This window comes from Pinus tabuliformis, chromosome 4_2, assembly GCF_031772625.1.
Source record: "Pinus tabuliformis cultivar Carrire ecotype Pingquan chromosome 4_2, CPIR1, whole genome shotgun sequence".
Taxonomy (NCBI): Eukaryota; Viridiplantae; Streptophyta; class Pinopsida; order Pinales; family Pinaceae; genus Pinus; species Pinus tabuliformis.
The window spans coordinates 310,694,526-310,766,614 of record NC_142304.1 but is presented as its reverse complement, the minus strand read 5'-3'; the positions used below and the strand labels follow the sequence as shown (position 1 = coordinate 310,766,614).

Sequence of the window (72,089 nt, the reverse complement as noted above, 5' to 3'; positions counted from 1 at the left end):
CTATTCTTGTACAAACTTTGGGCACATAGCAAAATATTGTAGGACATATCACAAAGACAAATATAATGGTCCTCGTCAATCTCCTAGAAGCAATTTTGCAAGAAGAAGTCATGATTACTCATTCATAAACAAGATGGAGTGCTTCAATTTCCATAACATTGGACATATGGCATGTGATTGTAACTTGACTTGGGTCCCTACACAAGCTAGTACCATGAAAACCAAGCCAGAAAAGAAAGTTACACAAGTATGGAGAAGGAAGCAAATTGGATTCGGAAGTCTCTTGGACACTCCAGCCAACAACACATGTTGTTGATATGATGAAGACATCATTAGCAGATGTGATACCCCAAGTGTTTGATGATAAAAGGAGACCATGCATATAGTTAGGGGGAGTTTATTATTCTTAATCATTCTTGCAGAAGCTATCCATGAATGGGCCCTGTGAAATTCTTGGTGAGTCACACATGGACGATCATTTTTTGATATATCGTCTCTTGGGAAAAATTCCATTGAAGAACATGATTCCTTACTCATTCAATGGACTATTGTTGAAGATTTCTTCCACTTGATCAGAAGGTAGAAATATTTCTTGTCTAAAGAAGCTAGAGGAGTTTGTGCAGGCAAGGGGAGTTGGTTCATCACATGAAGAAATGTAAACACATCTATTATGGACCGCATTGCCAGAAGAAAGAAGCAGCTTGACAGGGGGAGTACTTGGGCACCCTGTTTTCCATTGATGTCAAAGGGGGAGAGTATTTTGGAAGGGAAATAATATTTCCATCAATGGCAAAGGGGGAGATTGTTAATCAAAGTTTTCATTGATGTCAATATGGCATTGGACGAGATGGAAAGTATTCTTGAGATGTCTGATTGCAGATGATGATGAGGTACATGTTGAAGAAACTCTTGTTTGATAAACATGTCATTAATGAAGATGCCAAACTATTAATATGTCAAGCCACTAATGAAGAAGTCCTTGAACTAACCATGATGTTTCCAAGTGCCAATCATGTGCCTTGATTGATGATCTAGACCTTAAGTTCCAATGATGTATCTAATATACTGATGTCATACATGATGGCTCTTGATGACATGGTTGGAGACTACATGATGACATGAATGTTGCACTATTACATGTTGACACTATAATGAATCACTTGATGACAAATGATGACATGGAGGACTTCATGATGACGTGAAAATAATATAAAGACATAGTTGGAGTCATAACAATGAAGAAGCCATTAATGACCTCATGTTGTCCCAAGCATTTTATGAAATTCAAGGGAAGTCTCAAAGAAAAATAATGTTTGACACCTTGGAGGCATCTTTCCACAATGATTCCTCTACCATCTTAAACAGGATTTTTTCCTCTTTCCAATGAGCCCTTACTTGCCGCGAAACTCCCAGTGGTTGGTGAGATACTGAATTTTTAAGTTAAGAAGATACTGAATTTTTAAGTTAAGATAAAAATACCTATCTGCTACACAATGATTCCTATACCATCTTAAAGAGGATTTTTTCCTCTTTCCAATGAACCCTTACTTGCCGCGAAACTCCCAGTGGTTGGTGAGATACTGAATTTTTAAGTTAAGATAAAAATACCTATCTGCTAGCCGACCTATACCTGGACACTTTAGTCGACCTCCATACTTAGACGTGTCTTCTCGTTTTGCCTTGAAAAAACACTATTTATCGGGATTCTGACTTCATTATCTTGCAGTCAATTCGGTCATCCAAGATAGAAGAACGAGCTCATGTTCACAACTCATGAACTCAAGAGAGGAAGGCTTAATATTTGAGAAAAAGGAGATACGTGTATGACTGGACTCTAACTATATTGACTATGTATCATCTCATACTTTGAACAGTGATCCTTGTAGCTCAAATTGTGGTAAATAAGAACAGAATACAGAGCAAGGGTATACAGAGATATTTTGAAAAATCTTTTAGATCTATTATAACAGTCCTGGAGACACATTTAAAGCAGTATTATGTAGAAATTTCGGACCTGTAAAATTGCAGAGCTAAGGCTCAGACCTGTGTTACCTCAGAAATTTCAGACCTATCCGCAACCTAACATGTGGCCTATTACAGGACTGTAAATTCGGCATGTTCAGAATTCTTCGTATTGCAGACATCAAGCTACAGTGCTACAGACATAAGGCTTGGTTGAGAGAGACCTTGGTTTGTTGGAGAAAGATCTTTTTTTATTGGAGACAATTCTCAGACCAGTATAGAAGACCTCATATTAGTTTTGTGAAAAAATTGAAGAATACTTGAAGGAGGACATCCACTAGACCATGATGCACTGAAGCCATCATGAGGTGACCTTGGAGAATTTTTTTCGGGTACCATGAAGGAAAGCATAGACACCTTCATGTGAAGAGATCAAGGTTTTCATTGATGACATAACGTGCAAACTACAGTGAAGACGAAGATTGACAGGGCTCATTGAAGAAGACATTGGGAGCTGTGAAGTATAACCAAATACATCTTGACAAAGTGAAGATAAGGGTTAGAGCCCAAGAGGTTGGAGCCTCGAAAAGCAAGGTTGGTACCTTGAAAGATAGGGTTGGAGCCCTACAAGATTGGAGTCCTCAAGAACCCAGGCCGGAGCCTGAACTAGATATAGGATTGGAGTCCTCAAGAACCCAGGCCGGACCCTGAACTAGATATAGGATTGGAGCCCTTGAGATTGGTGCCTCAAAGTTTGACAAGGTTGGTGCCTTGGAATGTCCAAGTCAGTGCTTGGCACATTACAGGTTGGAGCCTGGTGAATTGAAGATCAATGTCTCTTCATCTAGGGTTGGAGCCCTACATATATTGTACTTGATTTATTGTAAAGAAATTAATAAAAGCATTTATTCTTATTGTTCATTTTGTGTTCTAAATATAAGTGATCTAACTAGCAAAAGTAATAATTGAAAATAAATATTGATTCACCCCCCCTCTTAATATTTCCAACATGCCATAGCACTACCGATGGACGCATCATGTATTGTCGTACTCCCTATGTCTAGAATGCATGGTGTTCAACAACTTGATCTAGGATCATTTGAGGTTCTACCTCTAGAATGACTTTCGTCAGTGGAGAGTGTTAAAGGTCTTGTGACTCACTCTCGATCAATTCTTCTTCATTATTATTTCATGGTTCAACAGAGAAAAGCAATGACGGCACAGATGGTACATGACGACAAGATGGCATGATGACGACATATGGATTTCCAGGTGGAATTCTCCCTAGTTGAGAGGGATTGTTAAAATTGGAAACTAGGGTCAAATTCCACCTTGGGACAGCTCATTTGATGTAGATGATGATTGCATTGGATTCCTATTTTCGAGAGGTCCAATATTGATATAAAGATCATCTCATTCTGACAAGCAGAAGTGTGATTTGAATTTATGACCACACGTGCAAATTTTTCAGGTCAGCCTCAGTGAAATGTAGGCTCAAGAAGCCTAATGGATGTGTCTCGTCACCCACAACAAAGTGTATAAATAAAAGAGACCTCTCACCTCATTTGGACATCCATCACTCACACATTCTTCTCTCTCTCTTCATCAGATTGGTTTGTATAGCTTGGGTAACCTCTCTCTCTCACACACGTGCGGCTAGGAAGACAGAATTTTTGGGCTAAATCACATAACCAAAATTGCAGAATTTCAGATAGTTTGACCTACGTTGACCGGCATTGACCAAGGTTGTTTTGACTGTAGTTTTGAGGGAAAAATTTTGGTTTCCTCAAGTCGCATTGACTGGCACAGAAATCGAATTTTTCTGGGTAGTTTGACCTGCGTTGACTGTAGCCCTGTTTGACCGTAGAGTTGATTGTAGGTTGACCAAGTTTGACCATAGTTTTTCTGTCTGTTTTGGGTTGACTTTGACCATTGTTGGAGTTTGAGTTTGAATGCATTTAACCGAGCTTGAAAGGAGGTTTTTGACTATTGTTTTGACCAACTTTGACTTTCTAGTTAGGGATGAAGTTTGACTACAGTTGACTGCAAAATTTGACAGGGTTGATTTGAATTTGTATTGGGCTAATCAATTTTACTTTTGTACTCTCTCTCTCTACTGAACTATTGAATAATAATAAGAAGATTTGATCAAAGGTTTTTCCCCACATTGGGGTTTTTCCCTATCATCTGCCAAATCACGTGTTCACTTGTCTTGGCTTGTCTTCTGAAATTTTGTTTTATGTTCTATCTGCATTTATTGTCAATACGATTAATGCTTAATGTGATTGCTACTGGAAATAATTGGAAATTGTTATTGGGTTGCTAAAGGAACATTGAAGTAAATTGTGCTAAGCATAGAACATATCATTGTTATCTAAAATTAACATATTAAAATTGGAAACTAGGGCCAAATTCCACCTTGGGACAGCTCATTTTATGGAGATGATGATTGCATTGGATCCAAATTTTTGGGAGGTCCAAGACTGATATAAAATTCATCTCATTCGGACAAGAAGTGCGATTTTGAATTTATGACCACTCGTGTGCAAATTGTCTAGGTTGGCCTCAGCGAAATGTAGGCTCAAGAAGCCCAATGGGTGTGTCTCTTCACCCACAACAAAGTGTATTAATAGAAGAGACCTCACACCTCATTTGGACATCCATCACTCACACATTATTCTCTCTCTTCATCAAATTGGTTTGTACAGCTTGCGCAGCCTCTCTCTCTCTCACGTGCGGCTAGGACAAAATTTCTGGGCTAAATCATGGAACCAAAATTGTAGAATTTCAGACAGTTTGACCAGCGTTGACAGAGGTTGTTTTGACCAGTTTTTACTACGGTTTGAGGGCAGGGTTTTGATTTCCCTAAGCTGCATTGACTTGCTCCAAAATCGAAGTTTTCTGGGTAGTTTGAACTGCGTTGACCGCAGCCCTGTTTGACAGCAGAGTTGATCACAGGTTGACTGAGTTTGACGAAAGTTTTTATGACTATTTTGGGTTGACTTTGACCATTGTTGGAGGCCAAGTTTCACTGCCTTTGACCGAGCTTCAAAGTAGGTATTTGACTGATGTTTTACCAACATTAACTTTTTGGTTATGGCTGAAGTTTGACTGCAATTGACTATAGAATTTGACAAGGTTGATTTGACTTTGTATTGGGCTAATCAATTTTAATTTTGTACTCTCTTTGTTGAACTATTGAATAATAATAAAAATATTTTATCAAAGGGTTTTCCCCACATTGGGGTTTTTCCCTGGCATCCGCCAAATCTTGTGTTCACTTGTCTTGGCTTGTCTTCCACAATTTTGTTTTATGTTCTATCTGCATTTATTGTCAATGTAATTGATGGTTAATGTGATTGCTAAAGGAAATAATTGGGAATTGTTATTAGGTTGTTAAAGCAACATTGAAGTAAATTGTGCTAAGCATATAACAAACCATTGTTATATAATTAACATGGTATCAAAGCCCAGGTGAATACAAAGCCCAAGCAAGTGTGAGAAAAGCAATCACTAAGGAAAGTTGTTGGAGAAGAATTTTGACTTAGCTTCAATGACTACTACGTCATACTTCAAATCTGAGGACAATCTTAAGGACAAATCTAACTATCATGCATGGAAAATGTCTCTGGATTTGACTTTGGAAGAGAATGATGTTATGGACTATGTAAAGGGAAGAGTGGTGGAGCCTCCTTCAAATGCACTCGCTGTTGCAAAAACAAAGTACAAGAAAGGTAAGATCAAAGCTAAGAAAATTATTCTAGATTCCATTCACAAGCCTTTTGTTGCCTATATTTCTCATTTGGAAACATCTAAGGAGATGTATGACAAGCTAGTTGGGATGTTCAAAGTTAACAATGCAAATCAAGTCCTCTTTCTCAAGAACAAGTTGAAAGACATCAAGATGGATAGAGAGTCCATCCAATCCTGCTCCATGAGAATTACCGAAATCAAGAATGAGATTTTATCTATTGGAGAAGGTGTTGGTGATAGGAAGCTCACTCTTATTGCACTTGAAGGTCTTACAAGAAAATGGGATGTGTTTAACACCACCATCCTCAATAATGACAGGATTTCGGGTTTTGATGAATTATTGGCTAGATGCACTCAAGATGAAATAAAGATGATGAAAAGAGATAAGCCCTCAAATGGAAATAATCCTACCACTTCCTATTCTCATGCTAAAAGGAAGTACAATGTTGGTCCAAGAAGACAAGGTCGAGGATTTAAGTTGGGATTCAAAGGAAGAAAAGGAAGATTATTCAATTGTAACTTTGGCCACTATGCTAGAGAGTGTCCTCACAAAAAGGATACTCAAGGGATGATGACAACAACAACAAAAAAGGCAATGGAAATCAAAGGAACAACAAGTTCAACAAAGGAAAAAGGAAGGTTCCCGCTGCTCGATATGGAAATCATCGTCCTCCCAAAAGGTTGAGAAACTCCAGGTACAAGGAAACTAATGTTGTAGATAAGCAAAAAGAATTTTATCTTATTTATGCCCTCACCACTGCCTCTCCTCCAGACATTTTGGATAATTGGTTGATTGATAGTGGTGCCTCAAGGCACTTCACTGGGTACAAGGAGGCCCTCTCAAATTTGGTTGAAAAGAAGACAAATTTGGAGATCATACTTAGAGGCAATGCCACCTACCCCGTGAAAGGGATTGGCACTGTCACTCTTCACTTTAATAAAGGTCAAATCCTTCATCTTCAAGAAGTATTGTATGCACCTGATTTGAAAAAGAACTTGGAATCTATTTCTACAATGGAAGATAAAGGCTTCAAGGAAACATTCATTGATGGGAAGGTATGTGTTTGGCAAAGGAACCCAAAACTGCATTTACACTTGGATTTAGGGTTGAAGATCTCTATCAAGTTGAAGGAAGTCCTTTCGGAGCTATGACTTGTGATACTTCTCTTCAATTTGAATTATGGCACCGAAGATTTGCTCACCTTCATTACAAAGTCTTACCTGATGTAAGAAAGATGGTCACAAGTATGCCCAAATTCAACATAGATCGTGAAAGAGTTTGTTAGGGTTGTGTAGCTGCAGCTGGAAAACATACAAGGGGACCATTCCCTTCAAGTGAAATTCAAACTAACGATATTCTTCAATTGGTTCATTCTGATCTATCAGGGATGTGGCCCGTAATTTCTTTGGGAGGATACTTGTACAATGCATTTTTTGTGGATGACTTCTCTTGCAAAACATGGATCTATTTCTTAAAGAAGAAGGACGAAGTGTCCAAATGATTCCGCTCTTTCAGATCCTTGATCGAAAATCAAACATGGAATAAGACCAAAATATTGAGAATCGATAATGCTAAACCGAATATGAGTCAAATGAATTCAATAGCTATTGTAGAGAAGCTGGCATTAAGAGGGAGACCACTACTATATATACTCTTGAGAAAAATAGAGTTGCCGAGAGGAAGAATTGAACAGTCATAGAAGTTACCCTTGTTATGCTTCATGACCAAAGTTCTTATGGGAAGAAGCTGCCAACACTATTGTATATGTTCAAACTAGGTGCCCGCATCAATCATTGGACTTCAAGACACCCAAAGAAATTTTCACTAGTAAGAACCCTGATGTTTCTCATTTTAGAATTTTTGGTTGTCCTGTATATTTTCTTGTGTCAAAAAGGAAAAGAAACAAGCTAGATGCATTTGGGAAGAAAGGAACTTTTGTGGGCTACAGTGAAACTTCGAAGGCATATAGAATCTGTGTCTGGTCAAAGAGAAGTGGAAATAAGTCATGATGTCACCTTCGATGAGGATTCTTCCCTTGGGAAAGTCATAGATCTTCATATCCCTAGGAAGGACAATGATGATGATGCAGGAAAGAAGAATGAATCTCCAACATATGATCTGATGCCCAATGTTGAAGACCTGATGGATCCCATTTATCCACCTCCTCGTGAGCCCTGTACCTCAAGGAAAAGGCCTTTGTGGCTCAAAGATACTCTCGAAGATGTTGAAATACATGTTGCACCGAGGGGGGCATTTCGTGAAAGCAAGAAGCCAAACAGATACCAAGGGTACTTAGCTTCTATGAGTACCATTGTTCAATCAGAGCCATGTACGTTCAAAGAAGTCGTGAAGCACCAAGTATGGAAGGATGCAATGAATGAGGAATATGAATCGATCATGAAGAATAATGTCTAGGATGTGGTTCCTGGACCCAAGGACAAGTTAGTGGTCACTTCAAAATGACTTTACAAAATTAAACATGGAACTTATGGGAGTGTTGAAAAGTTCAAGGCCAAGTTTGTTGCTCGAAACTTCTCTCAAAAGGAAGGTGTGAATTGTGACGAAATATTTGCATCGGTTTCCTAGTACACAACTATTTGATCCAACATTGCTCTTGTTGTCTCTCAATGATGGAGCCTACACCAAATGGATGTCAAAACTGCCTTCTCGCATGGCTCGTTTAAGGAGGAATTCTATGTAGAACAACATTAGCGGTTCGAAGTTCAAGATCAAAAGACACATGTATTCAGGTTGAAGAAATCCCTCTATGTGTTGAAGCAAGCCCCTTGGGCTTGGTATGAGAGGATTCATAGCTATCTTATGAAGTTGGGATTTACAAGGAGTGAAGTTGACCCAAACCTATACTTCCAAGGTTGAAAAGCGCAGACCTCTCATTCTGGTCCTTTATGTGGACAATCTTTTTCTGACAGGTGCAAACCCTCTCATTTATCAATGCAAGAGGATTAGTTGCCTTCCCATTAGAGATGAAAGACCTAGGTTTGATGCAATGCTTCCTAGGCTTGAAGGTCTGGCAAACGCTAGGTGAGATTTTCATTTCTCAAGGAAAATACATTATGAAGCAACTCGAGAGATGTGGGATGGTGGAATGCAAGTCTGTGTCTACTCTAATGGAACTCACCTTCAAGAAACTATGTGGAAGTGTCGCTGGGCCCAAATTGACAAATCCTTCTGAGTATTGACAACTTGTGGGGGGCCTGATGTTTTTGGTAAACTCCCGCCCAGACATATGCTTTGTTGTGAAAACATTTGAGTCAATTTATGGTCAAGCCTCATCACATACATTGTATTGTTGCGAAGAATCTCTTGAGATATCTCTGTGACACAATCAACTATGGTTTGAAATACTTGTCAGGAATTTGAGGTTGCATGGATATACAAATGTTGATTGGGCTGGCAATGTGGTGGATCATAAGAGCACGTCTGGATGTTGCTTCCCATTGGGATCTTTTTCAATTTCTTGGATGAGCAAGAAGCAGAAATCGGTTGCACTAAGCACCGTCGAGACCGAATACATTGCTGCAAGTATGGCTTGTTGTGAAGCTGTTTGATTGAGGAAGTTCTTCAGTGAGCTATTTGAGCATGTGTTGGATACCACCATGATCTACTACGACAACCAAAGTGAGATTCGTCTTTCAGAGAAACTCGTGTTCCATGACCACTCCAAGCACATTGATATCAAGTACCACTTTATTCAAGATATGGCAAGCGGGTAGCAATAAGGCTCCAACTCATCAGGACGGATGAGCAAGTCGTAGACATTCTCACAAACCCCTTAGGGAAGGTCAAATTCTTAGTCTTCCGTGAGAAACTTGGAGTCGTGCAAAGACCCTCCTATGAGAGTCCTGCATGAGTTGGACACTAAGCTCTAGGAGCTCCTGGAAGCTTGGGGTACTTCTTGGAGCTATGAGTGACCATAGGGTGAGTGGTTCACCTTCCCCTAGTGGTGCGTTATGTGTAGGGTGAGTGGTTCACCTTCCCCTGTGATACCCTATGATGGTTGACATGTGTGTAAGGTGAGTGGTTCACCTTCCCCAAAGATTGACATATGCATTCTCATGTTGATGCCCCAGCATACATCCTACTCATGTAGTCTAGGTCTCATGGGAAGTACCTCTCATCTGGCCAATGAGTTGGGAAACGTGGATAGGGACCATAGCACTACTGATGGACACATCGTGTATTGCCATACTCCCTATGTCTAGGATGCATGTTGTTCAACAACTTGATCTGGGATCAACTGGGAAGTGACCTTTGGGTCTTGTTACTCACTCTTGATATCACAAGTGTATTGATTCATGTGCAAAGGTCGAGATTTTTTTTGAAGTGTGTATTTTTGCTCGGACCTCTAACAAGGAGTTTCCAAGAGCTAAGGGCAGCAAAAAAAAGCTTGTGCAAGAGGTATTGGTAATTGCATGACAGACAACAAAAAAAAAAAAAAAATAGTGCAACAAAGAAGACTTGAGCTTGTATAGATCAAAATGAGCCAAGGAGTCAAGCTAATGAGCTAAGGCAAGTTGAAGAGTAGAAAGTTAAAGTTTACAAGTCATGTGGTTGTAATGAAGGATGAAGGAGCAAATCTGAAGATATCTTGGTAGGGTGACAACCCCTACTGAAGAAGGGAAATTTGTATAAACTAGGAGTTGCTATTGACAGGTCCAAGAACCTACAAATTGTTGAGTTGGCACTCCACTAAGAGATTGGTGTCTCCTATGGGTTGGTGCCCATGAATTCTATTGAGTTGGTGCTCCGCTGGAGGATTGGTGTCTCCCGTAAGTTGGTGCTTACAGAGGATTGATGTCCTCACCAATGGTTGTAATAAATTGAAGATTGTTTACAAGTGTTTTTTCTTGAAGTTTTAACTTGCACTTTGATCTTTGTGTTTATGCATTATGAATAATTGTGTATGTGATGTGAATTTGGTTTCAATATTAAGTGAAAAATTGAAAAGGAATGAAATATTGATTTACCCCTCTTAGTGTTTCCAACATATTTTTGCACAATCACTCTTATTTTACTTGAAGAAAAATATATTCTGACTTGTTAAGTTACCGTAAGAGTGCGTGCTTTGGTGTCAAATATAAAAATTGTGGCAGTATCCAAGTCTATCAAGTAGGTTGGTGAGCTACAACTTGACCAGTTTGTTCCATGGAACTCCTTGACAAACCTTGACAATTGGGTGCAGACTTCAGTAGTAGAGTTGGATATTTATGACTCTCATTTTACAAGGTAAAATGTTAAAACCAGTCCCATATCAAATTATTGTGCAAAATTTCTGCCCCTTCCTCTTTAGATGAAGTGTGCAATTGCTCAAAGGATAAAGAGGCTACTTGGTGATTCCTCACTTCTAATAAATTAGATGCAAAAGGCTACCTTACTACATGATGTACATCTTAGACACAAGGCTGAACTTTTGTTAGAATTCGTCGGAACATTTGAATCTCTTTCACTCGTGTCTTTCAATAATGAAATCAAGATGCAAACAGGTTGTTAAAGAGAGGCCAACAATTAGGTGTGGAGTTATGTCTTTTGAAGAAATAAAAGGAAACTATTCTTAATGAATCATCTTTTTAAAAAATACCAACAATTTATTTACAAAGATGTAGGCGCAGAATCCATTTTTTTGTGTACTATGCAGAGATAGTAGATGCGCTGGGAAAATCCATGGGCACTGTATTTATGTCAGTTTTGTATTTCGAATTGGCATCTAATGGATCCATGATCTCTTGAGACCATAACTGATAGGTTAATGTGCTAGGTCCATTGGATTTTTACTCTTTGGTAAAAAAGTATCTTAACATCATGCCTGCAAGACCTTTGAATTATTCAATTTTTTTTCACTATGAAAAATTACATTTTATTTTGGTTGGGAAAGAATATTCGCTAAATTGGCATGGGAAATAACATGCCTTCCACTTTTAAAAACAATATTGTAAGCAATATTGCTCAACTTGCATAGAAAATAACATGCCTTGTGCAGTTTTTTGTTGAAACAATATTGTAAGCACATATTTCTCGACTTATATATAAAACAAAATTCAAACATTTAATATTCCTTTGAGTCCTGCAAGGAGGTGCAGGGATAAATGTTTGAAAAATAACGTAAGATCTTAATTCCAACTCCACAGGGAATAATGCCAACAATGAATCACTACACCACATAGGAAAAACAACTTCAAGCAAAAACATCACATTAAGCTGTGAAAAAAAATTACATTATATTTGTTTTTCCTACTTAAGTGATCCAAATTATCAATATATAGTACAGAGACATACATAATCCAGACCTCAATCAGTAGAGAGACCATTGTATCCCACTTGAGGCTTTGGGATAGGCATTGCTAACGTACCATAAGAAGAAAATTGTTGGTCGGAATTCCCTCCTATATTCCCTAATTTTCCATAACAAGAAAATTGTTGGTCAGAATTCCCTCCTACATTCCCTAATTTTTCATTACAAGAAAACTGTTGGTCAGAATTCCCTTCTACATTCCCTAATTTTCCATGACAAGGAAATTGTTGGTCAGAATTCCCTTCTACATTCCCTAATTTTCCATGACAAGAAAATTGTTGGTCAGAATTCCCTTCAGTTTTAGAATGATAATTAAAACCCATCCATCTTCTTATGATGGATATTCTTTGCAGAATTTCATAAACAAAGGAAAAGCAGCTTTGCAGCTCAAACAGAATAAAATATGCACCGGTATTACAGCATTAATAGACAAAGACCACAAAACCACCCTGCTCACAGAATATGATATGTATATTCAATTAAGTATAAAAATTTGTAAGCTGGTTTTTGGAGGACATTTAACATCCCAAAATTTGGGACTGGGTCCACCATCTTCATGCATAGGGATGATGATGTCGATGTCTTTCCTTTTCTCTAGAACTGGTATAGGAGGAACTTTGATAATCGCGATCTGCCAGGAAATATTTTTGTAAGAATTTTAGATAGACATACTAAAGTTACACTATACTTTGTACTCAATAGGATATGAGGAAGACCAAAAAAGGAAACCGAAGACATACCTCGAGAAGATGAATGATGCCTTGACTTTTCCAAATGAACTGAAACAAGTAAAGATATTCACATGGTTAGAATGCAGACACAGATCCCAACTATAGAAGTAAGCAAGGAAGAGCACACTACAAAGTGCTCACAAACAAATCATGCAACTGAGTACTAGTAAACAACTAATTTACATGAATGGAAAATGACCAAATGAAAAACTCAATGCCACTACAAGCAATGAATATTCAGAAGCAAACCAAGCTGAAATGGAAAAGGCCATAGAACTATAATGGTACAATTTTCATCCAATAGTTAGGCTTTTCAAATTGTCTCACCTATATCTTTACTCCTCTCCTTGCTCCGATAATTTTTGTCCTTTCCCTTCTCTCTTTCCCTCTCTAATTCTTTGTCCCTTTCTCTATCCCTGTCCCTTTCCCACTCTCTACCTCTATCCCTGTCGCGTTCTTTATCCTTTTCCCTGTCCCTTTCACGATCACGTGGTCTTGATCTTTCTTTATCCCTATCTTTACTTCTGTCTCCAGTTTCATCTGTCCTGTGGTTCTGTTGTTTTGGTTTTCCCGCGGTAAAGTCTTCTCTCGACTCCCCATTCACAGATACATTACGAGTGTCATTCTCACTTTTCTTTGATTCCTTCAACTTGTCTAGAGCTGCTTTTACAATTGCATCCCTTCCACCAGAAGACTCTGGATTAGATGGTCCAGATTGGTTTGATGGCTTAATTCCATTTGACAAGTTCTTCATGCTTTCCTGGAGTAGCCATCAGAACATAAACAGACATGGAATTCAGACTCCAAACAGACTTTATCCACATAATTACCGTTGGAAACAGGAATCCAAATCAAGATCAGGCTTACCTTAGCATCTGGTGGTGGGTCCCAAGTCTTGTTTGTCAACACAAATGATTCTGAATCTTTGCATATATCAATATACTGTGCCTTGGGCTGCCTATATAAGTTGGCAAGAACTTTACATACTTCATCAATCTCATGCTTCTCAGCATCAAAGACTTTCCACCATGGTGGATTCTCAGGAAGGGGAACCTGAAATCGACGAGCTGCTGCATAGACAACTCCACAGGCCACAACCTCACTCTTGAATCGAACACATAATGTCGTCCGCAAGCTGGTCAAACAACAGCATGAGATCATTCAGGAATCAGAATCGGTGTACCAAGCAAGCTTCCTTGGGAGCGGGAGCAACATTTTCAGAAGCTCCTGGTTTGGAAGCGTTACCGGGAACGTTTTTTATATATATATATAAATTTTTTTTTATACTTTGATGCATGTTGTCAACAAAAACATGTAGAATGATGAATTAGATATTAAAAACAAACAAACAAAAAAACATAGATTGAACCAAATAACAACAATCATCTAGAAGTTATAATCTTCATCAACCACGTCCACAAGTTAGTAACATACAACATATTGAGTCTCATGATTCATCAATGTTAAAGTTTCAAGCTTTCAAAATTCAATATATAACATTTATCATAATTGATCACCAAAGTTGTACTTGTAAGCTAAGTGTAACCATTACAACAAAGAATATCTAACATGAAATGAAACGAAATGAAACAACTTTCAACTTTCACGAAGCATCATATTCATAATTCATTACCAATGAGTTATAATTGCCAACTTCAAACTTAAACTGTCATATATTGTTTACAAAAAATATCATAATAAATATAAAAGAGTAAACACTTATTAAAAGTTAAAACTACTAGAAACTAGAAAAGACAAATAAATCTATCATCTATAGCTTCCTCTTACTGCCACGAATAATGTCTAATTTCTTCGCAGGTCGTGGTGGTCTTCTAGGAGTCTCCTCCCGCACAATCCCACGACCAGAACCAGAAGGCAAATGCCCTCCATGTGTGGATGTACATGGAGGCAGCGACAGCAACAGAACAAGACTTGGAACTTGAGCACTGCTACTAGATTGTGGGGGTGGCATGGTTGTTGCTTCATCTTCATCTCCCACAAGTTTTGCTTCCAGTTCTTCAAGATCTACAGTGCCATCCTCCAAATTATCATCCTCTAGGTGGTTGTCCCAAATTTTATATGTTGGATCCCCATAAGCCCGATCACAATAATGACTCAACAACCCCAAGTTGTAGTGCACATAAACCAAGCTTTCTACCCGGTTTTCATTGAGTTTGTTTCTTCTCACATTATGTATGAAGTTGTAGGTGCTCCAACACCTCTCTGTAGAAGAAGTATTTACAACCAGTGAGAGAAATTTTTTGCCAATTTTGGCAAAAGTCCCATGCCACCACCATGTGCTTCCCACCATGTGAGAGCATCAAATATGTCTCTATCTTCCATTGCATGCAAAGAACCAAAAAAACCAGTGCAACTGAAGAATTTGCCTAATTCAAGACGCAGATTAGCACACTCCTCCCTTTCAGGCACCAACTTGTCTAATGCTTGCATATATCTTGTAGATACCTCTGGATCTGTATGGGGTTTGACCCTAACCCCACCCCAGGTGCAGGTTGGCCCAACCAAGATGGAGAGTAGTATTTTGGCATAAGGATATATGCCAAGGCATGTAGTGGAACATTAAGTGTATTCCATCGTGTACATACACAATTGTGAATCAGTGTATACAAGTTGGGATCATCTTTCTGAACAATATCTTTTATTTGCCCCAACATGGTATCCATCTGCTCATACACCTCCCCAATCACTGATTTATCTATATTTGCAAAACAAATCATGGGATAAATGGGGTTGGTGATTTCCAATACTTGCCTCATACGTGCCCAAAACTGACCATCAAGAGCAGTGTCCTCTGCCTGTTCAAAACCTTGCTTGTCAGTTGCATTTGTAGCCCCTTCCTTTAATACCTGTCAGTGTGGACTTGATACCATGCTAGCCAATGACTCTCTTACCTTCAAAAGGCTCCTAAAGGTGAAGTAATAGCTAGCAAAACTAGTCTTCGCAATCTTCAACAGCTCCAATTTGAGTGACTGTGGAAAAGCCCATGGGTAATGCTACGATTTGTAATAAGTTTTATCATTTGTTTGCCTCTCTTGTACAAATCACCAATCCATTTGTATTGTTGGTTTTTGTTCTTAATAATATCATGCATCAAAAGGTTCATTATGTGAACCAAACACCCAAACCAAAATATGTTGGGGTATTTATCCTCAATAATTGCTCTCGTTGCCTTACAATTAGTAGCATTATCAGTGATGACTTGGATGACATTGTATGGCCCAATACGTTCAATTGTTTCAAGTAATGGTTCTGCAATGTTGATGTTGGTCTTGAACTTCTCTGAGTAATCATATGCTAAAAGAAAGATGGCACCACTAACAGACACAGCAAGAACACTTATCAATGGCTTTCCATTTACATTTGTCCATCCAACAGATACAATGGACACCCCATGCTTAGTCCAAGAATTTGTCATTCTACTCAAAGAATGTGATATTTTTTCTTTTTCATGATCAAGTCCAACGGTTTTAGCCTTGTCATACCCAGGGCTCTTGTATCCTTTAGGGGCATCATTTATGGCAAAAACCATTTCATGCCAATAAGGTGAGCGAAGAACATTGAATGGTATCCCACATGCATTGAGAAACCGGTAAACTTTGGAATCCACATCATTCCTACACCCTTCATTGAGGAAATCCGATATGGTTCTACGCCTTAAAGAGATGTTTGGTGACCCTGTGCCTCCATATCCACTACCATGGGAGGATGTTGAAAGAGTTCTTTGTGCATGTTGATGTGATTGTGAGCATGGTTCAAACAAACCCTTTGGTTTTTTAAATTTTTATTGGGCTTCCTCCTCTTCCCTTATGTATTTGGCTCTATCTGTTGCTGACACACTTGCACAAGTTTTGATTCCTATTGATTTATCTTCATCCCATGGCCTTTTCCCACAGAGGTGCCTTCTAGCACAAATGTATGAACCTGTGTAAGTTTTGTTGCAATGGGAGCAGTCAAATTTAGTAGTTCCACCCCCTTTCCCTGCTTCAGGACTAGAAATATATTTCCACAATGGGGTTTGGTCTTGTTTAGTTTTTTGGGCTAAATCATGTTCACTCTTTTCCTTCTCACCAAGGTACTCCTCTCCAAGGTTTTCATCAAATCCACTATAACCCACTTCATCCTCTTCTTCATGATCAACCCTCCTTCTTCTCCTCTCCAACACCATAATAACAAAAAAAGGAACCAAGAAGAAGAAAATGCCAAGCCATATAACCATGATGTTTGAAATTTGAAGTTTTGAATCTGCAAAAAAAATGGAGTAATGGGAATGGGAATGGGAAATAGAAAAAAAAATATTTATTTATTTATTTAGCAATGAAAATAAAAGAAAAAAATGCTAGATTAGAGTGTAGATCCTACCTCTTTGGCCTTCAATCCCAAGCTCCAATCTCCCCTTGCAAGCTCCTCTCTCACCAAGCTCCTCTCTCCAAGCTTCAAACTCTCTCTTGCTCCTCTTGCTCTCAATGGATTGGGAGAGGAGAGGGTCTATTTATTAGTAGCATTATCAGTGATGACTTGGATGACATTGTATGGCCCAATACGTTTAATTCTTTCAAGTAATGGTTCTGCAATGTTGATGTTGGTCTTGAACTTCTCTGAGTAATCATATGCTAAAAGAAAGATGGCACCACTAACAGACACAGCAAGAACACTTATCAATGGCTTTCCATTTACATTTGTCCATCCAACGGATACAATGGACACCCCATGCTTAGTCCAAGAATTTGTCATTCTACTCAAAGAATGTGATATTTTTTCTTTTTCATGATCAAGTCCAACGGTTCTAGCCTTGTCATACCCAAGGCTCTTGTATCCTTTAGGGGCATCATTTATGGCAAAAACCATTTCATGCCAATAAGGTGAGCGAAGAACATTGAATGGTATCCCACATGCATTGAGAAACCGGTAAACTTTGGAATCCACATCATTCCTACACTCTTCATTAAGGAAATCCGATATGGTTCTACGCCTTAAAGAGATGTTTGGTGACCCTGTGCCTCCATATCCACTGCCATGGGAGGATGTTGAAAGAGTTCTTTGTGCATGTTAATGTGATTGTGAACATGGTTCAAACAAACCCTTTGGTTTTTTAAATTTTTATTGGGCTTCCTCCTCTTCCCTTATGTATTTGGCTCTATCTGTTGCTGACACACTTGCATAAGTTTTGATTCCTATTGCTTTATCTTCATCCCATGGCCTTTTCCCACAGAGGTGCCTTCTAGCACAAATGTATGAACCTGTGTAAGTTTTGTTGCAATGGGAGCAGTCAAATTAGTAGTTCCACCCCCTTTCCCTGCTTCAGGACTAGAAACATATTTCCACAATGGAGTTTGGTCTTGTTTAGTTTTTTGGGCTAAATCATGTTCACTCTCTTCCTCCTCACCAAGGTACTCCTCTCCAAGGTTTTCATCAAATCCACTATAACCCACTCCATCCTCTTCTTCATGATCAACCCTCCTTCTTCTCCTCTCCAACACCATAATAACAAAAAAAGGAACCAAGAAGAAGAAAATGCCAAGCCATATAACCATGATGTTTGAAATTTGAAGTTTTGAATCTGCAAAAAAAATGGAGGAATGGGAATGGGAATGGGAAATAGAGAAAAATGTTATTTATTTATTTAGCAATGAACATAAAAGAAAAAAATGCTAGATTAGAGTGTAGATCCTACCTCTTTGGCCTTCAATCCCAAGCTCCAATCTCCCCTTGCAAGCTCCTCTCTCACCAAGCTCCTCTCTCCAAGCTTCAAACTCTCTCTTGCTCCTCTTGCTCTCAATGGATTGGGAGAGGAGAGGGTCTATTTATTAGTAGCATTATCAGTGATGACTTGGATGACATTGTATGGCCCAATACGTTTAATTCTTTCAAGTAATGGTTCTGCAATGTTGATGTTGGTCTTGAACTTCTCTGAGTAATCATATGCTAAAAGAAAGATGGCACCACTAACAGACACAGCAAGAACACTTATCAATGGCTTTCCATTTACATTTGTCCATCCAACGGATACAATGGACACCCCATGCTTAGTCCAAGAATTTGTCATTCTACTCAAAGAATGTGATATTTTTTCTTTTTCATGATCAAGTCCAACGGTTCTAGCCTTGTCATACCCAAGGCTCTTGTATCCTTTAGGGGCATCATTTATGGCAAAAACCATTTCATGCCAATAAGGTGAGCGAAGAACATTGAATGGTATCCCACATGCATTGAGAAACCGGTAAACTTTGGAATCCACATCATTCCTACACTCTTCATTAAGGAAATCCGATATGGTTCTACGCCTTAAAGAGATGTTTGGTGACCCTGTGCCTCCATATCCACTGCCATGGGAGGATGTTGAAAGAGTTCTTTGTGCATGTTAATGTGATTGTGAACATGGTTCAAACAAACCCTTTGGTTTTTTAAATTTTTATTGGGCTTCCTCCTCTTCCCTTATGTATTTGGCTCTATCTGTTGCTGACACACTTGCATAAGTTTTGATTCCTATTGCTTTATCTTCATCCCATGGCCTTTTCCCACAGAGGTGCCTTCTAGCACAAATGTATGAACCTGTGTAAGTTTTGTTGCAATGGGAGCAGTCAAATTAGTAGTTCCACCCCCTTTCCCTGCTTCAGGACTAGAAACATATTTCCACAATGGAGTTTGGTCTTGTTTAGTTTTTTGGGCTAAATCATGTTCACTCTCTTCCTCCTCACCAAGGTACTCCTCTCCAAGGTTTTCATCAAATCCACTATAACCCACTCCATCCTCTTCTTCATGATCAACCCTCCTTCTTCTCCTCTCCAACACCATAATAACAAAAAAAGGAACCAAGAAGAAGAAAATGCCAAGCCATATAACCATGATGTTTGAAATTTGAAGTTTTGAATCTGCAAAAAAAATGGAGGAATGGGAATGGGAATGGGAAATAGAGAAAAATGTTATTTATTTATTTAGCAATGAACATAAAAGAAAAAAATGCTAGATTAGAGTGTAGATCCTACCTCTTTGGCCTTCAATCCCAAGCTCCAATCTCCCCTTGCAAGCTCCTCTCTCACCAAGCTCCTCTCTCCAAGCTTCAAACTCTCTCTTGCTCCTCTTGCTATCAATGGATTGGGAGAGGAGAGGGTCTATTTATTAGTAGCATTATCAGTGATGACTTGGATGACATTGTATGGCCCAATACGTTTAATTCTTTCAAGTAATGGTTCTGCAATGTTGATGTTGGTCTTGAACTTCTCTGAGTAATCATATGCTAAAAGAAAGATGGCACCACTAACAGACACAGCAAGAACACTTATCAATGGCTTTCCATTTACATTTGTCCATCCAACGGATACAATGGACACCCCATGCTTAGTCCAAGAATTTGTCATTCTACTCAAAGAATGTGATATTTTTTCTTTTTCATGATCAAGTCCAACGGTTCTAGCCTTGTCATACCCAAGGCTCTTGTATCCTTTAGGGGCATCATTTATGGCAAAAACCATTTCATGCCAATAAGGTGAGCGAAGAACATTGAATGGTATCCCACATGCATTGAGAAACCGGTAAACTTTGGAATCCACATCATTCCTACACTCTTCATTAAGGAAATCCGATATGGTTCTACGCCTTAAAGAGATGTTTGGTGACCCTGTGCCTCCATATCCACTGCCATGGGAGGATGTTGAAAGAGTTCTTTGTGCATGTTAATGTGATTGTGAACATGGTTCAAACAAACCCTTTGGTTTTTTAAATTTTTATTGGGCTTCCTCCTCTTCCCTTATGTATTTGGCTCTATCTGTTGCTGACACACTTGCATAAGTTTTGATTCCTATTGCTTTATCTTCATCCCATGGCCTTTTCCCACAGAGGTGCCTTCTAGCACAAATGTATGAACCTGTGTAAGTTTTGTTGCAATGGGAGCAGTCAAATTAGTAGTTCCACCCCCTTTCCCTGCTTCAGGACTAGAAACATATTTCCACAATGGAGTTTGGTCTTGTTTAGTTTTTTGGGCTAAATCATGTTCACTCTCTTCCTCCTCACCAAGGTACTCCTCTCCAAGGTTTTCATCAAATCCACTATAACCCACTCCATCCTCTTCTTCATGATCAACCCTCCTTCTTCTCCTCTCCAACACCATAATAACAAAAAAAGGAACCAAGAAGAAGAAAATGCCAAGCCATATAACCATGATGTTTGAAATTTGAAGTTTTGAATCTGCAAAAAAAATGGAGGAATGGGAATGGGAATGGGAAATAGAGAAAAATGTTATTTATTTATTTAGCAATGAACATAAAAGAAAAAAATGCTAGATTAGAGTGTAGATCCTACCTCTTTGGCCTTCAATCCCAAGCTCCAATCTCCCCTTGCAAGCTCCTCTCTCACCAAGCTCCTCTCTCCAAGCTTCAAACTCTCTCTTGCTCCTCTTGCTCTCAATGGATTGGGAGAGGAGAGGGTCTATTTATTAGTAGCATTATCAGTGATGACTTGGATGACATTGTATGGCCCAATACGTTTAATTCTTTCAAGTAATGGTTCTGCAATGTTGATGTTGGTCTTGAACTTCTCTGAGTAATCATATGCTAAAAGAAAGATGGCACCACTAACAGACACAGCAAGAACACTTATCAATGGCTTTCCATTTACATTTGTCCATCCAACGGATACAATGGACACCCCATGCTTAGTCCAAGAATTTGTCATTCTACTCAAAGAATGTGATATTTTTTCTTTTTCATGATCAAGTCCAACGGTTCTAGCCTTGTCATACCCAAGGCTCTTGTATCCTTTAGGGGCATCATTTATGGCAAAAACCATTTCATGCCAATAAGGTGAGCGAAGAACATTGAATGGTATCCCACATGCATTGAGAAACCGGTAAACTTTGGAATCCACATCATTCCTACACTCTTCATTAAGGAAATCCGATATGGTTCTACGCCTTAAAGAGATGTTTGGTGACCCTGTGCCTCCATATCCACTGCCATGGGAGGATGTTGAAAGAGTTCTTTGTGCATGTTAATGTGATTGTGAACATGGTTCAAACAAACCCTTTGGTTTTTTAAATTTTTATTGGGCTTCCTCCTCTTCCCTTATGTATTTGGCTCTATCTGTTGCTGACACACTTGCATAAGTTTTGATTCCTATTGCTTTATCTTCATCCCATGGCCTTTTCCCACAGAGGTGCCTTCTAGCACAAATGTATGAACCTGTGTAAGTTTTGTTGCAATGGGAGCAGTCAAATTAGTAGTTCCACCCCCTTTCCCTGCTTCAGGACTAGAAACATATTTCCACAATGGAGTTTGGTCTTGTTTAGTTTTTTGGGCTAAATCATGTTCACTCTCTTCCTCCTCACCAAGGTACTCCTCTCCAAGGTTTTCATCAAATCCACTATAACCCACTCCATCCTCTTCTTCATGATCAACCCTCCTTCTTCTCCTCTCCAACACCATAATAACAAAAAAAGGAACCAAGAAGAAGAAAATGCCAAGCCATATAACCATGATGTTTGAAATTTGAAGTTTTGAATCTGCAAAAAAAATGGAGGAATGGGAATGGGAATGGGAAATAGAGAAAAATGTTATTTATTTATTTAGCAATGAACATAAAAGAAAAAAATGCTAGATTAGAGTGTAGATCCTACCTCTTTGGCCTTCAATCCCAAGCTCCAATCTCCCCTTGCAAGCTCCTCTCTCACCAAGCTCCTCTCTCCAAGCTTCAAACTCTCTTGCTCCTCTTGCTCTCAATGGATTGGGAGAGGAGAGGGTCTATTTATTCCCCCCCCCCCCCCCCCGCTCTCCCTCCCTTTCTGTTAATTTTAGGCAAAAATGGTATGTTCTATGCTTTAGAGCAATTTTACTTCAATTTCTTTATTAGCCGAGTATCAATACTTAGATTAGCAATCACATCAACATGATAGTAAAATGTAGATAGAACATAAACATAAACAGTAGAAGACAAGCCAAGACAAGAGGACACAAGATGTGGCACCAACCAGGGACAAACCCCAATGTGGGGAAACCCTTGATCAAATCTACCTTTAGTCTTCAACAGTTCAGCAGAGAGAAATAGTACAATTTACAAATCTGATAATTTATAACAGTAGTAAAAGAGCCCGAACCAGAAAAGTCAACATTGGTCAACAAGGTAGATTTGACCCTCAGCGAATCAATCATCATTAGTCAACTTCGGCCTCCAAACAATAAGATAAAACAGCCCTCAAAACAGTCAAATTCAGCCCAATCAAAGTTTGGTCAAACAACCCACTTGCAGTTAGCACTAGCTGCAGTGAACTCTAGTCAAACTATCAGAAAATTCAGTCCCTTGAAATTTCGATTTCCTAAAATTTCGTTCTCCTAAAGTTTCGGCCTCCTGAAATTTCGCTCTCCTGAAATTTCACTTTCCTAAAATTTCGGATGTGTAGAGAGAGAGAGGCCCAGACCTCCGTACCCAATCAATGATGAGAGAGAGAGAAGTGGGAAGATGAGTGTGTCCAAATGAGGCTAAGTCACCTTCTATTTATATGCAACGTTGAGGATGAATAGACGTGACTGTTGGGCTTCTAAGCCTACATAAGTTTGTTGGCCGACCTTGACAATTTGACCATAATCAAAATAAATTCATAGTTTCATTTGTACATGTCCGAATCGGATGATCTTTAGATCAATCATACACCTCTCGGAGAGAGGAAAACAAGAAAAATATCAGTTGTCATAAATAAGATGACCCATGTGGAGTTTGGCGCTAGTTGCCAATTTTAACACTCCCTCTCAACTAGGGAGAACTCCATCTACTAATCCATCTGCCAATTTGTACTATATCTGCCATCAATGCACTACTCTGTTGAACTAAGAAGAAGAAGTGATCGAGAATGTATCATACCATTCTCTACTGAGCCGAAGTCAGTCCCGGTCAAAGGAGAGTGTGTCATACCACTCTTACAGACCAGAAGTCAGTTCCAATCAAAAGAGAGTGTCTCATACCACTGTTATTGACCTGAAGTCAGTTCCAATTGATCCCAGATCAATATCGATCATCCTAGCATAGGGAGTAAGGTAGTACATGATGCGTCCATCAGTAGTACTATGGTCCCTATCCCCATTTCCCTACACATTGGCCAGATGAGAGGTATTTCCCATGAGTCCCAGACTACATGGGTAGGATGTCTCAGCAGGAAAAAGATGAACCACTCATCCTGCCTACATGTCGCCAAGAGGTATCGCAGGGGAAGGTTGAACCACTCACCCTATGGTTGTTCATCACTCCAAGAAGTACCCCAAGCCCCCCGGAGCTCCCAAAGCTCAATGTCCATCTCATACAAGACCCTCATAAGAGGGTCTCTCCACGACTCCAAGTCATCGTCGAAAGGCCAAGAACTTGACCTTCCCCAGGGGCTTTGTCAGAATATCGACAACCTGCTCATCAGTCCCAATGTGTTGGAGCCTTATTGCTCCTTGTTATACCATATCCCAGATAAAGTGGTACCTGATATCTATACACTTGGAGCGATCATGAAACACGAGGTCCTCTGATAATCTGATCCCACTCTTGTTGTCGCAGAGGATCACGGTGGTATCCAGCACATGTCCAAATAGCTCACTGAAGAGCTTCCTCAACCAGACAGCTTCATAGGAGGCCATACTAGCAGCTATGTATTCGGCCTCAGCGGTGCTCAAGGCAACCGATTTTTGCTTCATGCTCATCCAGGATAATGAAGCAGAACCCAAAGAAAAACAACATCCAGAAGTGCTCTTGCGATCCACCACACTGCCAGCCCATTCAGCGTCAGAATAACCATGCAGCCTCACATCTCCGGTAGTGTATCTCAGTCCATAAGTGATTGTGCCCTGAAGATATCTCAAAAGATTATTGGCACCAATCCAATGTATATGATGGGGCTCAACCATATATTGGCTCAATGTGTTAACTGCAAAACATATGTCCGAACGGGAGTTCACCAAGAACATCAGTGCTCTTATGAGTTGACAATACTCATAAGCATTTCCCAATTCAGGTCCAGCACCACTACCACAACTTCTTAAAGTTAAGTTCCATTGGAGTAGTCACAGGCTTGCAATCCACCATCCCAAATCTTTCCAATATCTTCACAACATATTTTCCTTGAGAGAAGAAAATTTCACCTAACTTTTGCAAGACCTCCAACCCTAGGAAATAGTGCATCGGTCATCGATCCTAGGTCCTTCATCTCAAATTCAGAAGCCAACTCCCTCTTACATTTGTGAATGAGAGGGTCTACACCTATCAGAAAGAGGTCGTCCACATAAAGTACTAGAATGAGAGGTTTATCATTTTCAACCTTAAAGTAAAGGTTCGGATCGGCTTCACTTCTAGTGAATCCCAGCTTCATCAAATAGTTATCGATCCTCTCATACCAAGCCTGAGGTGCTTGCTTCAAACCATAGAGAGCTTTCTTCAACCTGCATACATGAGATTCCTGACCACAAACCTCAAACCCCTTGGGTTGTTCCACATAGTCTTCCACTTTGATTGAACCATGCAAGAAAGCGATCTTGACATCCATCTAATGTAGGTTCCATCCTTGCGAGGCAACAAGGGCTACGATTGAGCGGATGGTGGTGTATCGGGCAACAGGTGCAAATATCTCATCTTAATCTACACCTTCCTTTTGAGAAAAGCCTCGAGCAACAAAGTGAGCCTTGAACTATTTTGCACTTCTATCAGCTCCATGCTTGATTTTGTAGAGCCACTTAGAGGTGACAACCGATTTGTCCTGGGGTCTAGGGACCACATCCCAGACATCATTCTTCATAATTGACTTGTATTCTTCATTCATAGCATCCTTCCATACTTGATGCTTCACGGCTTCTTCGAATGATGAAGGCTCATTTTGAATGATAGTGCTCATGGCAGTGAAATATCCTTGATACCTGTTCGGCTTCTTGCTTTCACGGAAAGTCCCCCTTGGTGCAATGTGTCTCTCGACATCTTCGAGAGTCTCCCTAAGCCATGAGGGTCTCCTTTTGGAGGAGGAGGGCTCATGAAGAGGAGGATCAATAGGATCCATATGTAGAAATTTTGAATAATTAAACACTTATTCACAGAGATTATCCTAATTATACACTATTGTGGAATACATGCAAAATACATAACCTCCTCTACGTTGATCATCAATTTAGCAGCATTAAAAAAAATGAAACATCAATCGCATGCACACATTAACATAGTATGTAACCCGGGGAAAGCATACAGCAAAAAACCCCACACTATCTGTATATTATAATGATTGAGAACATGTAACAATACATAGTACAATACTCCTCACAAGTACTCAGTACTATCTCCACCTGTTACACACAAAACTAGCTCAGATCTGAATCAATCACAAGTTCAAATCTCTTCCACTGCTTTGCCTGCCTCCACTTGCAATCCTGCATGAGAATAATGATGAATGGCTGAAGCAAACTCGTATTCCTTGGCTGAACCACGCAATCCTCATTGGCATTACTCAATCCCATTGACTGTGCAAGATCTCGTGCACAACTATAGTCACAACTGATAGCAATCTCAACCTCTAACGCCTGTCTCCACTGAACTGTCCATGCACTGAGTTAACTGATGTATTCTTTAGTTGGTTTATGAGTTAATAATTAGTGAATTAATTTAACAATTCATTCACATCACTCATCACTAGTGTATTCTGCAGTTAGACTAAATACAACTAGTTTAACCAAGTCAAACTGAACACAACTCCATCGACTCCACCAAACTCAACCACATGAGTTCTAACTGAAGTCCTACATGCAATAGCTCAACTGACCCACAAGAAAAGTGTATTTCCTTCTGACAGCTGCATGTGCCATATCTGTAGCTCAAACTGAAGTGCTCCAAGAGGATACGATAATGTTTATAGTCCAAATATTATTATGAGCTAATAATATTCGACTATTCTATTTTTAGCCTGGCAGTCTAAAAATAGAAACCGCCCATATGTCTAAAAATAGAAGTCCATCTATTTTTACCAACATGACCAATCATCCACAAATAGCATCCTGCAACTCATAGACCATGATCCATATGTCTAAAAATAAACATAGTCTAAAAATAGACTTTGCGCCCAAAATAGCCTGCGGGCCCACTTAGTGAAGGCGACTTCTTTCCACTTAGCTCCATCATCTTGTTGCATTCTCAACACTCCCTCTCAACAAGATATGGATTATCAGCAACCCCTATCCTGCCTCGGTGGTATTCGAATTTTCTCCTGGTGAGCACCTTCGTCAAGATATCAGCATCCTGATCCTCCGTTGGAATGTATGAAAGTAACATGATTCTCCGCTGCACACAATCTCTAATATGATGGTACCTAATGTCAATGTGCTTAGATCTATCATGAAATACTGGATTAGCCGAGAGTTTAATGCAAATTGACCAAGTACGATTGATGGGAGAGATGAGATATGCTTGGAATGGTTTAGAAACATAGATTCTCTAAGGGTTAGAGGAGTCCTACCTCGGCAATAGGAGGAATATAGTAGTTTGACCGAGATAATGAGACGGATGCCGCTAGCGATAAGGACATAATGTTCCCAAGCTCCCTACGGTACTGACTGATCCCACCAACCTTAAGAATATGCCCATCTGCTCTTGTTCTCTCTGTTTGTTCTCCAGTTGCTGGTAATGTTTCCCTTCGTAGCTAGGCGAACCCAATCCCCGCCTGCCGGTATAGGCGATGGTTTAGGAGATGGAGGAAGATTGCTCAGTAGGTTAGTGAGAGTGCTTTCACCGAGTTGCATAGCCGGCTACTAGGGAGTGAGTGTAGCTGACTTCAATGGGGGCGATCTCCAGCTTTTCCGTACGCCTTGCTTGCTTGGCTTGGGGAGAGAGAATTGTATCCGTCACTCGACCGGAGAGGGAGAGGGCTATTAAGGAGATATGCTTTCAATCTCAGGAAATGCAGAAAATGTCTCTGTCTTTTTCGATTTATTGGGTTATCACAATAAATCACAGTAGGCTCCAACTATGAACCGAACAACCCGACCAAGATCTTCCTCATCCATATAGCCTCGCATGCAGTGAAACTTGCTACCATATACTCGGCCTCTGCTGAACTCAGTGCCACGGATCTCTGCTTCCTGCTGTACCAAGAAACTGTTGTCGACCCGATACTGAAGATCCCTCCAGATGTGCTCTTTCTGTCCGTTGGGCTCCCTGCCCAATCTGCATCCGTGAAGCCACATAGCTTCACCTCATCCTCCTGTCTGTACCACAAACCATATCCCAATGTGCCTCTGAAATACGCAATACATGCTTGCTTGCCTTCTAGAAGAGCTTGGTTGGCTTAACCATAGCTTGTGAAAGTTGGTTAACAGCATAGCATATATCAGGTCGTGTATTGACCAGATACATAAGCGACCCCACCAACTGTCGATAAACAGTGGCATCCACTATTTCTGCTGAAGTAGCATCCTCCTTCCTCCAACCTCCAGGAAGAGAGTATCAACAGGCTTGTAGCCATGCATGTTGAACTTCTCCAGTATCTCCCGAGCATACTTACCCTGAGAAACAAATAGTCCATCACTGCGCTGCCAAATTTCCAATCCCAGGAAATAATGAAGGAGGCCCAAGTCCTTCATCTCAAACTCCTTAGCAAGATCATCCTTGCATGAAAGTATCAACAACTCATCACCTGTTAGAATCAAATCATCTACATAAAGTACAATGATAAGCAACTTACCCTCCACCACAATCTGGTATAGGTTAGGATCCGCCTCACTCTTGGAGAATCCAAGTCCGGTGAAATAGTTATCTATCCGTGTGTACCAAGCACGTGGTGCTTGTTTCAACCCATATAGCGCTCTCTTGAGCCTGCACACATGCAACTCGCTGCTGAAGATCTCGAAACCTTCAGGCTGCTCTATTACACCTCCTCCTCAATGACTCCGTTGAGGAACGCAGTCTTCACATCCATCTGATGAATGTGCCACCCCATCTGCGCTAAGAGAGAAAGAATCGTCCGTATGGAAGAATACCTTGTGACAGGTGCAAAGGTCTCCTCATAATCGATCCCCTCTATCTGTGAAAAGCCTCGGGCAACAAATCTTGCCTTATACTTCTCCACACTCCCATCAGCTGCCTGCTTAACTTTGTAGATCCATCTCGAACCCACCACTGATTTCCCTTCGGTCTTGGGACAATCTCCCATGCACTGTTTCTGACAATCGAATCATACTCTTCCACCATGGCATCTACCCATGCAGGATCCTCCACAGCTTCCTCGAAAGAGGATGGCTCAGTCACAACACATTTGCTCACAAGAGCCATGTATCCAATGTACCGATCAAGTGACTGTCTCTGTCTGCGTTGAGCTGTAGGTGGTCCTACAACCTTCTCTGCATCATGAGCCAGTCGCTCAGCTTCTGTCAAGCGCTTTCGCCCTCTGATGGTTGGCGCTGCATGAGTGGTCTCTTCCACTCCATGAACTTCGTCCTGTGGCTGATCCACGTCCTGAAGGTCATCCTTATGAACTAATAGCTCCTCATCTGCATGCAAGTGTGGCTCCCTCTCAAGCGAACACTTCATGGCTTTCTCCTCCTGAAATTTTATATCCCGTCGCACAACAGTCTTGCGATCTGGCAAATACACACGATAGTTGTGAGGTGTATCAGTGTACCCCACAAATATCCCAACCTATGCGGTCGGCTCTAGCTTCTTCCTGGCATCCTTCATCACATGCATGTAAACGTTAGCACCAAAAATCCTCAAATGAGAAAGATCAGGCTTCTTACCAGAATAAGCCTCCTCGGGTGTACTCATGCCAAGTATCCTATGAGGACAACGGTTCTGCACATATACTGCAGTATTGCATGCTTCCGCCCACAAGTGAAGGGGTAGTCTCTGATCATGCAACATTGCCCGTACAGCACCCACAATTGTTCTGTTCTTCCGCTCAGCAACCCCGTTCTGCTGTGGGTTATGGGGAGCTATGAGCTCTCTTTGAATCCCTTCTGCGCTGCAGAAGTCCTTGAACTCGCCAGAGATGTATTCACCACCATTGTCGCTCCTAAGAGCCTTCACCTTCTTCCCCGACTCCTTCTCGACCAGTGCTTTGAACTCACAAAACTTTGAGTATGTCTCGCTCTTCTTCTGCATGAAGAAGATCCAGCACTTTCGAGAGAAATCATCAACAAATATCACATAATACCTGTGCTTTGCTGTCGAAGCTACTGAGAAAGGTCCACACGTCTGTGTGAATTCTCTCAAGGATCGTCGTGGCGCGACTATCCTTCTCATGAAAGGTGGCTTTCACAAATTTTCCCAAAGTACACCCCTTGCACTGATCTGACTGCGCAAGAGTGACTTTAGGAAGCCCAATAGTGATCTGCTGCAGTATCTTCAAGGCTCCATGGTGAAGGTGACCCAATCTCTTGTGCCACAACTCGCCATCATCCCGACTCACCAATCCTTCTGCCTTGCATGCCATTGCTGCACAGCCATCTACATGCAACCGATAAAGGTTCCTGACTCGAACCCCTATCTTCCGGGTTTCTCCAATTGTCTTACTGCGTAGGAAAGCCTTTCCCTCGCTGAAAACAACATCATATCCCTTGTCTTCTAACATTGCCACAGAGATAAGATTCTTCTTCAATCCTGAAACATGCATCACTTCCTTCAATACGAAGGGTTTACTAGACTCCCTCTCAAAGGAAATGGTACCGATACCGGTCGCACTGTATCTACCATCATCGCCCAACTCGATGTGCACTCCAAGATCTTTCTCCTCCATATTAGAAAACAAATCTCGATCCCCTATCATGTGAAAAGGCGCACCACTGTCCAAGAACCATACCGATCCCATCACACTTGATACCAAGCATGCGATCAGCGAAAAATCAAGCTCAAGCTCAAACTGCGAGGCTAAGGCCTCTCCTGCTGCAGATCCAACAGCTTGCTTATTTTTCTTCTTCTTCGGACAATTAGTGGCATAGTGTCCGTGCTGGTGACAGTGAAAGCACTTCACCTTGGACATGTCCTGCTTCTTGCCTTTCGCACCGGAATGAGAAGCTTTCTTGTTCTTCCCTTCTTTGCTTTGGCAGCCAAAGCGCAATTTTCTTCATCAGTTGCCTTTGATGAAGATCCGTCCCTGGTATTCCGCCTGATCTCCTCCTGCACAAGATCTGACCAAAGTCTCTCCCATCCTGGCAATTTCTCCCGACCATTGACTGAGTCCTGATATGAATGCCAACTCTTCGGAAGACCAAGGAGAGCCAAGCTCAGCAAGTCCTCATCATCGACAGTCACCCCCACACTTCCCAGCTCATCCCTGCACTGAGTGAACTTCGTGAGATACTTGGGCATGTTGTCTCCCTTCTCGCACTTAATGTTTTTGAGTTTATCCTTGAGCGCCAGCTTCCTCTGATCGCTCTTGCTTTGGAATAGATCTGTCAACGCTTTCCACATCAAGTATGGAGAAGCCTTTCCATGCAGGCTAGACACAATGTGATCCTTCACGCCCTCCAACAGAATCCTTCGACACTTTGCTGTCTTCTTTTGCCAAGCATCAACTTGCGCAATATCAGTAGGCTTTGGGACCTCAACCTCTATGAACTCCTTCAGCCCATTATCATCTAACACCGCCTCCATCCTGTCTTTCCATGCAATATAATTTGAGCTGCCCTCAAGAGCATACTCCAATCGCAATCCCTTGAAAGACAGTGCCACATTGACACCAAGAAAACACCGCTGCAAATTCGAATTCCACCAGCTCAAAACTCAACCGCTTCTGATCTAAAATTCGTGAAAACAAAGTATTTCTCGTACAGAGATTGACTGTATGGGCTTTTACCGGATATCTCACCTTCCAAAGGAAGGATGAATCCAGAGGCTACCTGGCCCGATTACAGACTCTACCTGAAGAAATAAATTGTAAACACTTTCTGAATAATAGATCTGATGATCAACACCTCTAATACCATGTAGAAATTTTGAATAATTAAACACTTATTCACAGAGATTATCCCAATTATACACTATTGCAGAATACATGCAAAATACATAACCTCCTCTACGTTGATCATCAATTTAGCAGCATTAAAAACAATGAAACATCAATCGCATGCACACATTAACACAGTATGTAACCCGGGGAAAGCATACAGCTGAAAACCCCACACTATCTGTATATAATGATTGAGAACATGTAACAATACATAGTACAATACTCCTCACAAGTACTCAGTACTATCTCCACCTGTTACACACAAAACTAGCTAAGATATGAATCAATCACAGGTTCAAATCTCTTCCACTGCTTTGTCTGCCTCCACTGTGCAATCCTGCATGAGAATAATGATGAATGGCTGAAGCAAACTCGTATTCCTTGGCTGAACCACGCAATCCTCATTGGCATTACTCAATCCCATTGATTGTGCAAGATCTCATGCACAACTATAGTCACAACTGATAGCAATCTCAACTTCTAACACCTGTCTCCACTTAACTGTCCATGCACTGAGTTAACTGATGTATTCTTTAGTTGCTTTATGAGTTAATAATTAGTGAATTAATTTAACAATTCATTCACATCACTCATCACTAGTGTATTCTGCAGTTAGACTAAATACAACTAGTTTAACCAAGTCAAACTGAACACAACTCCATCGACTCCACCAAACTCAACCACATGAGTTCTAACTGAAGTCCTGCATGCAATAGCTCAACTGACCCACAAGAAAAGCGTATTTCCTTCTGACAGCTGCATGTGCCACATCTGTAGCTCAAACTGAAGTGCTCCAAGAGGATAAGATAATGTTTATAGTCCAAATATTATTATGAGCTAATAATATTCGACTATTCTATTTTTAGCCTAGCAGTCTAAAAATAGAAACCGCCCATATGTCTAAAAATAGAAGTCCATCTATTTTTACCAACATGACCAATCATCCACAAATAGCATCCTGCAACTCATAGACCATGATCCATATGTCTAAAAATAGACTTTGCGCCCAAAATACCCTGCGGGCCCACTTAGTGAAGGCAACTTCTTTCCACTAAGCTCCATCATCTTGTTGCATTCTCAACACCATAGGTTCATCAACATCAGTCATCGTTTCGTCTTCTTTTGCACCTTGATTTCTGGTGCCAACTTCTTTGTCCTTCCATAGGATATGAAAGTTGTTGATCTTCCTGAGGGCCATATCTTCGTCGAAGGTGACATCATGACTTATCTCAACTTCCTTTTGACCAGCCACATAAATTCTATACCCCTTAGAATTTTCACTATAGCCCACAAAGATTCCTTTCTTCCCAGATACTTCTTTTCTCTTTCAACACATGAAAATATATGGGACTTCCAAAAATTCTAAAATGAGAGACATAGGGTTTCTTACCAGTGAACATTTTTTCAAGAGCCTTGGAGTCCAATGCTTGATGAGGGCATCAGGTTTGAACATACACGACGGTATTTGTAGCGTCAGCCCATAGGAACTTGGAGAGGCCTTGATCATGAAGCATGGCTCGAACTACTTCTACAATAGAGCGATTCTTCCTTTCAGCCACACCATTCTACTCAGGAGTGTATGGTGTTGTAGTCTCCCTCTTAATGCCAGTTTCTCTGCAATAATCTTGGAATTCATTGGATTCGTACTCGGTCCCATTATCAGTCCTCAATATCTTGATTTTCTTCTCGAATTGATTTTCGATCAAGGCTTTGAAGTGTCGAAACCAGGTGAACACTTCATCCTTCTTCTGCAAGAAGTAGATTCAAGTCTTGCGAGAACAATCATCCGTAAAGGTGAGATAATATAAGTATCCACCCAAAGAGTTTACGGGCATCATACCAAATATGTCAGAGTGGATCAATTTGCCATATATTTGTGGCCTTGCTATTACTTGAGGGGAATGGTCCCTTTGTAAGTTTTCCTTCGGCACATCCCAGACATACACCTTCATGCTCTACTTTAAACTCAGGCATACCTGTCACCATCTATCTCACATCGGGTAGGGCCTTATAATGAAGATGGGCAAACCTCCGGTGCCATAGTTCAGATTGTAGAGATGTGTCACAAGACATGGCTCCCAATGGACTTCCTCCAACTTGATACAAAATGTCAACCCTGAACCCAAGAGTAAAAGCATCTTTAAATTTCTTTTCCAAACACGTAACTTTCCATCGACGAATGTCACCTTGAATCCTTTGTCCTCCATGGCTGAAATGGATACCAGGTTCTTCTTGAGATCAGGTACATATGGTACTTCTTGCGAATGAATAGTGTTACCTTGATTCAATTGAAGGGTAATATTCCCTACTCCCTTCACGGGATAGGTGACATCTTCTCCAAGGTTGATCTCCAAGTTTGTCTCCTTTTCTATCAGATTAGAGAGGGCTTCCTTATATCTGGTGAAGTGCCTTGAGGCACCACTATCAATCAGTTAATTTCCCGAAGTGTCCGGAGGAGAGGCAGTGGAGAGGGCCGTTATAAGATAGTACTCTTTTTGCTTATTGTTAACAACATTTGATTCTTCAAACCTGGAGTTCCTTGATTTATTGGAGGGTCGACCATTTCCTTGATGTCCCGCATTCCTTTTTCATTTGCTATTGGACCTGCCATTCCTTTGATCGTTGTAGTTGAAGTTGCCCCTGGAATGATTGTGATCATCATCATGCGATGTGTCCCTTCTATTTGGACACTCCCTTGCATAGTGGCCAAACTTATTGCAAACAAAGCACCTGCACTTCCTTCCTACCTTAGATCTAGGCTTTCCATGGAAATGACCTTTAGACCCTGCATTATTTCTCCTTTTGGCATGAGCGGAGAATGCAGTGGGGTTGCTTCTATTAGAAGGCATTTCTTGCTCCACCATTCTTGTTTCTTCTTGAATGCATCTCGATATCAATTCATCAAACCCTGGAATTCGATCATTGTTGAGGACGGTGGTTCTAAATACATACCACTCAGGTGGGAGTCCTCCAACGGTGGTGAGAGTAAGTTCCCTATCAAGAATGACTTGTCCAATCGAGAGTAGATCATTCTTGATCTTAGTAATCCTCAAGAAATAAGATTGAATATCCTCGTCCTTGCCCTTCTTAATATCCTTCAACTTATTCTTGAGAAATAGAATATGATTAGCATTACTAAACTTGAACATGTCAACCAACCTATCGTAGATCTCCTTGGAGGTCTTCAATTCGAAGATGTAGGCCATCAGATGCTTGTCAATGGAATCCCTAATAATCGTCTTTGCTTTGACTTCAGCCCTATTGTACTTGGTCTTCGCAGCAGCCACTGCATTTGAAGAAGGTTCAGGGATTTTGCCCTGCACATAGTCCATCGCTTCTTTTTCTTCCAAGGTCAAATCAAGAGACATCTTCCATCCATGATAGTCAAATTTATCATGGAGCTTGTCTTCAGCCGGGAAGTAGGATGAGGAACCCATTGAACCTTTTGTCCTTGCCTAACTGTCGTTGGTGATTGCTCTTTCACTCTTGCTTGGGCTTTGTCTTCACCTCAGCTCTAGTTCCATGTTAATTTTAGGCAACAATGGTATGTTTTATGCTTTAGAGAAATTTTACTTCGATTTCTTTATTAGCCCAGTATCAATATTCAGATTAGCAATCACATCAACATGATAGTAAAATGCAAATAGAACATAAACATAAACAGTAGAAGACAATCGAAGACAAGAGGACACAAGATGTGGCACCAGCCAGGGACAAACCCTAATGTGGGAAACCCTTGATCAAATCTTCTTTTAGTCTTCAATGGCTCAGCAGAGAGATATAGTACAATTTAAAAATCTGATAATTTATAACAACAGTAAAAGAGCCCTAACCAGAAAAGTCAATGCTGGTCATCAGAGCAGATTTGACCCTCAACAAATCGGTCAACTTCAACCTCCAAAAAGCAAGATAAAACAACCCTCAAAGTTTGGTCAAACAGCCCAGTCAAAGTTTGGTCAAACAGCCCACCTGCAGTCAGCCCTAGCTGCAGTCAACACTGGTCAAACTATCCAGAAATTCAGTCTCCTGGAATTTCGGTCTCTTGAAATTTTGGCCTCCTGAAATTTCGGACGTGTGGGAGAGAGAGAGGCCCAGAAATCCGTACCCAGTCAATGAGGAGAGAGAGCGAGAAGTGTGAAGATGCGTGTGTCCAAATGAGGCTAAGTCACCTTCTCTTTATATGCAACGTTGAGGATGAATAGACGTGATTGTTGGGCTTCTGAGCCTACATAAGTTTGCTGGCCGACCTTGACAATTTGACCATAATCAAAATAAATTCATAACTTCATTTGTACATGTCAAAATTGGATGATCTTTAGATCAATCTTACACCTCTCGAAGAGAGGAATCCAAGAAAAATATCAGTTGTCATAAATAAGATGACCCGTGTGGAGTTTGGCCCTAGTTGCAAATTTTAACACTTTCCCTCCATTTCCTCTCTCCTCTCCGCCGCCAGTGTCACCCTCCCTCTTGGCCGTGCAGCATTTGTTTCCATCAGCCAGGAACAATCGCTCCCTAACCTCTCCCCCTCTGAAAAAACTCTCCAGCGAAACTAGGGAGCGTTGTGAGGGGGGCTAAAAGTACATTTTGAAGCAATTCTTGGCACATGCAACTAAAGTTCAAGCATAGTTAGCCCAGTGGGCTATCTGGAGTGGTTCAATGCTTTTAGCTTCATACAAGAGGTCCCAGGGTCAGTCCCCCAGGCTGGCTGCCTCTGTTGCATGCGCCTCACTAAATGTCTCTGCTGCCTCAGGAACCATAATCAATAGTGATGGGTTTGCATTGAGTACCATCCACAAAATGCAGGGAAGTGCCCTGGTGTTTCCTCACCAGTGTTTCCTCACAAGGTTTTCCTAAAAAAAACAAAAAATTGAAAGCATAGTTCACAAGCAATATGTTCTATAGCATGCAGTCCATGCAATTCATCAGACATTTGTGATGTGCTCAGCAAGCCTGCTCTATGATACTCATGCAAATGTATACTTGACCAAACATGACACATTTGCACTGAGAGAAGCGAGGTTCCCTTTGCACTTAGAGAAGTGAAGTGCTTTGCTTCTTACAGCTAGGGTGGGAGACGTATCACATTCTTATATCTTCAAAAATAATTAACATTTTTTTTGAAAAATACGCCTTATATTTACATGTTATAACACTATTAAACTAAATGGATTAAAAAAAAAAAAGCATCCGATGTCCCAAAGAGGGGAAAAAACATAAAAGAACAAAAAAATAGAAACCTTAACCCCAGATCTTTTAAGCTGCAAGAAGGTTGCACATGGGCTATTTGGATCCGTATCTGTGTTTAATAGAGCTGGGATTTTGATGGATCTAATATATTTGAAACACAGGCGATTATTATGTTTGCAGGAATAGCAAACATATTGCACGATTAACCTGCTGTGTAGATTCAAATTACTGCACAGAAAAAAACAAGAGCTGTGGCTTGCACAGGCGAAATTGATGAATGTGGCTTTAGCTATAAGATTATTTTAGTTATAAGGATGGCAGGAGGGGAGGGATTCTCTCTAATCCCGAAGGAATAATTGTTGATAAGTATGTTTGGGAATTGGGTAGGAAAACCAACAATCAAGCAGAAACTTGTGGCCTCTATTTGGGCCTTCTTTTAGCTAAAAAAAGAGGAATCAAGGACATCTTCATCCTGGGAGACTCCCTTTTTGTAATCTAACTATTGAGAAAGACTCCCTTCCTAGAGACAATGTGCTAAGATTGTTACTTCATTGAATCAAAGGTATCTTATCCTCCTTCTCTACCTCGCAACCCTTCCACATTCTAAAAACCCTCAATGCGGATGCGGACCAAATGGCCAATAAGGCCGGTTTGCTGGATGAAGGTAAAATTGACATAAATGGTGAGGTAGACCAAATACCTATCCCTTGATGTTAACTATGCTTAGCCATTATTCCTCCTCTCTACATAATAGAACCCATCTCAATTTGAAATTAATGAGTAATCTCTCCTCACCGTCATCTTTTCCCTCGTACCTCCCATCCCTCTGCACCTTTTCCCCTTGCAAAATCATTCAGGCATAAAGTCTAATAATTGTTCCATGATGGATCTACCGTGCTTGTTGGCGTGTGATGCCGTCAGCAGGCTCAACATGGTAGCTCTCAGGTTTCAGATTCATGCAAGTGTGTTAATGCAAGCATAGTGTCTCTGTTCAGGATTCACGCAAGGCGAAAATGGTTGTATCCAGTGCATTGCAGCTTAACCAAGGTGTCACATTTAATCACTCAAGCAAGGATTAGACAGGCAGTTCATATGAAGGCCAGGCTGCATGAAGAGTCATTTCACACAACAGTAAGATGATGAATTTGCACTGGAACCCTGGTAATTTTGCAGATGCAATCCATCATCGCATGTTCTTCCTGACGGGAGAATGGAATAACTAGGCATCAGGTTACATAGCTTGCTTCATTCTGGAGACTTGGGAGGAGTCTGGTCCCAAGTTGCTGGCAGTGTGGTGGTGGGTTGTCAGGCTCAAAGGAGTTGAGCCCTCTAGAAGGCAGAGGATCTTTCGCAGCACATTTCAATTCAGGAGCGCAACTGTGTGGGGATCGTCCAGTTTCAACTCTCAAGTAACGCTAGTATTTCAATCATTCAAGAAAAGAAGGTGTTTGTGGTATAGTGCCAATTTCCCTGCAAAAGTAGTTGTCACCCCTGCTATTGGTAGAGTGCACCGTCTTCCCTCTCATGTGAGTAGCTCTCTTCTCCAAAGGGCTCTGTTTGACATGACGACGGGGTCATGGGGTTGTCGACAGCAGCGTACTGGACATGGATCAGGAAGGGAACGTAAAAGGATCAAATCAACAAGTGGCCCATTGGATTCTAGCCCCTGGACCCCTGATGCCTGTGAGCATTGCAGAATGGAACTTGCAGAGATGAGGGTCGAGATCTATGACCTACAGGTGATGCTCCTTCAGCAGAGCAGCACACTAGATACCGTGGAGAATCAGCATCAGAGGATTTCTCGCTTGGAGAACGAAGTGGAGGCACTTCGCAGCATCATAGCAAACCTTCAGCTACAGAAGAATGAGGTGAACAGCACTTCTTGCTTGGAGGACGAAGTGGAGGCACTTCGCAGCATCATGGCAAACCTTCAGCTACAAAAGAATGAGCCAAACAGCCCCATGGCAGAAGTGAACCTGGAAATTGATCTGAACTGTCCTATTGATTAAGTTAGTTAAAAGATGACTCAGTTTAAATGCTTAGTTCTTTTGTCTAAATTTTGTCAAATATATATTAATAGTAGAATAAGAGTACTTGTCAGTCCTGAAGTTTTGGATGTAATATGGATACTGATACAGCCAGCACATGCTAGTCACGAAATTCAGAATTTCTTTTGCAATGTAAGTCTCCCGGGCTCATCCTTGTTGCAAAAAAAAAATTATTATCTTAAAATTTAGTTATCTTTGAATTTGAACTTATTGCTTGAGAAATCATAACACTATCATGCCCCTATAATTTACTCCCTCGAATCAAATCTCACATGAAGCACATATTTCAACTATAATTCAGATAACTTAAATGTAAATGAATAAATGCAAAAAATAGAAACGAGCATCAACGAGTTAAGTTAGTGCAGAGAACCTGTCATTTGCCAAATTCCAAGCTTCCTGCATCAGTTCAGGAGGAGGTTCAACTTGAGTTAGATAATTCAAGATGAATTTATGGGGGTGTTCAACATGGCAAATGAAGCCCATCTCTTTCAAAAGGTGGCGTTCTGTTCGGTTCAAATCCATCTTCATCTCTGCATATTTCTGCATTTAATAGCACGAAATGAGAAGGTGATTTTTAGTTTCTATGTCACTATCGCGTATATAACATTGGAAATGATGATTCAAATATACGAGTCTCCTCATTTTATTGAGCTTTAAGAATATGTAAAATAAGCTCCGTCATACAAAATTACAGCCTGGTGTGAATGATGCTAGGTATAATAAATAATGACCGAAGCCCTTAAAGGGCTTTTCCTTCTTCCCGAGAAATTTATATCTACTAATTTAAATTACACAGTGAAAAAAAGGTTTTAACTTTTTCCTATACATGCATCACCAAACTTAGAAGTTGAATTGCGAATTAATAATATAAACAGAACGGGAAAACAAGAGCTTACTTTGGAATGAGGTTCTAAAGGTTCAAGAGGCAAATTCTCTCGCCTGCATTCCATTCGATGAAACACATTCAAAACCTGCGGAATCCTCCGAGGGCTTTCTTCAAGCTTCGCCGCAAGCCAAACACAACTTGCCGCAACCCGCTGCAAACCATTCAACACACTCCCCATAAAAAATTTGCGTAAATAAGCCCTAAATGACGTTAATTTCAATCACCTTGAAAAACCAGAAACCCTCTGAAACTGTAAACATAGCCTAAAACAATGATATCAGATATGGTAAACCAAAGAACATAAAACCACATGCGTACCTTGACGTTAAACCGTGCAAATGATTTTTTGAAATAGAATCGATGAAAAAGAACCTGGCCTGTTGCCATAACTGCTTGTGGCCTGTAAAGATTAAGATCAACCTTCAAAAATTAATTAAGGCTAGTCTTCCACATTCTTGCTATAGGAGAATCACAAAAGGAGTCAGCAACGGATACATACAATCTAAGCAGAATGCCGCTTTCTTGAATCAATTCGCAACCGAATAAACGGAGAGTCATCTCCGCCTGTTCGTCGATTCCATCTTTCCGCGAGGGGGAATTGGCAATCTGCTCGTCCGTCACATAGAACGTGTCGATTGCTGTGTAAATCATGGTGACTATGGTTGGCCAAAAAGAAAAGGGAAAAGCCACAGATTTTTCGAAGGAAAGCTAGCCTGCTCTTCCACGCCAATCACTCAAAATCACTCCTCATAGCTGCTGGCGGAAGGAGGTCTCCATTCCACAACACTCCCCGGAGGAAACCCCAACTAGTCGTCCGCTTATGTGACCCCCACCAGTACAGTGATTTGTCGTTTAAAGTACTCGAGATCCATTCGCCGCCGAAGGATACTCTCTTTCTCCATAGGGATTATAATGAAATTAAATACCTTGTAACTCAACAATTGGTTTCTTATTGGGTTGTGATTTTCTCAGAGATTTTCTTAGATTATATTATTATTATTTTTTAATGTGTTTTATAATTTTTTTAAATTAGAGTTGGTTTTGGGTTTTTTTAATGGAATTAAGCTTAAATGTTATTAGTGGCATAAAATTTATTACAAATCATTTTAGCAATTTACAAGGGAGATTAATTTTTTGTTAAATAGTATCTAAGTAGAAATTAAAGACATGAAACTATTTATATGATTGGTTAAGATTTATTTTTTCTTATATTTAAGGAAATAGGTTAACAACTTAAGACTCAAATACATTTAGAAGTAGTGAAATTTTGCCCTCTTATGGATCACTAATGAGTTATTTTAGTAATATGATTTTCCTTGAGTAATAGTGTTGAGTCAAGATGTATTCATGGATAGGAACAAGTGATAATCATGCTCACTATAGTTTGACTACTAATTTTTGATAAGTTTTGCCACCTTCATATATAAATACAGTATAAATACCTTTTTTTTCTCTTTTTTCCTTTTTTTTCCTTGGATATATGAAGATATGTGTTTTGAAAGTGTATTCAACCTTGGGTTGGATTGTATAATATAAATTTTCTTATGTCAAAAAATTGAGGGATATATATTTTGCCAAATTTTCTCAAAAATTATAAATATACTTTTTATTAGTATATACATTAGTAATAATTATTATTATTATCCAATTTTAAGGGCACGACCAAGCCAGACGCCAAATTGGTGTATGAGACCCCCTTATTTGTGGGAGAAGAGACCCACCTCCATATTTGACTACTAAGTCTACGAAGGAATACATACTCTACCCCCCTCTAGTTTTGAACCTATGACCTCTTAGGAGGAAACACATGCTCTTAACCATTAGGCCCACTCAAGTTGTATAAGTAGTTGTCACATTAATAAAGTATCAAATATCTCTAAGCAGATAACAAAGGGGATTGTGAACATCGCTCTGCAACTTCCCTCACTTTGACTGTTCAAACTCCTCTGAACCCGTTGAGAACTCGATCTCCAACTTTCAAGCTTGATTGTGTTAGAGGGCATTATATCAAGCTCTGGAGATGACCTTGTGGACTCTACCTTCAACACTCTTGTTTGAGGATGGGGGAAAAGACAAAACCATCCTAGACATCCTCAAAATTCGTGACAGGATCTAAAAATGATCCTATAGTGGAGCAGCCTTATGAAAATTTTCGTGGCAGAACTCATGTTCTTGCAAAAAGAGGTTTGGTTGAGCAGTTCATAAGTATGTGCCCCTCCCACGAAACCGTTGAAGATTGGATCAAGAAAACTTGGGCAAAGCTTGTTCTGACCCTATTAATTTTTTTTCAACGGTAGAGGATTCATAATTTTTATTCAATTGTAAGGAAGACAAGGATTTGATATTCAAAAATGAGCCATAGTTTATGGGCCTGAGAGGCCTATACATAAATGAATGGACCCTTGACTTTGATCCAGAGGCAAACATTCCATTAATTGTTCCTACCTAGGTCTGCCTCCCTCGCCTACCTCTTGCTTGCTAGGAGGCTGATAGCCTCATCTCAAAAGGAAGCTCCCTTAGAAAATTCTTGGACGGATCTAAGCCAAAGGGCAAGCAATTTGTATGTAATAGAATTTGTGTGGAAGTTGATTTAGAAAAAGGACCCAAACAAAATCATTTTGAAAAATGAATATTGGACCCATGTCCAGATTATGGACTATGATCATATCCCTTATAAGTGTAAATGGTGCCATGAATATGGCCATTTTGCCAAAGATTGCAAGAGAAAACCCCCTTTGGGAGAGAATCATCCCCCAGGTGATTGGCATTCCCCAAAGAAATATGTTGCTAGATCTGCTAAAGTTGGTCCCTTGTCTAGGAAAGTGACAGTCACTGAAATTTCAAACAATCCCTTCAAACTTTTGTCCTCCATTCCTAAGTTAGATGACCCATCTGTTAAAAATGCAAGTCTTGAATCTGATGATTCATATTCTATAAAAGACTACTCTCTACCCTCTCATACAATCCCCTCCTCTCCTTTAAAAAGGAGACAACCCCCTATGGGTACGCAAGCCCCTTCATTCCTTCAATCGGTCAGCTCCCATCTCATTGAAAGTGCTTCTATTGCTCTTACTCTAATTGTTATTCCCCAACCCTCTAAACTTCCTCTCAAGGACTTTGAGGAGTCTTCCTTCTCTAAGTTTATCCCTAAGGCAAACTCCCCCAATCCTCATTCTTCCTCAATAGGTAAACTCTCTCACAAGAAAAGAAAAGAAAAATCAGCCTCCTGGATAGATGATGAAGACTTGGAATGATTAGAAAAAGGAAATAAAAAAGATGGAAGAAAACCCAATAAGGAGAAAAGAGATGAAGTCACAGTGATGGAGAAAATCTTAGGCAAGCAGAAAACAATAGAGCAGCAGTATAAGAATCAACAAAATGCAAGGAAAGAAGAAAAAACAGAAAGAAAATGAGGGAGAGGTGGTGCCCTTACATAACTCTCAATGAAAACAAGGCAATTATGTTGAAGGGTCACCAACATTTGTGTTGGAATCAAAACTCAAAATGTTGAAAATATATTTGAAAGAATGGGTAAAAGACCACTATGTCGAACCAAACCAAGAAAAATCAAACCTGAAATCTCAACTAGAGGTGCTCTATCTACAAATGGAAAATAATATTGTTGAAGAGCATCATATTTCCCTTGAGAAATAGCTTACAATTAGAATATAGAGCATAAATAGGAGAGAAGAAGAGAAGTGGAGGTTAAAATGAATAAGTCTTTGGTTAAAAGCCAGAGATAGGAACACAAAATATTTCCATAAACAGGCTAAAGCAATAGAAATGAAAACATGATAAAGGAAATCCAAGACTCTGAAGGGAAAACAATCAAGGGCTATGAGGAAATAAAGCAAGCAACTCATCAACATTTCAAAAAGTAGTATCAGAAGGAGCATTGTGACAATAAATGAAGTTTAAATTGGATACTTAATCAAATACCTTCCATCATAACCAAAGAGGATAATGAAGTATTGTGCAAAACCATAGAGGAAAATGAGGTCATGGAAACAGTATGGAATTTGGGGTGAAATAAGGCACTGGGGCCAAATGGATTTAATATACATTTCTACAAAGCCTTTTGGCCCTTAATAAAATATGACTTATGCAAAATGTTGGAATGAAAAATAAAGAAATGGAAAGTTCTAACTCTACCTTTATGGCCTTGATCCCAAAGATGTCAATCCCTCCTCAGTTTTCATATTTAGGCCAATAAGCCTATGTAATGCATCCTACAAAATCCTCTCGAAAGTTATAGCTACCACACTTAAAAAAGTCACAAACAAACTGATATCGTAGAACTGAAGTGGATTTATATCTAAAAGGAAGATTATTGACAACATAATTCTTGTTCAAGTAGTGATTCACACCAACAACACATCTAATATCAAGGTATGGCAATAAAGCTAGACATGGCATCTGCCTTTGATAGATTTGATCATGAATTTCTACTTAGAGTTTTAGAAAAAAATGGTTTCAACCCTCTATTTGTGGAATGGATACAAGCTTGCAAAAGTTCAGCATGGATAGCTCCTCTTGTTAATGGAAGGCCTTCTCATTTCTTTCAAGCTTCAAAGGGATTGCGACAAGGTTGTCCCTTGTCCCCTCTTCTATACATCCTAATGGCAAACTCATTAAGTAGAATATTTGAATTTGCTCGTTTAAATGGAGATTTGATAGGTCTGCATATTGTCAGAGGAGTAAAAACATTGAGCCATGCACAATTCGCAGATGGCATAATTCTACTTGGCAGAGAATCTTCATTCATTGCAAGGAGATTCAAACGAATTCTTCAAGACATCACTCGAGCATCAGGAGAACAAATCAATACTAATAAAAGTAAGATCTATGGATGGAACACCCTAAAAAGTAAGATGTAGGAAAATTGTAGGTATTCTTGGATTCAAATGGGAGAAAGATTAGTCTCTTTCAAATACTTGGGTCTACCCATTTCCTATAAAGGACAAAAATCCATAAACTGGGTAAGCATTATTGCCAAAATCAAGAAGAAAATTAATTCCTATGGTGCAAAATGGCTCAATATAGCAAGAAGAGTAACTTTGGTAAAATCCACCTTATCCACCCTTCATATATATCAAGCCACAACTCTTCTGGCACCAAATATTATCCTTGGCAGCATTAACAAGAACGTTAGATATTTTATATGGCAAGGAAGCAAAACAACAAGGAAAAAATATCACTTGGTGAACTGGGAAACAATCAAGTTGGACATTGAAGAAGGAGGTCTTAACATGAAGGACTCGATATTTTTGAATCATACACTAGGAGCAAAATTAGTGTGGAGACTACTAATAGAGGACAACTCCTATTGGGCACAAGCCTTGAAAAGGAAATATTTGCAAATGCAAATGTGGAAAGGCTAGATCTTTTAAATTGGAAGGAGTCTAGAACTTGCATCTAGAGATTATGCCAAAAAGGCATAAAATTACTAGTGAACCATATAAGCTGGACACCTGGCAATGGAAATAAAATCAACCTATGGGAGGACATTAAAAGTGTAAATACACTTCTAGAAGAAAGGAAGGACATCAAATCTTTGGAAAAATGGGTGAAATGTCGCAAGCTTGTTTTTCTTTGGGATATATCTGAGTAGGAAGAAAACAACGATCTCTGGAAAAATTGGATCAATCTCTTAGTTTCATAAGAGTTAAAGACTACCTATTCTTCTTTCTTGGGCATGCTGAAAGGTCATGCCCCTGTGGGTAAGTAGATAGAAGACAAAAGAGAATGGACCGAAGAGCACAAAGCCTTATCTATCAAAAGCTACTATGATTTATCAAAATAAAATATGGAAATGCACACACAAGGACAATTTGGAAAACAATATGGCACAGAGACGCAATACCCAATGTTAATGTTTTATGTTGGTTATTGGTGCAAGGAAAAATTATGATAGTGGAAAACTTTAGAAAGAGAAATATAAAGGGTCCCTCGAGATGTGTATTATGTCAGAAAGAAGAAGATATCATTATCCATCTATTCAAGGATTGTGACTAAAAACAAAAAAAACTCGGGAGTCAATGCTTGAAGCGCTGCAGATCTTCATTGACATTCCCAAATATTGGACCTCCATGTTTCAAACTTGGTATCTAGACTTTCACTTAAATATAACATGGAAGGAGATGCTAAAAAGAGCAGTTAGGGCCCTTACAAAATACATCTACTGGAGAATATGGTTGGCAAGAAATGTTAATTTGGCAGCTTAATGGCAAATTCCAATCACGGGACTAGATTCCTCTCTTCTAGGGGACCAATTTTGAATGTTGAAGAACTTGATTTGGACAAGGGAAAGTGTATTTTGAATTGACACGGGTCGACCCAAAAGAGAAATTGGACACCCTTGGATGGCTATAAATACAAGTCAAGTGACCCGCATTTGGACATCATCATGATCATTATTCTTTCTTTGGTTTGGTTTGCACAGGTCTAAGGTAGTTCACAGAAATTGGTTCATACAGGTCCAAAATTGCAGGGTCTGAAGCTCGCACATGTGATTAGGGTTTTTAGTTCCTAGCCACAGGCATCGTACAGGGTATTTTTGGTCACAGCCACATGAACACAAGCTCATGTGTGCGGTTGTAGGGTTTCAGTTGCACGCACATACACTCTCTTTGTGTGGCTGGAAACTAGGGTTTTATTTTTACAGTTGACCACAAAGTTCAATAGTTGGTCGCATATATTGACAATTTAATATAGGCTTTTGAATCGAGGTTTTGACTATTAGCATTGTTGGGTTCATATCTTGGATTTTGTTTGGTTGATTTTGTTGGATAGTGATATGGTTGAAGATATGGATCATTGTACTCCATCTTTGCTAAAACATTCAATTACAATCTAACAAAGAAGAAGAATTTGAAAGGGTTTTCCCGTAATGGGTTTTTCCATGGTCTTTGACCAATCTTGGTGTCTCTATGCGTGAGTCCTTTTCTTCGATTGCTCCTTTAAGTATCTTTTCATTGATGATGATATTGTTCTTTCTATATAACTGCATATGTTTCTAAATAATGTTGTAAAATTGAATAATGTTATGATGTTGTGGGGTGAATTTAATATGTAAATGAAGAAATGAAATTATCTAAAGAAAATAACAATATAGCCCTAAGAAAAATTAGCATGGGATCAAAGCTAAGATGAAGAAAATTCATTAAAGATCACCACACCTTTGTTAGAAGTAAGAGAAGATGGAGGAAACCTAAAAGAATACTAGGGTTTGAAGGAAACTCTACAGAATCTAGTTATTAGGGTTTGATGTATAGTATGAGGTTAGGGTTTGGAAGAAACTTTGGATGATGACAAAGATTTGAGATATGCAATCTAGAAACACTAGCATGATCAGTGTGAATATGTTCTAGCACTTATGACAAGTTTGATGTAGCACTAGATGGGATAGTCTAAATTAGACCTAGTTGTTAATGAAGTTGGTTGAAATATATTGAAGGCAATAATGTTATATAGGCAATGGATAGCCATGACTCTTGAAGCCTGGTTCAAGAGGGAGGCGATAACCTCTCATTGAAGATAAGTACTTTCTCTATTTATGTTACTTATTTATGTCTTTACTTTTGTTTAGATTTATTGATTTGATCATTGATTATACTTCCTACATGTATATTTGAGTATTTGGATACTTCTAACCTCTTGATGAGATGTGATAAGTGGATCCTTCTTGAGGATAATCCGAGGTGCAGGAAAAGCTAGCTAGTGCAGGAAGAAAAGAGCTACAGTTTCCCATGACAAGTGATACAAAGTGCAAAGGTATCTGAATGTTATAAGGTATGTATATTATTTCAACTACAATATTGGATGGAAAAGTAAGCCCTAAGGTATGATGGAAATGTCACCTTCATGAATGACTCATATATGCATCTAAAAGTAATTCTAAATCATGGTACATATGATGAGTTGGTGTAGTTGGTATTGGACAAGTATCTTACATTATATTAAGTCATAGTAAAACTACTTAGAAACATTGATTTTTGATATATACTACTTGTGATAAGCATGATAACCCTAATGATAAAAGTGTAACAATAAGATGGATACTTAGGATCTTCTTATTGACCTTGTTTTTTATAAAGCCTAAAAATTATGAATGGATGCCCTGACTTGATATGATAAAGAAGTGATGCAGATCCTTGAAGTATGATGATACACTTGTTAGTTGCCCTAATTATATGACACTAACCCTTGATGAAAGTTGGATGTCATGTTCATATGTGATGATGAAGTAGATGATGCTAATATTTTATGGCTATGATGTATATATGTTTAAGAATATGATATATTTTGATGATCTAACAGTTCTACTGATGGATGATAGTATTATGATAAACAAGTTGATGTTCTAAAGACTGAAGTGGCTTCCCATTTAGAGGGAGAAAAAATTCATGAGATTTTAACACCTATTATTATTTGAAAAGAAGACACTTGACTATTGGAGGAAGGATTCTAGACATGAATAAACATATGATGTTGTGGAAAAATGCTTTGATAGGTTCTAATTTTAGCAAAGAAGGGTTCTCCTAGTCTAAGCCCCAACCACATGGAATAAGGCTTAAGGGAAGAGTCGTAAGCTTCCCAATCGCACAAAAGAAGGCCTATGGGTGTGGTTGTGCCTATAGAACATAAAAACTGAAGCCTTATGCATGAGATCAAGAGCGCACACAGACCTACATATATGGAGCAGACAATAGAAAGTTCTATGAGCAAGGAAGTTTAAATGTTTGACTTACTATAGAGAATGTGAATGTCTTGGCTAATATTGTGTTTGCAGGAGACTGAAATATGCATATCATTATGTTGTTTTCCTTGACTTGATCATTTGAGCTAGTATATGACAGTATTTGGTAATATTTGCAAGGGCTTAACAAAATTTGGCGTATTGGCATGACTTAATATAAATGAGAAGTATTGGAAATTTGACATAATGCTTGATAGTTCATAGATATGTTTTGGCTTATGGATTGATTGAATTCATAGTGATAAAAAAATTAGGGTTTTGATCAGATTTGGTTCTTGATAATGGTAATTTCCATTAATGTGAAATAACAATTCTATGTAGACATAAGTGATTTTGTATTGGTATCATTAGCATTTGGCACATTGGTTGAAGAGTAAACAGTAGTGATTCAGTATGCGGTGATCTCACAATGAATGTATGCATTTGCATCTAGTGACAAAAATGATTTATATTATGAGTATGGCTTGATATTGCTTGGTAAATAACAATTGTTGACATGACAATAGATGAGGTTGTAACTTGGTATTTGGATATGAGCTCTACCTAACTCCTGGTCCGAAGAGTTTTATTGGAAAAAACTTTTATGACTTTGATATTAGTTTTGATTTTGCATCTAAGGCTTGATAAGTTGATGTAGTTGATTTGATTGCACAATATTGATTTATGTGAGGCTGAGTATATTGGTTTGATCAGTATAATGTTTGCAAAAATCATTGTATGAAGCAAGCTCCCCAAGCCTAGTATGTTCGCATTAACAGTTACTTGTTGAAGCTAGGAAGATGTGTCGATCCAAACATCTACTATGACTTTGATTTTGGTTTTATATGCTGATGATTTATTCTTTACATGTATTAAACCTCTGAAGATAAAAGTGAGAGGGAGTTGACCTCTAAAGTTCGAAATGAAGAATATTGTAATAATAAATTACTTTTTGAACTTTGGAAAAGAAAATATATATCGTTGAAGAGTTTTTGGAAAATGGAAATGCAAATCCTTGAACACTCTGAGTGAATTTCAAGAAGTTATGCAAAATATATTATTGAATGTGACTTGGAAACCGACAGTTGAGCAAGGCATTAATGTTCCTTGTGGACACCCATCTAGACATATGTTTTGCAGAGAACAATCTGATTCAATTCATGATTGAGTCGCTTCATACACATTGGGTTGTCGCCATGCACACTTTGAGATAATAGCATGGGATAATCAATCTTGGTCTGAGATACACTACAGGAGATGTATGACTACATGGATGCACAAATGATGACAAAAATAACATATTTGGGTACCGTTTTAGCTTGGGATATGCCATGACATTTTGATGAGCTGGAAATATAAGTATGTAGCTTTAAGCACAACCGAAGTTGAGTACATTGTTGCTAGCATGACTAGCTATGGGACAATCTGGTTAAGGAAGCTCTTTGGAGAGCTATCTCAGCAGGATTTGGACGTGACAATGATACATTACAATAATAAAGAGTGGGATCCAATTGGCAAAGAATCTCGTCTATAGTTGGAGCTGAGATATCTTCATATATTGACAGTGTTGTTGTGTGAGACAAGATTAGGCTTATGGTTGTTGCCTCCATGAGAGGGAGGATGAATAATGTGTCCTTTTTGTGACATATATTTATTCTAACATAATATTTTTTGTAATGTCCTGCATGAACAGGAAAATAGAGGATTGTTGCTCTTGGAAAATATATGAGGTAGTGTGATTGAGTTATTCAACGATCTATTTAAGCTGATACCATATATGAGCACATTGATATGTTTCTGATATACAGAGATCAAGGCTGATTGAGGACACTGAGCCAACTCTTCCCCGTGCCTAAGCTCCCAGGGTGTGGAATTGAGATGTAGGGCTTCTAGGGTTGAGGGATCTCTGGACAATAGGGTATCACCTCTATCTGCCACCCTTAGGGTGGAAGATGTTGCTCCCCTATCTTGGTATATGCAGAGTATACCCAAGTTGGCATATGTCTCTCCCACCCATATGGCCAATGGGTGTTGGTTGTTTGAGTTAGGTGCGATCCTTGCTATTTATGGTAAGTGGCATCCCGCTCAAGCTAGAGATACAGGTGTTCTACCACATGAATCATCAGGGTCATTGTTAGGAAGATAAAAAAACAATAGGATGGTTGTGATCCTTGCCTCGTATAGCAAGTGGTATCTCACCCATTGATTGCACAATGGGATGGTTGTGATCCTTGCTTGGTAAGTTGTATCTCGCCTATTGCTTGATGAGATGACTTGGGGTGAGAGTGTCCCATAGGACCTTCCCCACTATCATAGACATGAGGTGAGAGTATCCCATATGACCTTCCTCATTTTCATTGGATTCTGGGTTGAGATGTGCTCCTCGATGTGGTTCCAAGTTGAGTAGGGCTCCCTAATGATAAGTTCTCTGATGTTTCCCAGGTAGTAGCATTGGGATCCCCGCTGGAAGTGATTCTGAGTGGTAGCAGTGACTCCCTAATGGATAGAGGATGGTAGCTTGGGATCCCCTCTGATGTCAAATTTTTCTTCTTTTAGATTTTAGAGTGTTCAACATATGAGTAGAGACAAGCAAGAGATAAGCAGGGATAAGCAGAGATGAGCCGAGATGAGAAATGATGACATTTGATGATGAGATACTTGAGATATGATATGATTTTATGATAGGATACTTGCAATGATTACATGATGCAATTGGAATTTCTCCCTAGCTGAGAGGGGGTGTTAATTTGGCAACTCAGTGACAAATTCCAATCATGGGACTAGATTCCTCTTTTTGAGAGGACCAATTTTGACTTTGAAGCACTTGATTTGAATAGGGGAAAGTGTATTTTTTAATTGAATCCCACATGTGCACAAAAGGACAGGTCGGCCCAAAAGAGACATACACTTTCCATTGTCCAAATAAAGTGCTTCAAAAATCAAAATTAGTCCTCTTTCCAAAGAGGAATCTAGTCCCATGATTGGAATTTGTCACTACACTGCCAAATTAACACTCCCTCTCAGGTAGGGAGAAATCCCAACTACATCATGTAATCATCACAAGTATCGTGTCATCAAATCATATACTATCTCAAGTATCTTGTCACTGCTCATCTTGGCTCATCTCTACTTATCCCTACTTATCTCTTACTTGTCTCTGCTCATATGTTGAATACTCTCGAATCTAAAAAAAGAGTTTGACATTGAAGGGGAGCCCAAGTTACCACCCTTTATCCATTGGGGAGCCATTGCTACCACCTGGAATCACTGCCAGTGGGGAGCCCAATGCTACTACCTAGGGAATATTAGAGAGCTTATCATCTAGGAGCCTTGCTCAACCTAGAACCAAATTGGGGAGCACATCTCAACCCGAAATCCAATGATAATGAGGAAGGTTCTATGAGCCACTCTATCTTTGAATTGAATCCCACATGTGCACAAAAGGACATGTTGACCCAAAAGAGAAATTGGACACCCTAGGATGGCTATAAATACAAGTCAAGTGACCCTCATTAGACATCATCATGATCATTATTCTTTCTTTGGTTTGGTGCGTACAGGTCTAAGGTATTTCGCGGAAATTGGTTCGTACAAGTCTCAAATTTCAGGGTTTGAAGCTTGCACATTTGATTAGGGTTTTTGGTTCCCAGTCGCAGGCATGCTACACGTATTTTAGGCCACAACCATGGGCACACAGGCTCATGAGTGTGGTTGGAGGGTTCAAGCCGCACGCATGTACACTCTCTCTGTGCGGTTGGAAAATAGGGTTTAATTTTTATAATTGACCGCAAATTTCAATAGTTGACCGCAAATATTGATAGTTGACCACAAACTTCTGAATAAGGGTTTTGATTATTAGCATTGTTGGGTTCATCTCTTAGATGTTGTTTAGTTGATTTTGTTGGATAGTTATATGGTTGAAGATGTGGATCATTGTAATCTCTCTTTGTTGAAACATTCAATGACAATCTAATAAGAAGAAGAATTTGAAAGGGTTTTCCTCGTAATGGGTTTTGCCTTGGTCTCCAATCAATCCTGGCGTCTCTATGTGTGAATGCTTTTCTTCAATTATTCCTTTAAGTTTCTTTGCATTGACGATGGTATCATTCTTTGTATATAATTGCATATGTAATTGAATAATGTTGTAAAATGGAATAATGTTATTATGTCGTGGGGTGAATTTACTATGTAAATGAAGAAATGCAATTATCTAAAGCAATTAAAAATATAGCCCTAAGAAAAATTAACAAGAAATAAATCCATCTTTAGCAAAAGTTTGATTATGGCCTCTCTATCAGTTGTAAAAGAAAAATCCCTTCTGTTTGAAGCCTTGTCTTCAATGGGACACTAGATAAGTGGGAGGAGAACCTTAGCACAAGAGAGATTTTATGGCTCCAAGGGCTCAAACCTGAGAGTTATGCCAACATAGCCAGATGCAAACCAAAGAGCTCTCTTTCCTGGGAACTAAGATTAAATCAAGATGATTTGGAAAAATGGGAATGAAACAAAGGAAGTTACATTCTTTCTTTTTGATGGGGCTTCCAACGGAAACCCTGATCCATAAGGAGCAGGAGGACTAATCAAAAATCAAAATGCCAACAATGGAGTGGAGGTCCTAGCTCTATATAAGGGTTTACAATTACTTTTCACGAATGACATCAGGGAAGCCATTGTCATGGGGGATTCAAAATGGGAAATTCAGCATTTCAACAATGACTTTGTGGATAAAGAGTCAACTTTGATATGGAAGAGAATAGGGGCAAGAATAAAATTGTTCAAGAGATTAGATAGATATCATGCCTTGAGGGACAAAAATCAAATAGCTGATAAAAAGGCCAATGAAGGTGCTCTATTAAGTTAGAGAACCATTCAAATCAAGGACCAAATAAACATTGAACACCCTCGATAATGGCACACATACTCAATTTCATAAAATTTCTGTAAAGCTCACACCCCTCAACGCAAACAATAAACGATGTAAATTATCAGTGGATAAGCAAAGTCTCAAACTCTTTTGATAACAAGTATGGTGATTGCGCTTGCTAGTAAAGGTTGCAGATGCAGAGATGTTATCTAATGGATTCATTAGGTTGTTTATCTTAGATCCAGAAGTGAACAACTATACTATCTGAGTTCGTTAAAGAAAGATCGGTGAGTAGATTGTAGGGAAGAATTTCCCAAAAACTCATTTACATCATCTTCCAATAAAAAAGGATCAGGCATCCAACAAGGCTGGGTTTTCTTTTCTAAATTTTTTTTCTCATGGTGTTGTTGCTCTGTTTGGTCCAATCGGCTAGGAGCACATATCCTCTCCTCTAAAGCAATTTGCGAGATATATAATCAATCTCTTTAGAATACTCCAAAGTGTGGGACCCGTAGCATAATGAGAAATCAATCTTATCTTACAGTATACTAAGTTTTTCATGGTCAAAATTCATGTATCTTCATGGAAAATTCTTCCTAGACTCCCTTTAAAGCACTTCCAGATCAGGCTAGTGAGTAATGGTATCTTTTCTCACCCATGCCTCTCAGTTTCAAATTTAGAAAGTTTGACCCAAAGCACCTCAGTCAAAGAGTATGACTTAGTAGTTAAGGCAAAATATTTCACTCAGTGATAAGAAGGTCTTCAAACAAGAAGACAAAGAGGAACAATTAGGTAAAGAAAGAATTAATGAGTTCTATACAAAGTCCACACAGAAGATAATCACTTGCTTCCAATGAAAAAGAGATCACTCTTGAGGTTTACTTTGTTTTCACATTATGTATTGCTTATTTATCTTTCCAGGTGGATTGTTATATGCCATCTTCACTTGTAAGCTTATAAGATTGCATAGAATTTGATATAGAGTACATTGTAGCATCTCTACCTCAATTTTGAAACTCTCTTGTAAGAGTTGAAGATCTATTGTTTTTCTAAGCATTGTATTTTGCGTTCCTCTAGCTCATTGCTAGATATTCATCTAATAAAAAATACATGTTATTGTTTAAAAAAGGTATCAAATATCTCTCAATAAAGGGTTTCTTTGCATTGTAAGCTTGGGTTGGAGCTCATCTCCGAAACAAGTCCTTTTTTTTCCCGTTAGGAAAAATCGTAATTTCATTTATAAAAGAGGAAATTACATGTTGTAGATGCTGATGCATATGCAGTGCATGATCAAAATCATGTAAACCAAAATGTTGCCTTTGGTCCATGCAGGGGGCAACAATATAAACATAATTGTGAGTCATAATAAGTAACTGTAAAAACATATATCGAGACAATATATATAGTCCAAAAAAGGCTTATGCCTGATCAAAATAAAGAGATACATATACCAGAACCATGACATGAATTAAACATTCAGATCCATAAATGGCCTGTGATAATATTGGAAGAAAGCATTTCCTTCCTGTTCTCTGATCATCCAGATGCCTGGCTCCCCGATCGCAGCCTCTTTGGATAAGTTGTCGGCAGCTCCGTTCTGCTCCCTGTAAATATGTATGCAAGTGAAAGTATCAAAATATGTGATCAATCGCAATGTCTCATCCAAGATGTGCAATAATGTATATGTAGAGCATCTAGATTTTCTGTTTAGCCAATCACATATAATTTTAGAGTCCCCATAAAGTTGTAATTCTGTGCAATTTTTCTCCAAAGCGAATTGTATGGTGTGTTTTGCGGCAAGGAGCTCGGCTGAATTATTTGTGCATCTGTGTAGTCCAATCAGCATGCTGAATGAATGGTGATGTGAAAGGTGAAGAATAGCCCCCCCCACAGCCTTGTTCTTGGGCAGCTCCATCAAAAAATGCCCATGGTATGTTGTAATTTATTTGTAGATGAGAAGGGATGCGCTGATTACTGGGAGGAGGATCATCCAGGATGAGAGTGTAATTAGCAATTACTTTTGTTGCCAGGACATCCCAATTTGGAACCAAGTCCTGAAAAATGTTACGATTCTTAGCAATCCAAATTGCCCAACAGATTAGAAGAGGAAGATTCTGAAGCTTTGGGGATGCGGAGGTGTGATACCAGACTTGCCAGGCAACAAGTAGAGTGTTCCCAATCCAGGTAGCAGAAGGATTGATATGTTGTAGAATCAGTTTCTACAGATTACTAGAAACTGTACAATCTAGAAAAAGATGAGACATTGACTCATTTGCCTGTTTACAGAGACAACACCAGTGGGGCCCTTGCTGAGCTCGCTTGAGAAGATTTTCTCCTGTTGGTATTTTGTTCCGGAGAATGGTCCACATTAAGAGTCTAGCTCTAGGGGGGGGCTTTAGTTTCCAAAGATGTCTCCACCAATCAATAATAAGAAGACGCTTCCTTGGTGCTGCCAAAGTCAAATAACCATCCTTTGGGGAATATTTGCCATTTTTTGAAAGAGCCCAAATAATATCGTCATCCCCTTCCAGAATACGGATGTGGGCATCCATAAGGGCACGAGTGAACTCCTCCCATTGCTGTGACCAAATTGGAGGAATGTTTAACTGCTCTACAGTTTTCCAGGCTTGATGAAGGAAAGTGGAATTTTCCATGTCAGCAATCTGAGATATATAAGTGAGATTCTGTTTCTGGAGATACTGAATGAGTTCCCGGGGTAAACGGTGCAGGTCTCCACATCCCACCCAAGGATCAAGACTAATTCGTACCGTGGTCCCTGATCAGATTCTCCAGGTGATACCTTCCCTGATCGGACTCAAAGCTTTAAGTACCGCCTTCCAGATAATTGAGACCCCTGAGGTACTTTGATGGGCTCTCCTAATCTAGTCCATGATGTGTAGGGGAGCTATGTATTTTGCATATGTGACCCTCATCCATAGACTATCTACTACAACTAATTTCCAGCCAAGTTTTGCAGCAAGAGCTAAAGAGAAATCCTCAAGTTTTTTAAGGCCCCACCCGCCCCATTTTTTGGAAGATTTAGGGCCTCCCACCTGACCCAAGCAAAGATCCTTCCTTGTTTGTTCCCTTGCCAAAGAAACCTACAGCAGATGGCTTGAATTCTGTTGAGAATGCCTTTGGGAATCCAAGCCAAGGACATCCAGTATACCGGGGTGGCTTCCAGGACACTTTTGATGAGAGTGAGTCTTCCAGCCCGCGAAAGATATTTGAGGTACCATGTGTTTAGTCTTTTCTCCATCTTGGAGATGAGCCAAGTCCAGTCTGCAATTTTATAGCCCAGTGGTTTCAGCTTGTAACCTAGATATTTAAGGCCTTCGGCTAATTGCAGTTGAGTGAAATGGAAGCACTGTAGGGCAAAGAATATCTCGTGCGGAGAACTCTCAGCTTTTGTCAATGTAGACTTGCTGTCATTTACAATCATACATGTTGCCACTTGAAAGAGGGTGAAATTTTCCTTGATGATGCTAATGTCCCCAATACCACCATTGATAAAGAACAGGATGTCGTCAACAAATAGAAGGTGTGTTAGGGTGCAACCATCTATTATCTTTATGCCTTTTAGTCTGCCCCTTTGATGCTCATCTTTGATGAGATTGTTGAGACCTTCCATGATGAGCAAGAACAACAATGGCGAGAGGGGACATCCCTGTCTCAGCCCCCTTCCAGAGGTAAAGAAAGGAGAAGCACTTCCGTTCACCAAGACACTGAAGGGGATATTAGTGATGCAGTTCATGATCCATTTAATGAATAAATACAAAAAGCCCGGATGAGTTAATAACATTCTAATATTAAGCCAATTCACTTCGTCGAAGGCTTTAGATAAATCAACTTTCAAAATCATACCTTTGCCACACCTTGAGTGTAATGTATGTATCACTTCCTAGGTAGTGCCAACAGCTTCATGGATCTGTCTGTCTTGAAGGAAAGCAAATTGCTCTGGCGAGATGTGGTTAGAGAGGATGGGTTTCATCCTGTTGGCAATAATTTTGTATATGCAGTTGCAGAGTGAAATGGGGCGAAAATCCTCGAAGGTGTCCGGGTTGTCCTTCTTTGGGATGAGTGCAAGGAAAGTAGAAGTAATAGAATTTTCAAGAAAACCTTTGCATCTCGAATCCTCAATTATTCGGAGCAGGTCTTCTCCTATGATGTCAAAAAATGCCAAATAAAATTCCACCGACCAACCATCAGGCCCTAGACTTTTGTCCTTTTTGAACCATTTTAAGGTGTGTTCCAATTCCTCCAGAGTAATAGCTTTAATTAAATCTTCCCCTTCCTCGGGATCCACATATCTAGGAAAGAGTTGTGCCACCCTGATGATTTCTACAAGATTAATATCCTGGGGGGCTTGGTAGGCTTTCTTGAAGTGTGAAGAGGCAAGTTCAGCAAGTTGAGGAAAAGTATTTAATACCTGCCCCTGTTCATTCTGAAGCTGCCATATGGTGTTGATCGCCTTTCTCCCATTGGAAAATTTATGGTAGAATTTGTTGTTTTCATCTCCTTCCAACATCCAGATGGCTCTGCTTCTCAGGTGCCAGGATTCCTCCTTTCCCTTAAGAATTTTAGCTCTCTCAGCATAATGAGAAACCATCCTATTCTTGTGTTCTTCTGAGGAGTAGATGCCTCCTTGATTATTCTCAAAAGTGGCAATATTAGCTTCAATTTTACAGAGAGTTTGATCCTCCTGTGTTATTTTATTTTGGGCCCAAAGTTTGGACATCTTCTTAAGGGATGTAAGATTTTAAATAATCTTCTGGTGCTATCTTCTCTTCTCCCTGGGAGATTTTCTCTCTAGAAATCAGAGATCATTTTTTTATAGGAGTCATCTTTGAGCCAGACTGAGCAGAACTTAAAGGGACCTTTAGGTTTTGTTCTTCCCCCCGCTATGTCTAAGTAAATGGGGAGGTGGTCAGATATCCCCTCTGTACCGACCCAGTGTCTGATTTGAAGCCCCAAGTCCAAAACCTTTTCTTTGACGAGGAAATGGCCTAGTCTGCAAGCCAGACTGTCATCCCCAGTCTTGTTGTTCCTCCAGGTAGCTTGAGGTTTGAGTGAGGGGATATCTACCAGATGGTGGGCCTCCAGTTCAGACAAAAAGTAATCCGAGAGAGAGTCTCTTTGTGCCCTGTGACCCTAGGATTCAGCATGTCCAATGGAGAAATTAAGGTCGCCACCCAGGATCAGGTGGTCAGACATAAAAGAATCAGAGCTTAGGAGATTTTGCCAAAAATCAGGTCTGTTCTGGCACGGGCCATATAGATTTAAGATTCGAAAATGTATCCCCAGTTCAACTGAGCTAATGTCTGCACCTAGATGACCCGACCCACCCCAACAATTATGTAGTTTGATGGTGTGGATGTTGTAACCGAAAGCAAGTCCTCTAGACCTCCCATGAGCATCAAGACCAAAAAAAATCCACCCAGAGAGCATATTTTGAAGGGATTGTGCAATGTCTAGAATGGGTCCCAGAGTTTCTTGCATAAAAATAATATCAAGCGGTTCATTTTTTAACAGTCTACGAAGGGCTAGTTTCTTATCCGGCCTAGCCAACCCTCTACAGTTGTAGGAGAAAAACTTCATGGAGGGGGGGTAGACTGGGAACCTCTTGCTCTAAGCGTCCCTGGAATGGTGGATTGAACCCTCGAAGCAATTTCATCTTCCGCAGTGCCTTTGGCTTTTGAAAGGAAAGAGGGTTGACCTCTCTGAATTTTTGGAGGAGGGGGGGAGTGTAGGATTTTGAGCCCAAATTGATCCTGGGCTTGTCTTTTCGATTGAGAGCGGGTCAAGTATCTCCCTGAAGGAGGGGCTTGTAAGGATGGAGTAGAAGACGGGGGAAGAGGAGATGGTTTTGGGGCAGGTGCAGGGGAGACAATGGGAGCGGAAGCTATCGGGCAGTTGAGGGAAGTAGTTTTAGGGGAGATTGCACACAAATGCTGATCCAGATGATCACTAGTAGGGTTTAACATATGCAAAGAAGAGAAAGTGCTAGATAAATAATAGTGAAAATGAGAGGAGCTGCAAGCGGGGATAGGAATGGAAGATTTCATACCTGATGAGGGCAGGCCCTCAGATGGCGATCGTGGATGAGACTTTGATGGTGCAGATGATTTGGAGGCTGCCCGCGCTTCTTCGGCTGTGGAGGTGCCACTACCTCAACTGCTGGGATCTTCTGCTGTTTGTCTGAGATCTCTGCTGCAACTGGGTCTAATGTGGCCAATGGAAACTGTCTTCTAGGCTGTGCTTCCTGATGAATATGCTGATGGGAGGCCACCTCCTGTTCAGTGGTCTGATTTTTCTTCCTTTTCAGCAAAGGGCAGTCCTTAAAAAGATGCCCGACCTTATGGCATCGACGACATCTAAAGGGGACTCCCTCGTAGTCCAGCAATTTCCGTTTGGTGTGGTTCCTCCAACGAATATTTATAAACTCGAACAATCCCTCAGACAGGTCCAAATGTACCAAAATCCTTGCGTATGCTAACTTCCCTAAGGTCTGATAAGATTCATCAAAGGTGAGGTAGATACCGAGTGCATTGCCAATGAGTCTGAAAACATCCTCTATCCAGAAGTGTAATGGTAAACCGAGTAAATGAACCCAAATCGGTCCTGCGTCCACCCTCTCCCTCGTTGGGTCGAAAAGGGGAGTCCATCGACGAAGAAGAACCGAGGCCATATCTAAGTGCCAAACCGTGGACAACACCCAGTCAGTGTGCTCCAAGCTGCTAAAGTGAAGTGAGAACCACCCTTTCTTTAGGGTTTGAACCTTCGGAGTCTCCTTTAGATTATCTCCCTAGACATTTGAAACCCATTGTTGCAGTTTGGCTACACTGTAATGTCAACCTCTCACCCGACTGACCAAGACCTTCGCAACAATGTCCATGGCGTCGAGCAATTTGATGTCTTCAGCAATATTGAGTGGTGCTGCACAAGGTCGAATCTTTGGACCTAATTTCTTCCTCGACTGTCCTATAACACCTTGCGTTGAAAAGGGGAATGTAGGTCCTGGAGAAACCCTAGGGTTTTCCGACGCCTCCTACGGGATGGCAGCGAAAATACCATTGATGGGCCTAATGCTTGTGCAATGTCCTCATGAGGGAACCGAGGAGGTCCGCACAGCAGAATGACCCGAAACCACCACCTTCGTGCCCAGATGGGGATCAGGAGTAACGTATCTGGACACCGCTGGGGGTGAGGTCGGAACGATTTCAGGTGCTAGGATTTGTAAATCTGGTTTGAGTGATGGAGCAGTGTGTGCCTGTGTACACGGTAAGATGGACTGAGAGATGAGCACAGGGGGAGAAGCCGCTTCTTTTGGTAGGGTAACCGACGAGATGAGAGGTTGAGTTATCGGAGGTAAGGCTTCAACCTCGTTAGTCAGTTCGGGCATGAAGGGGAAGAGACCTGCAGCAGTGGTCTTGGTGGGGGACCATGAGGGCACATCCTCCAAAGGGTCCACAAAATCGCCCAGATCATCCATGATTGTCGGGGGAAGTTATGACAGCTGCCAGATGAGGACAACAAAGCAACAATAAAGCGTGGTTTGTTCGCCGGGGAGTTCAATATACCAGAGTGGGAGAGGGTAACCGTAAATAGTTATGGCAGTCAAGAAAAACCCGGTGCAGGTAAGAAACGACGCTGACGGGGTTAACAGAGGAGGATACCTGTTATGGGGGCAAGTGTAGGTGCATCCATGGCTGTTGACCGCCGGAGGTCACGACATCAAAACCCATGGCCGCCTCACATCGTCAAAACCCTAGTCCATCGTTGTTCGGAACCTCAAGCTTTTTTTCCCTTCCTCTCCCAAACAAGTCTTGTACAATGCAAGTAGAATAATAATCTATTCCTAAGCTCTTATGTTGCAATTAGGAAAATATTTTCTACCCTATTTGAGCCATCGTAGAAAACAATTTAAGGGACATGCTCCCGCTCTATGTCTATCATTATGTTATGAACAATTGCAGTAATAATATTTCTTTGGACTTTCCATTATTTTTAGGCTATTCCTTTATAATGATAATAGAGTTTGCTCCTTAAAACTTCAAAGATGTGGTTGACCAACCTAGAATATTTATTCCCATGGAAAAGAAAGCTCCACAATCCTAAAATTTTATTATAGAGACAATTGAATGCACCTTCATTTTATGGATTTCTTCTCTAAGGATGAAAATATGTATTAAAGACTAAGAAAAATTAATGAATTAGGTTATCATCTTCTATACTCATTCATTAAATTGACAATAACCATGTTTCATCTCCATGGATGAAATTATAAACTAAAAAAATTCATGTTATGAAATAAATTTAATGAATTATGCTATCATATTTTGTTCTCGTTCACTAAATTGACAACAACTAAGCATAATCTTATGAGGTAAACTTTTACAGTATAGATTTTTAATTTTCATTTTGAAAATTATAAAATTATAAAATTTAATTCCATGACTTTAATTTAACTCCATAAATTATAAATTTTAATTTTACATTAATGTTTATTTTTTCAACTCCAATCTACATGAAATTGTAAAATCTCCCATTAATTTTTTTGGAAAGAGGAGAATTTGCAAGAACTTTGAAACTTCCTTAAGAACTTGAAACTTCCTTCAGTAATTTCATTAAGATAGAAGGATTCTAATAAAAATAAAATCTTCTATACAATACTATTATAGGATGTAAAGATTTCAAATGTACTCAAGTTATGGTAAAGATTTCAAATGTACTCAACTTATTAAAATACTACTTTCATATGTAAACTTTTCTCAAGTCATTTGAAGGGAGTTTTATGTAAAAGATGATTAAAAAAGTTGAATATTATCATCTATTTATTAGAAAGGAAAGTTTAGATGGATTCCAATAAGTAATTGAAGGAAAAATACAAATTAATATAGATGATAAGTGAGTTAGAAAAATTCAAAACTAATAACTCTAAGGCTTAGTAGATAAAAATAAAAATTGATAAATGAAAAAGATAAATAAACCGCCACATATATGAATAAGAAAAAATGTATAACACTTCAAACCTTATTTAGATAACAATGTAATCTTGGTATAATCTTCTCATTTTTTTTTACTAACACATTATTAATCACTAACTCCTTGAATTAGGGGATTAAAAAATTCTACACATGGGAAACAAGACTCTTGTAAGAAATATCTAAATTATTGAATTTCCAAAACAAAGAATTCCACAGGTTAAGATATCGACATAAAACTCTAAAAACATAGAGTTGAAAAAGAAATCAAATGAAAAACAAGATTAAATATTAAAAATATTTTCAACTATATATAAACCTTTAGTGTTGGAGGCATTTCATAAATTGTTGTGTCCCTTCATGTAAATGACAATTTACATTAGAAAGGAGAGGATGAAAGGCTTCCATAAGATGACGGTTCTCATAGGAGTAGCCAAGGTGGATGCATAGTGAATCTTATACTAATGATGTTAGGTAAGAGCCACATGGACTATAGAATGGATCTCGAGGATAGAGTCATGGAATATTCTACCAATATGTTGGAGCCTTACTTTTGATAGATTGAATGCTACACGAGATTCCTACAAGTTATATCAACTAGCGTCTAGGCCGCTAGAGGAAGCCACCATGGCAATCTTCGGTGAGTTAGCATGAGAGTTAAACCCTACCTAAAATTCCAATTAAACATAATTGTAAGTTTGCTAAAGTCAACTTGAATCTAAAGTCAACTAATAATTATAATTTTAAGTTATGAAGAGATTGACTTGACCTAATGGTGAAAAAGAGTATAAATTAAATCTTAAAGGAGAAAAAAGTCATTTATTATTGAATGCTCATGTGGAGAGAGGAAATGCTAAGATAAAACTAATATCAAGCTTAGTAGGTCTTCTTTAGCCTAACGAAATACCTTTTGTCCTTTGAAGTCAAGAGAGAATGAACTTATGGAGGAACAACCTTATTAGGGCATGTTTGAGGTAGAAGCTTATAAACAAAAGAGAATTGAATTTTATTTGCTAGTGGCATGGTTGGTGTCACGCCCCTACACCTGCAGTAGTCTTTCAACCGCTTATAGCGAGGTGCAGCACCACTGAACACTTTCTTTTCACCAATACTTATGTTCGTGGACTACGCCTAATTCACTTTCTCCTACTTAGTTTGTGTTTCGCAACCAAGTATTATTATGTTTATCCTTTATACCAATGAACACCCATACTCATTCATTATCAACAGCAATTATAAACGAAGAAGACAATTGCACAGTATAAAGGGAGGGGCAACTCCCTGCAATATGAGTCTGCCTGAATCAATATATTATATAAACTTCACTTTTACAATGTACAAGCTAAATCTTGGGAAACCCCAAATTTACACTTAGTCAATTTTCACAACTTCGGCAAACTCGGTTGCCCAGCTCGTCGGCACCTCCGCACAGTCGCCACACGACTCTCCAACCCGTCGTTCACCTCGTCGCACGTCTTCGCCGGTTCGCTCTTCGTTTGGTCGCAAACGCCCAAACCGTGTATCCCTGCCCACACGTAGTCCCGCTTGCCAACTCTTGACAAACGCCCAAATCGTATGAACAGCACGTAGTACCGCCTGCCCAACTCTACGACCTCCGGTTCCAACCTTCGTTCACCTTCGTGCACACTTGCACGGTGGGCGGGCGCTCACCCGAGTCGCCAAGACACCCACGCCAAGTCGTTGCACAATGCGGGCGCCACACACACCCGTGCACGCCCTCACCCAACCACCGGGCGCTCCTGCCCGCACCTTCACCCACAACCGCGCTTCACCGTGCACGACCGCCCAAGAACGGGCGCATCCTTAAACCTGTGCCTTTTCCCCCTTAGACTTGCGCACTGCAGATCTACCGCTCCATAATATATACACAAGCGTGGGTGAAGTCTGGCTACCCAGCCGACTCACCCAACGCCCCAACGCCATCACAAATACTCCATTATACATGTCGGCTCCTTCATAAGTGTAGGTCGGCCTCCACAATCTTCTCTCATGCCATCACGCATATAAACATGCCCAGCTCCTTTCTCTTATGCGCATTACTCCATCGCACAATCAAGGAACTCGCATTTCACATAACCGCAGCTCGTGCACTTCGACCGAACGTTCGCACTTCGTCTAAAACACGCGCTCACCCATGGTCGCCCGTCGCCCGAACGTGTCACACATCGGGTGGAGACCTCGGGACGTTACAGTTGGAGTGGTGGAAGTTTCCCTCTGAGCTTATTTTAAGATATTTTGGAGGAAGATGTTACGGGATAAGCTCAATGTGATGTTTCTATCTTTCTTTTTCTCATTAATGGATGACAAAGGTTTTTTTAACAAGGAAGACCAATCTTTTTGCTATTGAAATAATCTTTGAAAAATCTTAATCTTGCTATAATAAGAGGACATTAGGGTTGACATGAATCATTTCCTAACTTTGAAATCAGCCTTAGGTGATTGAAGGAATTTATTGTTGTAATTTGTTGGTTAGTATTGTTAACTCCATGTTTGAGAGTTATTTTAGCCAAGGAAGGAGATCAAGTGTGGCATGTTAAGACTCTCTTAATCTTGTAATGAACTTAGATTTGAAGATATGACATATTTTTGGGTGTTGGTTATATAAGAAGGTTATATTACCTTATCTACTTCATTTATGGCTTCATATGCCATTATTATTTTATTATTCATGTTTCCATGCTATTACTTGGTTGTAATTTAAAAATGTGTTTTGGACTAATTATAGTGTATTAATGAGTGTTTTTTTTTTATCCACCAAGTATTAATGCGTGGCTTAATTGAGTCTTCTCCATGATATTCAAACCCTCTTACACTTTGATCTTGACTCTATTTCCCACTCAGATACATAATATTTTTGGCAATCCACCATCCTTTTATTTCTAAAGAATATAATAAATTTATTTTCTAGCATTTCTCCCCTTATGTTGGAAAATAACTAACATAAAAAGAGAGGAATAACTAATATGATGATAATGGGAAATCTTCCTAAGTATTTCTAGAGGTGTACTCCATTCTAGAGCTTAATTTCTATATGTGTAAGTATAAGACATAACAACTTCAAGTTTATGTTTGTTTTTCTATTTATACTTGAAAAAGTGAATAACACATTATTTTTCCCACGAAAAAAGTCGTAAATTTTATTCATAAGACAAAATTACATTTTGTAGATGCTAAAGAGCATATGCAAATGATCTATTCTTGTTTTCACAAAAACCATAAATAATAAAAAATAAAAATAAAAATGCTATTCTTTTCTCCCTTTCTTTTTCTCCACCTTTCTCTATCCTCTAGTGTTGGGGGTAGCAGTTATGATGGATAGCTGATTTTCGGTTGTAGTTGTGGGAGAGTCCTTCTCCGACTCAGATCCTTCTGATCCATGAGTTCTTTTGTTGCCAGATATTTCCTTTTCTGTTGGCTGGGAATCTTGTTGCTGCAAAGGGTTGTTGGGGGCTTCCTCTTTCTTTAGTGTGCTATTCTGGACTTTTTGTTCATCCATTTCTGCTTTATGTGAACTGTAGTCTCTGTTGTGTCTTCTTCTTCCTCCAATGGCTCTGTATGTTGCCATCCTTTAGGCTTCCTTTGTTGCTTTTTGTTCCATTCGGGGGTGTTTCTTGCCTGTGGACAAGCACTGTGTAGGTGACCTGTTTGTAGACATCCTCAACATCGGAACGCTGTATTTTCATAGTCCAAGGGTTGTATCCACTGTGTATTGTTGAAATTCAGTATTATACTTTCTGGTAGTCCCTGGCTGAGATCTACTTCAACACAAATTCTGGCGAAAGTAAATATTCCCTTTGTGAGTCTGTCTCCATCCGTCTTTAGAAATTTTCCCAAGGTGTTTCCTATGGCAATTAATACCTTGTGGTGCCATAAGTGTAATGGGAGGTTGTGTAACCTAACTGAGACTGGCATCTTTGATACCACCATTGTGTTGGCATCGAAATCTGGAAACCAAGGGGTCATGAAGAGCCCTGCGCTACCCCAGAACCATGGCCCCTTGTTGAGGATATATTCCTTTTCCTGTTCTGTGTTAAATCTTACTATAAAAAAACCCTTGGGGCATAAGTATATTTCGCAGTTTGGTGTCCATGTATTGTGGATCCAGTGGTGCAGAACATCAGATTTGGGCCAGAATCCATTAAATCTACAGATAACTGAGTGGGAATAAAGATCTGAATACAAAGCATTTACCTCAGGCATTGCAATGGTGAGAGCAGGATTCTCAATTTTTTGTTCTACAATGTAGGGCCCGGGAAGTTCAGGCGTTGTTGCTGGTTTGGTCTGCACTTTCCCTTTACCTTTGACTGCGTCTTTGAAGGATCCTGTATTCTTTGAGTTGGTCCCAGAACATCCACCCCGCAGACGAAGATTGATGATGATGGTCGAATCTGATGTTATATTATAATCCTGAAGGGTGTAATTGTCCTGTAAGCTATGTCCCATGTGGATCAGATTTTGCCCATGCATTGGTATACTCAGAAGGTTTTGTATTTCATACCTTAGATCCAATATCCTACAACCCTTCCAAAGTCTCAAGCAATAATGTCTGCCTTCCGGGGTTTTGATGAAGAATTGTGTGAGCACCGTTGTTGTAGGGTATGAATCCAACTGAGAATGACCTCGATCCATTGCGCAGGTCGGCCTGTTCCATACCACTAGATCCCCGCCTGCCTGCTTGCCTTTCAGGCCTTCTTCTGCGCTTTGGACCTGCGATTCAAGGCAGAGAGGTATCTTGGTAGTTGCATGCCCCTGGATCTGAACTACGTTTTGGGGTTGTGATCCAGGGCAGAAGGGAGACTGACTAGGCCTCCATATGTGGGCTTGGTGTGGGCTGTTTTGTCTGTTGTGTGCTGGATCTATTAAATCAATGGCAGATCTGAGGTTAATACACCCTTCCGTGGTGAGAGGGATTAACCCAGATCCATGCATAGCATAGATTCCTCGTTGAGAGGAGTGTATCCGTTTCGGAGCCCATGCAGTTTCAGGATGCACCAGATCTAGGGTATGATGTCGGATCCCCCAGAAGTTTTTCAGATCCTGTGCTCTCGAGTCGCACCCACGACAATCCCTGCCCTTAAAGGTTGCTTTAGTCTGCTCTGCGTTTGCGATTACGTGGTCGTCGTCAAAAGCGGTCAGGTTATGTGCAGCTCCTGATCCAGATCCGGGATTGATCTCCAGTAGGGGCAAAGTAGCATGGGACCGGAGCCAGCATGGTAGGAAGGTGAAACCCTCACCAGATCCTATGGTGCGACGGGCTGTAGGAGCGAAAATGGAGCGAAAATAACACATTATACTTTAACTGATAATTCCTTTTACAATGAATCCATAAATTCATAATATCATGTAACTAATATATATATATATATATATAACATTTCGATATATTTATAATAAAAATAATTATTTTTTGTATTTTTTATAAACTAACTACATAAATAAACATCAAACAATTATATAATAAAAAATATAATGTAATATATTGAACCACGAATTTTTTTGCAGGCAGGATGAAAAAACCCTAGTTTTCTTGAGAAATGCAGAGGATGGCGCAGGCGTGGTTTATGGGAGGACCCAATAGCGCAAACCAACAAAAATTGCCTTCTTTATTGTCATATTGGAATTCCTATGCTACCTCCAAGTTAGAAGATGTAGACCTGGAAGGTATGATGCTTGAATCCTTCGCCCTTTTGATAGAAACTACAAATGATATGGTTTGGGCACCTTCAACATGGCATCAAAGGTTGTGATGGTGTAGGTTCCTCAAATTCCTTTTCAGATCTTGGTCAAGCTTCAATCTGGGCAATCACTACTCCTTGGGGTCTGCTCCACCAATTTCGTATGGTACCTCAAGATTTCCTTGGAGCTGCAGGTGGGTATTCCCTCTGGCATGCAACACCTTCCTTTCGAAGGTAAGCAACTAGACGATTATTCCCCTCTTTTAATCTATAATATTGGTAAAGATGCCACTATTTTTATGGTCCTTTGTTTATGAGGAGGGGATTTGGGCAAGCCTTCCTCCTCTCAAGCTTTTCCTTATAAAGATGTTGTCCATGCTCACCCTGCTAAAAGGAAGCTCAGTCCCAGGCAACTCCTGGGTCGTTTTTGGTCAAAAAATCTGAGGAAGTTCCCTTCTTAGAAATCTCTCACCCAGATCTTGAGGACCTCCATAAGCTATATGCAAATTCAACCTTAATCTGTTGTTTCAATGGTTTATGGCCCTGCTTGACTGATCTTTACAAATGGATCCATTCTTTATGGACCAAGAATTGTAAGGTTATTTTCTACTCCAAAGGCTTCTTCATTGTGGTTTTTGTTGACTCAGAAGACTACAAGAAAGTTTTATCTAAAGGGTGTTGGTTATGGGGCATTGTTGGATTGTTCCTAACTCTTTGGTTTCCATTTTTGACCCTTCTACAATATTCATTACCAAGTTATGAATATGGGTTCAATTTCCTATTTGCCTACCCACTTGTGGTACTATGTAGTGCTCTATGGTATGGGAAACTCCTTATGTCATTTCCTTGCAATTGATCCTTCTAGTGGGCAGCTTGGTGTTTACACCTATTGCAGAATTTGTGTTGAAACTACCAAACCAAATCAATTTAAAAATAGGTTATTTGCATTGGATCCAGGCTCTGGACTATGAAAATACCGCTTTTCAGTGTTGCTTTTATCATTAAACATGCCATTTACATAATTCTCTCCCTTTGTTCAAATCTCACCAGAAGCGAAATATTCAAAATTCCAGAGCCAAAAGTTGGAAGCCCTACGACTTGCCACCTATGGAGGGTGAGGCTTCCTCTAGTTTGGACAAGGATGATGAAATACATTCGGTGGACAAGGTTCAAAATTTAGCCCCTCAAAAGTCTCCTAAGGATCTTGTTGTGAACCATGCTCCTTCAACAAGCATAGAGATAATGAATAATAATACTTCTTCGGGTGCATTGAAGTGATCTCCTGAGTTAGCTTCTTCGGACTCTAACAAGGATTTTGCTTCAACATGCAACGATAATTTTTAGATCACTTTGGAAAACCCTCTTTCGGAAGGTTGTGTCAAGGTTTCAAAAAAGAAAGCAAAGAAAGGTTGCTTCGAGGACCTGCCCCAATTTGGGTGATTCTCTTCAGGATCGTAGCGGTCCTCTCATAATACACATTCCTTGAAGGATGAATTATTTAAAAATGGGAGTTTAAGAGCCCTTAGAAATATGAATAGATTGTAAAATTAATTAATATGGGCTCTAATCCAAGTCTTATGATTAGACTAGAGGATTGCACCATGAACATACAAGATTATAGGGAATGGCTCTACAGATGTGGGAATGAGAATGTCGATCTCATGCGATCAAACATGTGGGAGAATGTTTTAAGTGAATTTAATTTTAGATTAAAGGGCTTGCATGCAAGTACCACACTAATGTTGATTCAATCTAGTATGCTTGCGATCAAAAGTTGGGTTTGGATTTAGAGTAGGGAAACAATTGGGATAGGGGAATTCAATTGGAAATAATGATTGTTGGCATGCACTCCTATTTATAAACGGAGCATGACACTCATGAATCTTTTCATTATTTCTATTAGAGCTTGTGCTTGGTGTTATGGCTTCCTTGAGTCAAGAAGGTTGAGGAAATGATAGCAAGGACCATCTATTGGTCATGATGGAAGAAACTACAACCACGACAAGAAAAATCAAGGAAAAAGTCACATTGGAAGCTTGCCCACACTTTTACTTTCTCTCTCATCAATTGGAGGACCCATGAGAGGAAATTGAGTGTCTCCAGCTCATGATGGAGAATTTGAGCCTCGAGGTGGATGGAATTGAGGTAACAATGGAGACGACGATGATTGTTGTTTTAAAGGAAGTCTTCAGACTTTATAACCCTCCTTCTCCAAATAAACATGTAGAGTTATATCCAAATACACTCAGGACTAGCCTCTAGTTGAACCAACACTGCATCAGATGGAAGCAGTGGAAGTCGTGCAAGTGGATCTCTAATAGGCGGAAATGGAAGTTTGTGGTTAGACTATTCCCCAAAGTTTAAACGTTTTGTAATTTTGCTAAATACACTGGAGTCTTTTGGAGAATATATAAAATAAATGTTGTAAGAATCCTTACATGGAAAAGACTAGGTAGAAATTGAATGTTTAGTGAACAATTCTAGTCTAATGTTGAAGAAGAACTATCTTTGTATGTAAGGGTTCTAGCCCATACTCCAGCTGATATAATACAAACTAACCATCTCATATATATATATATATATGACAAAATTATGCTCAATTAATTTTATTTCCACTTGTGACATTGCACTCTAATATGTTTGCTTTAATAACATGCAAGTGCAACCAAAAACAAAAAATAAAGACAAATACATATTAACATATAAAGTTTCCTTCAAAACTAATTAAAATAACAAAATGTCATGGCTCTCACAGAAATAATTTTCAAAGGATTATTGTCTAGGAGTGTGATATGAAAAAAAGAAAAGTATGAGCAAAAAATAAATGAGCTATTAAGATATTTTTTCAATAAGACAAAAAGACAATAGTAGCACAAAAATAGTATTAAATTAGGATATTGTTTTTATTTCTTATTTACGATATGTTAAATATATTTAGAAGTTAACTTTTTGTGGGATAATTAAGTACTTGGCACAATGAGATGTTATCTTGTCCACCTTGTTTCAAATCCCACAAGGGGACATCTTTAGTCCATTATGGTAAGGCTCAAGGAGTAGGCTCCCCCTACCCTCGTGGAGTCTCGACTCTTATTAATTTATAAATTCCAAATATATCTAGCTTGCAAGCTGTTGGATATACTCTTGGTGTTATAGTGGCAACCGTACATTTGATCTTGGGCCTTGCATAGTTTACTCCAACAAATTATCGATTCACCATAATAAAAAATAATAATAAAATAAAATATTAATAGGGAGATTTCCTTTCTAGTTGTGCAAATGGAATTAATATATTAAAACTAGAATGAATTTTTATTATCTCATTGTAAATTACTAACTCCTCTTTTTGATAACATTTCTAAAATGATAAATTCAACGAGTATTCAACAACATAGTGTTAATTAGAAATAGGTTTTAGTCGGAAGGCTTATTTTTTATAAGTTATATGTCATTCTGAAAACTTTTATAAAAAATAAGTGATCTATTAGTAAACATGGAGTATAAATAGGGATGATCATAAATATGCACATACATACATTTTTATATGCATATGCATTCAAAAATGCACCAACACTTATATGTGAAATTAAACTAAATCAACTTGTGTATAAATAGAAATCGTGATTTTATCAAATTAATAAGATATCGAGTAAGCTAAGAAATGCATTTGGGATAAGATATTATTGATAATTTAGTTTAATTGTTAATTTTTAAAAAGAGTTTTTAAAATTTTAAAACATATTTTTCTAAGCAATAAGCAACTCTTTATTAGGATAGTGAAGTTATTTAAATTAAGAATCCATAATTAAGCAAGCCAAGCTACAGAGCAGCAAGTCCTTATCTCATGTAGAGGAATCAAAGATAATTTTTAATGCATTCTCATGCAATATGCATGAAAGTACAACCATGTACAATGTGTTAAATTAAAGATCAAAGAAGATTCTAATGATCCTTTTTCGAACCAAATCA

The 72,089-nt window shown here is 39.5% G+C and overlaps 2 protein-coding genes across 2 annotated transcripts; both read right to left on the bottom strand.

Annotated features, from left to right (window-relative positions):
* Positions 1-12,314: 12,314 nt before the first annotated feature.
* On the bottom strand, positions 12,315-40,740 carry LOC149169219 (cyclin-L1-1-like). Its single transcript, XM_089428611.1, has 8 exons — positions 40,342-40,740; positions 40,161-40,242; positions 39,853-39,993; positions 39,327-39,496; positions 13,625-13,892; positions 13,085-13,517; positions 12,767-12,805; positions 12,315-12,657 (listed from the first exon to the last, which is right to left on the bottom strand). The coding sequence occupies exons 1-8, from the start codon at positions 40,491-40,493 to the stop codon at positions 12,581-12,583; spliced, it is 1,362 nt and encodes a 453-aa protein (XP_089284737.1). The 5' UTR covers positions 40,494-40,740; the 3' UTR covers positions 12,315-12,580.
* Positions 40,741-59,504: 18,764 nt separating this feature from the next.
* On the bottom strand, positions 59,505-60,131 carry LOC149169218 (uncharacterized). The gene has a single exon (XM_089425115.1). It carries the CDS (start codon positions 60,129-60,131, stop codon positions 59,505-59,507), a length of 627 nt encoding a protein of 208 aa, XP_089281241.1.
* Between the last annotated feature and the right edge of the window lie 11,958 nt (positions 60,132-72,089).

Excerpts from the sequence above, each read along its gene's own strand:
- LOC149169218 (XM_089425115.1), bottom strand. The coding sequence starts at position 60,131 with ATGGCCTCGGTTCTTCTTCGTCGATGGACTCCCCTTTTCGACCCAACG.
- LOC149169219 (XM_089428611.1), bottom strand. The coding sequence starts at position 40,493 with ATGATTTACACAGCAATCGACACGTTCTATGTGACGGACGAGCAGATT. Across the intron at positions 13,518-13,624 it reads ACCCACCACCAGATGCTAAG|GAAAGCATGAAGAACTTGTC; the intron begins GTAAGCCTGATC and ends TGGCTACTCCAG. Across the intron at positions 12,658-12,766 it reads GCATCATTCATCTTCTCGAG|ATCGCGATTATCAAAGTTCC; the intron begins GTATGTCTTCGG and ends ATTTCCTGGCAG.